Source organism: Citrus clementina, unplaced genomic scaffold (genome assembly GCF_000493195.1).
Source record: "Citrus clementina cultivar Clemenules unplaced genomic scaffold, Citrus_clementina_v1.0 scaffold_3, whole genome shotgun sequence".
Classification (NCBI taxonomy): Eukaryota; Viridiplantae; Streptophyta; class Magnoliopsida; order Sapindales; family Rutaceae; genus Citrus; species Citrus x clementina.
Window position 1 is genome coordinate 35,927,041 of NW_006262339.1, and position 72,089 is coordinate 35,999,129.

A 72,089-nucleotide genomic window follows, 5' to 3' on the forward strand; every position below is an offset into this window, starting at 1 on the left:
GTGCCCGTACATAATTCGGTAAGAACGTTGGATTGAGTTTCCTTGGGAGGTGCATAGTGCGGACACACCTCCGTAACATTTCAAACAGTAATCTTTTGGTTTATTTTTGGGTAAGTATCATAAAGGGAAAACTTCAATGACATTAGCCTCGTATTCAAACAAGTAAAATGTGATCTGAGTGAATGAAAAAGTTGTAGCCTCGGCTAGCCATCGAGTAGAACAAATCTATTCGAGGCATTTGGTTTGACAGAAAGCCTTGCTTCCATCCTGGTACCTACAACTGACTCCAAAACGGCAAGCAGCATCTATCTCTTCAATGCTGTGGCAGTTGAATAGTTATTGAAGATTTTGAACTTTGTTTGCTGAACCAGTAAGGAATGCCTCCTTAGATGAAAAAATAAAAATAAAAATAAAAACCAACAAAGTGTTGGCTCCACTGGCAATGGAGTCTCTTTAAGTGGTTTGACTGGGTTTGCTCCTCAGTTCGAGTCGTAGGGAAGTCGCCTTTGTTGGGAGAATTTGTGCCTCCCGATTCGAGTGGGGACTTCTAGTCTGGGTTGTGGTATGGGCTTAAAGGTGCTTCCCACACTTGAGACCCTCTCCAGGATACCTCGTGGTTAAGACAAAAAAAAAATAATAAATAAATAAATAAAAAGAGCTATGCACACATAGTCTTATAAATTAAAGATTTTGTCATTCATCATCTGACATGGCAAAGTTCACTACGCTGATGCTGGCTTGGCAGCCGACTAGCGACCTAGCTGTTGACGCCCTATTTTTTTATTAAAAAAAAAAATGGGTTTCGTTTCCTAATAAGAAGAGAGTTTATGTAACCATGTAAGTTCTAATTCTAAATCTTACATGAATAGTATTCCTTTTCAGAAACTGAAATCTTTAATCTATGCATTATAAAATTATGGCCATAAACAAATTTTTCTCTGCATCTTTTTCTTTAGTCTCCTTATTGTCATGGAGACTTCTCGAACACATCCTGTATCTGAAACGCAACTCAACAATCTTTCGCTTTCTTTTGAAAACCTTCAAGTCAACGATCCTTCTTATTCTTCGTTTAATGAAATACACCCATCTCCTCCAGTTCCATTATACCCACAGAGTACATGGGCAGTTCCTAGCTCGAGTGGCAGATCAACAGTTCCTAATTTGAGCGGCACATCAAACCCGCAGTACGAGACGATCACAAGCTCCAATTTTCAAACGCCGTTAGGATTCCAAGCAAACCCTTTTCAGCATTGTGCCAATTCTGGTATTCTTTTACTGGCTCAAGATGAACAGGGCTCACAATACTTACAGGAAAAGTTAACTTCTGGGGACTCCAGGTTTCTAGACAAAGTATTTAATGTGGTTTCCGAGTTTACTTTTCAGATTATATGTAACCAATATGCTCGTTTCGTCTTTGGAAAGTTCATTGAAACATGCAACGAGGACCAGCTATTGCGGATTACATTGCAGATAACGTCTCAAGATCAATTGTTTGTCCAGGCATCAGTTGATAAATTCGGTTCATCATCAATCAGGAAGCTGATGAAAGCAGTGGCAAATCGGCCGCCTTTGCTTGATCTTGTTATGAAAGCTTTAAAAAGATTGTTCAGGTTACTAATGATGACGAAACCGGGCTCCTCTGTTGTACTGCAATGCTTAGAGCAAATTTATCAGCACAACAACAAGAATGACTTCATCTATCAAGCTGCCTTAGAGCATTGTCTATATCTGGCCTGCCACGAACAAGGATGCATCAACCTCAACAATTTCATCGACGAGATGAAAGGTCCGCGAAGAAAACAAATCTTGTATTTAATTTCCGTGAACGCGGCGAGCCTCTCCAGGAATTTCTCCGGAAACTATGTAGTCCAGCACGTTTTAGAACTCGAGGACCCTTACTTGATCGAAACAATCTGCTTCTCGCTTAGAGGCCATTACATAGATCTCTCCTTGACCAAATGCGGCAGCTTTGTAGTCCAAAACTGCTTGAAGTATCGAATCACAGTGAATTACATAGTCGAAGAGTTTCTTCTTAACAGTGGCCAAATTTTTCGAGTGGCCTGTGACAAGTACGGAAACTATGTGATTCAAACAGCATTGATCGAGACAATGCGACCGAATTCACTTCATCTTCATCAGAGACTTGTGACTAAACTCCAACAGAATCTCGATTCTCTTCGGTTTGGATACGGAAAGCATGTTTATAATTTGATCAAGGATTGTGATCTCCAAAATTAGCCAATTGTTTTATTGTTGTTTTCCTGTTCGTATCAAGTCATGTATTGTGTTGGTGGAACACTTCAATTTTGTTCCCTTTGTCATGTAGTGTCCCGTCTTGTTTTGTTTCTGATAAAAAAAGTTGTGTTCTTAATATCAATGTTAAAGTTCAGTTCAATGATATTGTTCAAGCTTTAATTACTTCATCCAAGTTTGGATCTTTAGCCTGGTGATTTGCTTAAGGACACAGGTATCGTTTTGATTATTTCTACAAACTGTTAAACTGAAATAAAATAAACACAAATAACGAGGACTTAAATGAAACATTACCGGCTTAACGTGAATTTGGAGACACGTGTTCGTTTACGATTCGTATTCCATTTCCGCTCCGTCGTCTCTGTCACACTGGATCTCCAAAGAAACTCTAAAAATGCTTCTTGACTGTTTACCCTTTCCTCACTTTCCTTCAAATTAAGCTCAAACCTTCGTTCTCCGTCGCCGGAACCACCGCGTCGCCACCGATTTCAACTGCAACTCGTCAATCGTAAGTTTGCATTTTAATGTATTTGTTCTTCCGTTTGCACTTTGCATATCAGATCTTCACTCGCACACTTAATCTTACCTCCTTAGTTATAAAGATCCGAAAAGAAAATTATTTTTTTAAAAAAAAATTAGAAAAAAAAAAGTTTATTTTAATGCATTGAACATATCACAATAATTATCTCACTTTCAATTGGAACACATCACTTAATTTGTAAAGTGATTGGTCAAAATTAACTATATATGCTAGAGAGGCTTAATAGAGATATTTTCATTTTCATATTCAATCCAAATTATATAATAAACTTGTGCAATCTTCACTGTAACAAACATCAAAAGGAAAAAGGGGATGAGTTGAAACTGATTTGATACTTTATTGGTTGGGTTTGATAAGTTGATTGCTGTGGTTTTGGATGAAAAGCAAGCCAACCCATCGTGATGTTTTACTTTTCAGTGGTGCATTTGAATTGACTTTCCCTTATATTTGGAGTTCAAATCCTATTATTTTTATTAGGTATTGCGACGGAGGAGGATGGCAACAACAGCTTGTTTTATTATTGTGAGCAGGAATGAGATTCCGATATATGAAGCTGAAGTTGGCTCTGCTGCTAAAGTATGCTAATTTCTCGTACTTTTTTCTGCTTCTCTTTTATATGCTTAGTTGCAAGGGTAGTTCTATTTTTTTAGTTTGTTGATTTCAAATTATATTTTTTATGTCAATAATGGATTTCTATAGTACCTTGCAAATTGTATGTATCAGATGTTGTATTCTTGGAGGTGAGCATCAACGACCTATGGTTGTGTCTTTTGAGATTCATGGTGATTACTGGCTAAAAGTTAACCTTGAGAAAAAATCATTTGATATTCTATTTTCAATTTTCAGCATGTAAATCTGATAATCATAAGGTACTGTACTCGCACCAAAAAGGGCATTATAGTGCTAGACCCTTTTGTCTAAGTGAATATTATAGTTGTATGGATGTTTGGTGCTGTCAAATGTAGTGGAATGTGGAAGTGGTACTCTACTGAACTTCAGTACTAAGATACTCAATTATCTGTGGCGACATAATTTCAAGTCCTTATCTTCAGTTTACTTTAATATCTACTTGTGTTTTCATGGCCTTGCTTTGCAAGTTGTTTGGATGCTGCTAGCCTGATCACATGTCTGCTTTATGATAGAGAGAAGATGCTGCTCAGCTGCATCAGTTCATATTACATGCTGCTCTGGATATTGTTCAGGACCTTGCATGGACTACCAGTGCTATGTGAGTTCTATTTCTCCGTAACTATTCATGCCAACAGTACTGGAAAGTTTGTACTATATCCTGATTTTGCCTTTTTTTTTTGAAACCTCATAATTTTATAATCATACTTTTTTCTTTGGCAGGTTCTTGAAAGCAATTGACAGGTTCAATGACTTGGTGGTATCAGTATACGTTACAGCTGGTCATATCCTTCATACATCTACTCAAATAAATGCCATGACATTTCTATTGTTCATCTTTGTCATTTTTTAGATATCTAGTGATCAGAGCAAATCAATCAAAATTGTGTGAAAGTATCGGATGCTGCTTCATTGACCAAAAAAAAAAAAAAGCTACTAAATATAAAAGTGGAAGTTTCAATTTATGAATTGCTAGAGTTTTATGTCTGTGTACTGGTTCTGTGTTGGTATTTTCTTTGACTTTCCACACATACACGATTTATGCTACTTCACGACTCTAGGAATGATGATGGGATCAAGAGCTTTTTCCAAGAGGTCCATGAGCTCTATATAAAGGTAATGTTGGCTTCTCCAATGAAGTTTCCTTGCTTTTAATTTGTCTTGATTGCGTAGCAATTTCTTTCTGGTGGATTGACTCTAGTTACCATGGATATCTATATTTTGGAGCTATCATTTTGTTTAATACAAATTATATTCATTATGTTATGTCTCAAGAATCTATATTTTTCCATTCTGTTGCTTGGTGAGGATGTGATATTTAGAAATCTGATAGGCATTCCTGTAATCGTACATTCTTTATTATACAATGTTGGAAGTCACTAACTCATGAACTGTTTGATTCCTCTATGTAGATAAAATAATTTCACATTGTTTGCTATTCGAACTTAATAATTGGCAATTTCTGGGATGTCAGGATGTGTCAACTTTGCCTCTAGCTTTTGGAGCTCTTTGTAGGAATTATTTATTAAGTTATGTCGCACTTTGTTGATCATTTAAGATCTGCAATGCTTATTGTTTTTCAGTGCTGAGAAATGAACTTAAAAGAATAATTTTACTGCTTTCTCTTTGTTGATTAATAATATTGGGAATTTGCAGATTCTTCTTAATCCACTCTACTTGCCCGGTTCCCGGATCACATCATCTCATTTTGATACAAAAGTTCGCGCGCTTGCAAGAAAGTATCTGTAGGTGCTAAGTCATTCTGCCGGAGATGAACACAGCTGTTGAAGTTTTGGGGATTGACCTCCGAAGTTTCTATCACCTTCAGTTGGACCTCCCCGCATTTTGATGCTTTGGTCATGTGTAGACCTGCCAAAGCCTCTTATATTCAGTATGTAGATATTATTAACTATTGGACGTCATTTGCTCATTATTAATCATATTTTCTACCCTGGTATCTTATCTTTTTCATTGGAAAATTGTTGTCTTGGAATGGTAAACTATGTCTGCAAAAGAGACATTTCTCCTTTTCTTTTTCCCCCCGCAATAGTTCTTCTTCTTTTCCTTCTAGACTAGATTTAATTTTGATCAACTCAAAAGTAGTGGATATTGTTAGGCGGTGTATATTTAAATGATTTTTTATTAAAAAAAATCACTTTTATACTATTACTGAGATTAAATCACTACAACACTTATTTTTTTTAACAACCTAATTTTGTTTCGCTTTGTCTTTCTCTTCCTTGCTATCACCCCTGTAACGCTTTTCTCCACATTCTTCTAATCTAATACAGAGTTTTTTTGTCATAGATTTTGATTTAATCAAATAACTATTACAATACCTTCCGTGACTTACAAATTAGTTTTCCTGTAATGTTTTAAATAATTATGGCAACATCTCTTAATATTATAATTTTCTCAAAACTTCTGCTATTCATGATTTACAAATTAGTTTTCCTGTAATGTTTTAAATAAATTAAAGTAGTCGTCATGTTTAGTTTGATGGAATTTCATTCAAATAATTCTTGTATCATTTAGCATTCTTCTTGCTTCTTTGATTTGAAGCATATAAAATGTGTGACGAGTTCATTCTTTACCATCACTTTATTAATCACAATTTATATTTAATTAATTAGTATCCGGTATCAAATAACCTTTGGTGAAATACTAAAAAGAGCGAAAATCAAAAAGCCATGGACATAACGGGTACATGAATTAATTGAAAATGACATGAACCGAAGTGCAGCATTCTATATGCCCCATAATCTCAAGAAACAGTTTCTCAGAGGCTGTAACATCAACCATTAAGAAAATCTTAAGCATTGCCTAATCGAGCTCGATGTCTTTTCAGAATTTTATTCGCTTAAATATGAATATAATGATTAATCTAAAGCAAAAATACAAAACAATCACTGAGTCAGCAATAATCTTTTGACTTAATCCTTGATAGAGAATTGTGTCTTCAATCTTTCAACAAGAGGTGGCAATGTCTTGATGTTGTCGTCTATTGACTGGTTAACACAGGACTCCAAATCGTTTACAGCTTCAATCCCAATCTTTTGCAGCTTAGCCGACTCATACTTGTCTTGGCAAACCATTAGAGACCTATTCAATCTCTCCTGCATCCAGAAGAAAAAGATTCTATAAGAAATTCATTGACAATAAAAGAACTGAACAAGTTATTGCATTATTGAGCATGTCATGACGGCTTCACAAGATACTTTCGAGATTAAAAAAATTGAGATCAAGTATATGATATTATGAAGTATTAAAATGCGTAGACACACAAATTATAACATAGATATGCATTTTTCTTCTGTTTCTTCATAGTAAAAGCAGTTAAAAAATGACTTGTATCACCAAAATACGAGACTATTAATTTAAAGTCATTGGAAGTAATACAAGCGTAAACCATGAAGTTTCTTAAACAAAGATTTCCTAAGTGATAACAAACAGGATCCAGAAATTGTTTACGAACAAGATGAATTGCAGAACGCCAAAAAGAAAGAACCACAAGTTCCAGAAACTGATGTCAAAATAAAAATTGTTTAAAACTTGAGTGACCTCAGCGAAATACATTATAAAACAGAAGACCAAATAGCATGATACTGAGCATTCACTTCATGTTTAAACCGTGATAGAATACTGCCCGACTATTTGTCAATTTAGAAAAAGGTATAAAAATGAAAATTAAACAATGAGAAAACTACAAGAAGAATCAGCATTTTGATCATTATAGAAAACAAAGTAGCATTGAGAATGGGAGAAATTTTGAGGTTTTTATGAAACAGGAAGACGAAAGTGAAGAACGTCCGCCAGTGTGCATGTATGCAAGTGATACTGGCACCTTTCTACATTGCTGAATCTGTGTGCCATATCTGATATCAATTACAAAGCATCATACACAAATAGCTAGTAATACTGCTCCATGTATATTAGTGTAAGTACTTAAAATTCGTTAGTTACATAATTCATTGATTACTTACTACTGGTGAAAAAGTCACCACGCTCAAGCTTCTTAGAAGACAGAAAATGCAGTCACAATCGTCTATGTGTTTAGGCAGTCAAATAATTTTCCATAATGATAACACAAGGATAGAGAGGTGATTATAGAAAATATAAGACATACATCTTCAAATTACAATATGCCTAGTAGTTTAGCCACATGCTAGTTCTTGAAATCTAGGATAAAACAACAATCAAAAAGTTCTATAAATTGCAATACACAACTTATCAGCATCATATCCAAAATAGGATCATAACAGTAGGACCAAGTGTGCAAATAAATCACTAAGCTAGAAATAATATGAGAGTGAGAATAGCATATAACTTTTCTCTGAAATCAAGTGATAAAATCAAAAGAACTTACTTGAAACTTAGCCATCTCATTCTCAAAATGCTGCTGAGCTCTAACAACAGGAACACTGCAATGTTCAACACAATTGCTTATCTCCTCTTGCTTCCTTGTCCTGTCAAAGCACTCATAGGCACATTTGAAGTACGCTTGCTACAGGCAATTACCATTCAAACAAACAATCAATTTCAATACAATCACTCAAAAAAAAATGTGATTTTTGACAAGAAAAAAATAAAAGACAGCCAGTCTTAGAACAGGAATCAAAGCATAATAAATTCGAACCCAGAAATTAAAATAAATAAACAAATAGTTTTACCAACCCAGCAATCTAGAAGCTTGCATTACTGAAATAAATATGATTATTTGGAACATGCCCATTTGATAAAAACAAGAAAAATCCCTAGAATTGCAAAAAAAAAAAATAATAATAATAATAATAATAATAATAGTAATAATAATAAAAATAAAAATAAAAAACAAAGAGGAGACCTGAAGGGTGAAATTGACATGATCTTGAACAGGAGCAAGATGGGCTTGAGCAGCGGCATTAACTTCTTCCAACTTTCTTCTCATTCTCTCTGATACAATTTGCTCCTCCATTCCTGCAACGTGATTCATCTTCTTCTCCCTTCCCTTCTTTCTGTACTCTTTGTAACGTTACGTACAGTGGGGTTTTAGGCCTTAGGGTTTTTGACTGCCACCTCTGTTTTTCGTTTATTTATGACACTATTTTGTGGTTGCCGTGGAGCAAGCCGACGTGTCGGTCGTAGTAATAGATCACGGTCGACGCGTGTCTTATTATTTTTAAAATAGTATTTTCAAGCTTTTTTAAGAAATTATTTTTAAACTTTGCTTAAATAAAACTACAACATTTTCAGTTTTTTATCTTTCTAATCTTAAAATCAGCAAAAAGCGTTTGATAATATATTGTGCGACAACAATAATGGTAGAAAACTGATAATAATAGTTTTGAATTTTTTTTACATAATTTAATAAAAATTATAAACAAGATTTAAAAAAAAGTTTATTTCTTTCAAAGATTTATTATTAAAAAAAAATAGAATGTCGAAGCAAGACGACTCGTTGCACGTAAACGCAAATCCAAACGACTTCGTTTACGTCTTGATCCAAAAGAAAAACGACTCGTCATACGGTTGAAGCTTTGCGTAAGCCAATGGTTAACTGCAGCCAGCCACCACGATTGACAAACTCCGCAGTCCGCACGCCGTAATTCAAACTCCAGCTCTCTCTCTCTCTCTCTCTCTCTCTCTATCTCTCTGTGTAACATCCGGCTCTCAAACACAAAAAGACGACGTAGAGAATGAAGGAGACAGAACACAAAAACCCTTTATGCAAAAACGTGCCTTCCTTACTCTCTTCATTCGTAGACACTTTCGTCGATTTCACAGTCAGCGGTGGCCTTTTCTTACCGAACCCAGATCCCAAAACTTCCCAAAATGTTCGCGAACCCACCACGCGCCTCCCACGCGTTGATCGTCTTATTGCCATCGGTGACCTTCATGGGGACTTGGAGAAATCAAAGCAAGCGCTCAGATTGGCTGGCTTGATCAACGGTTCTGATCAATGGACTGGTGGGACGGCCACTGTTGTACAAATTGGTGATGTACTGGATCGAGGTGATGATGAGATCAAGATTCTTTATTTGTTGGAGAAATTGAAGAGGGAAGCTGAGAAAAGCGGAGGTAAATTTATTACTATGAATGGCAATCATGAAATTATGAACATTGAAGCTGATTTTAGATATGCTACTGAAATGGGTTTAAAAGAGTTTGAGGATTGGGCTAATTGGTATTGTATTGGCAACAAAATGAAATCTTTATGTGTAGGGTTAGAAAAGCCGAAAGATTTGTTTAGTGGGATTCCTTTAGCTTTTAAGAGTATGGCTAAAGAGTATCATAATGGTGTTAGGGCTAGAATTGCTGCATTGAGACCGGATGGTCCGATTGCAAGGCGGTTTTTGTCTGAGAATACAACCGTGCTAGTAGTTGGGGACTCTGTTTTTGTTCATGGAGGGTTGTTGAAGCAACACGTAGAGTATGGTTTGGAGAGGATTAATCGAGAAGTGAGGGACTGGATCAATGGGTTAATGGGGAAGTCTGCGCCAGGATATTGTAAAGGGAGGCATGCTGTTGTTTGGTTGAGGAAGTTTTCGGATGAGGAGAAGAAATGTGATTGTTCAGCTCTTGAACATGCTCTTGCGACTCTTCCTGGCGTGAAGAGAATGATTATGGGCCATACGATACAGGAAAAGGGGATAAATGCTGTTTGTGATAATAGAGCAATAAGAATTGATGTGGGCTTGTCAAGGGGATGCTATGATGGACTGCCTGAGGTCTTGGAGATTAATGGAAATTCTGAGTTGCTTGTTTTGACAGCGAATCCATTGTATCAGAGCAAGAACAAAGTTTATTTGGCTCCTGATAGCAAGGAAGGGCTTGGTTTGTTGCTCCCAGATTACGAGCCAAAACAAGTGGAAGTGAAAGCTTAATGGTTTGACCATCATCCCTTTGCAAAAGTACTCAAGTTCTCTCTTGAATATATACTCTTTTGCAGGTACCTAGTAGGATAAACCATTTGATGAACACTGATTATATGTATGTAGAATTGTTGGACATTGATGTAGGAAATTCAATTAATAGAAGAATTGCTTGAAAATCTTGCAAGTAATTCTGAAATTGAATTCTTATATAGAGCAAAATCTCTCTATGGTCATAATGTTGGGACCGACTATTTTTAATACTATAACAAGGTTATTATTTAATAGAGGTATGGTTACAAAAATAATTGGTTTGACTTAGTTATCCTCAGTACAAGTGATATAAAGGTAAAGTATGCACTACGTTATTCTTATAAGATCGAGATATGTAAAGTCATCTTAAAAGTCTGAATGTTTGCATTCTCTTTAATGTTTTTGTCTCAATATAATTTTTATAAATATTATAAATCTGAAGGTGACTGCCTCCATGCTTTCTAATTTCTATACATTTATTGAGAGGTTCTTCTGTCTAATATGTGTGCCTTGGTAATATCGCAACGGTTTCAATGTGAGTCATCATAGTGTGTAGTAGTTTATGTGTAGTTCCTCAAAATCTGGAGATAACAAGAACCTTGAGCTACCTCTCCAACGTAACCGAGAGGAGGGGAAAGAAAATGCCTGGGTTCTTGCAGTCGAAAAGCAAGACTTGCTTCATTTGATTATAACAGAACAGCGTTGGGATATCGCAAAACTTTCGATGAGTCTATGGACAGAACTTGAATGATCATTGCTTTGTTCATAATCACAAAGCAGAGTTCATTTGGTTTGGTTTAATTGGTGTTTGAAAGTGAGGGCTCAAAAATTTTGAGCACCTGAGCATCAACTGCCGGTTTTATTTTTTAATTTGCACCCTTTTTCTTGTTGCAACTTGCTGGTTATATACTTGCGTTTCTTCTAATCAGTAATGATATATTTGTTTATATACAATACCAAAGCTTAGTTATAATCTTTTATTTATGCCAAGGGAACAAATCTTAGATTTGAATCTACTAGTAATTTATGCAAAACACAATTTTTTAAAGAACTTCATTAAAAATTCGGTGAAAAGAACAATTTATTTTTTTGAATGAGTGATGATATCTCCACCCCATTTTTAAAAAATAATTATAAAAGTTACACAATATTTTTAAAATTTTCAAATCAAGAAGAACTTTGGAGAATTAATTAATTAAATCCATCTTAATTCTTTTCTTTTTTTTTTGTGACTTAGATTTTTTTAGCATATTTGATTACAAATATTGATTTGACATGAGTTTAAATTGACTATTTTACCTTTATAAAATAAAATTATCAAGAATTTACTTTAACTTCTATATTTTTCTAATTTGTACCAAACGCATTGTTTCTAATACTACTTTATTAGTATGATTATTATTTTGTAATTAAATTAACATAGTGTCTTTATACACAATTTTTATATAAATTATTAGATTCTCAAATTTATGTCATTTACAAGTAAGGATAGTGAAATAATAATTAGGTTTCATTTAAAAATATTAGATTATAATTCACAAAATTAAATACCTAAATTATTAGATAGAATAACTCATAATTTATGAGGGTAATTTTGTCTTTTTATATCATAATAATAAAATAGTAAAATAAAAATTATATTAAAATTTATGATTGAAAATGGTTAAAGAACGTAAAAAAAAGTAATAGAAGGATTTAATTGACTAACTGTACAAACCTTTTATCAATTTATATTTTTTAAAAATATTATGAACTCATTATAATTATTTTTCTAAAAGTGGGGTGGGTTTATAAAAATAGTGGGGTGGAAATATCCCCATCCTTTTTAAATACATTCACACACCCTAATCCCATCTTGCCAAAATAGATTATTAATTTCTTGACGGCTTGACCTCTTATTGCTTTCGATTTTAATTCGACACTGACCTTTATGGAAAATAATAAAAACTATACTCCTAATTATTGTTTTCTCAAAGTTCAGGTATCCAGTTATTAATTTCCTCGAAAATGTGAATTTTATAATCACTCGTTGGGCTTGCAGTGATGAATTGAAACTGGGCCTAATGTGGTCATATCCAGCTCATTATGAGGCTAGTATTGTCATTTCACTCAAGCTAGGGTTTCCTCTCCCTTCTATATAAGGCAGACTCTTTCATTCTGTTGAAAGCCCATTCGATCCTGCTCCTAATTCTTCCTCTTCTAGTTCCTCTGAATCTAGGTTTAGGGTTCTATTTCCATTTCAAAAAAAAAAATGGTTTAGGGTTCTATTTCAACAGTTGTGGTTTTTTTTAATTTGAAAATAGTTTTATGAGAAATAAAAATAAGAAAAAGCCAATTTGCAGAGCAAGGGCGTCTGAAAAAATCAATGGCGTGATTTGCATTGAAGGTTGGCGATATTAAAATTTCATCAGCGATTCTCCGTGCCTATCAAATTCTATTTTCTCGTTTTGATTATGGCCTCGAACAAGTCGCGACATTTTTTATTTTTTATTTTTTAAAAATAAATATATTCATATCTTTATATTTAAAAAAAAACCATTCGATTAGAGATAAATCAAGGTCATTTAATATTTTGATTCAGATTTATGAATTATATGTTATTAAATGATCAATTGAACGGTTTTTTTTCTTATCATTTTTGAAAAAGTAATATTATGTTTTGAAGGTTTTTATTTTCAATTTCTTATATGAATTTTAAAGTGAAAATTTTGCTTCTTCATTAGAATTTTTTTTTTTTAACAAGAAAATTTATGAGTGCACTTGAGGGGGATGATGGCTTAGAACTTGGACAAATTGAAAAAGAGAAAATAATAAATAAAAAAAGAAGAGATTTGGATTTATTAAATATGTGACCATTTAAAATAACAAGACTAATGAAAACAAAAATATAATTTAACCCATATTTAATTATGAAAGAAAAAATGAAACCTAAGAGAAAATGATGGGCATTGGGCAACGACATCAAGATTCAAGAGTTTTGTTTACTTGACCGTAAGAACTATGAATTGTAAAATGAGATTTTATGTGATAAGACAAATGGTGTCTAATTTTCATTTTATAAATCACTCAAACAACACGGAAGGGGAGGCGTAGCCGCATGGTTATGAGTGCTGAGTTATGATAAACGTTTTGTATATTAAAAAATTGAATAAGGAATTTGGAATTCCAATCTTGGCTGTTTAAATTAGGGGGAGAGTTGAATTGTTTTTTGGCTTACTACTTTTACAAAAGAAATTAAAATTTTTTTGAAGCGTCCTATTAAATTCAATCTCTTGAAGCTGAAAATTTTGTGGCTCAAATTCGGGCTTCCTTGATGTTCATAATAAGAGGTGATGCTAAAAAGTAGGATTACATTACTTGAATCAAATGAAAGGACCGACCATGCGAAAAGGGTTTAAAATCTTGTAAAGCACATTCATAGCTGTGTGAAATGAATAAACCGAATTTCAATTAATGGGTTTGGTCCTCAAAACAGAGAAAATCTCTCACTAAATATGAACTATAATGTCTATTATATATATTACTTGAACTCCAAGGTGTACGCAATCCCTTCTAATGACACTTTAAACACACTTAATTTCTTAAACATCTGAAAAAGACGATAATTTATGAGTCATGCAGTCCAAAATAAGGTTGACTATTTTCACAAACAAAGGAGACAAAAGAACGTCTCATGTAGATTTTAAAACATAAAAAAGAATAATTTTCATTATTTCCACATTCAAAAACTGAAACATCAAAATCATGTTTTTAAGGGGGAAAATGATAAAAACATTCAAAAACTAAGAGTAAGAGACCATTTTTTTAAGACAAAAGAAAGTTTCGTGTATCCAGAAAAAGAATTTGCGCAAAATAAGAAGATACTTGTCAAATCATTTTACCAAATCTTAGGGTATCGTCGTCCTTTTCTTTTTCAAAATAAAAGTAAAAATCAAAGGCAAATCGCAACATTGATTAATTGAAGACAAAATATTAAGTTCTACAAGTCCAGAAAGTTTTACGTAAGACCTTAATAACATGATATCCTTCACAACCAATTACGTGACATTATGAGTTCAAAACACAGCATTTTTCTTCACCAACATATATTATCACCATCATCAAAATTGGCATCATAGAGATTATTTATTTGCTTACACTCAAAGAAACAAACTCATACAAGAGAGGATAGTCAAAAAGGGTAAAAAAAAAAAAAAAAAAAGAAACATAACAATAAAAGAACAAACTACAGCTGCCCCTATCTGCATAAGCTAATGGCACAAGAAGAGAAACAACTGTATCTACAACCAACCAAAGTCACTGCCCATCATATTTCTCCTCACACAGAACAATAGACTACGATCCGAAAGAACAAAGTTACTGCAAAATTTCTAGCATTATTTACCATTCTGCACGAGGGTACTACAATGAGAGACGCTGAATGTTGCATTTCATTTCTGCAATTAGAGTTGCACTTGTCTGTCGTAAATCCAACTGAAAGGGATGGTGGGTCCTTGCTTTGCCCTTCCCTGAGCTCTCTCCTCCAGCCTTCTGATTCTTGCAGGTAACCCACAAACATAGTCTTGAGCTTTCTGTCCCTCACCAGACAGCCCAGTTAGCTTCTCAACCTTCCATCTGCCCACCAAGAATTCCAAAATGTCGGCGTAGTCTTTGGCAGTGTAGACACCGAGCCGCTGAGCAACAGCTGAAAAGTGCTCGAAGAGGTTATCGTCACGGCCATCGTACATCAAGTGAGCAGGCATAGAGATTTTCTTCCTCATCATGTCAGCAAAAGACACGATGGTTCCATCGGGATCAATCTCAAAAAGCTTTTCCACTATCTTGGTGTAGGCAGTCTCGTGGCGCTTCTCATCTGAAGCAATCGTACCACATATTTGAGCCAACTTCATGTCGCCATGCTCCTTGGCAAGGCGAGCTGTGTTTCCATGAGAAATAAAAGTTGCCCTTTCTTGGAATGAAGTGTAGATGAAACCAAGGTAGGGACTGTTTTCTGTACGGGGATCCTACAAAATGAGAGAGGGAAAAAAAAAACAAAAAGACAGAACATATCAACTTACCGCAAGGGATATAAATAAAAGGGCAAGAAGTAAATCCACATAAACTAGCACAATTAGACAGTGAGCTCTAAATTGACCAACTTCGTAGTCTTGCATTGTTAATTATAGCCATTGTTAACACGCATCTTTTATAATGACTTCCTATCAGAGGTTCAGAACAGGGCTCCTAATTTAGTAGGCAAAGAACTTACCATTCCGGATCCAATTAAATACTGAATAGTCTTCTCAATTTGTCTCATGTCTACCCGTCCACTCAGGTAGAGATACTTATTCAGAAGGTCTCCATGCCTATTCTCTTCAGCAGTCCATGCTCTTGTCCAAATAGCCCAAGAAGTGAGGCTAGCACCTGTTTCATCACGAACCCCGTCCAAGGTATTAAGCATTGTTTGATATGTTGGAAGAGCTTCTTCCGTAATCATATCTCCAACCAAAACAACAAAGTAATCATCTGGAAGCTCTTTTGCCCTCTCCCTTAGTTCCTTGACTTGTTCATCGAATCCATCAGAGGCAGGATCTGGCAGAAAATCCTGTGGTTGCCAACACTTCTCAACTGGCTTCAGGTGAACCAAAATGTTGTTCTCAGCCCAGTCCTCCATGGATTTGAAGATCTCAATCTTTTGAGGTGGCATGGAGTGGGTGACTTGAACATGCACCTCCCGAGGGGGCATAAAAGGCTTCTTGAGGTTCTCAACCTCCCTTCAATGAAACAAAAGAATTGAGGATCAGACACTGACAGCTGAGTTTGGATTTCCAGCAAGGACAAGAAAATAGTTAAAGCTCATAGTTATCAAAAGGTACAGAAAATCAGCATGTGACAATAGCAGAGACTTGTCTATGGCCCGTCATATCTGACATATGAATACTATGGAACTGGAACTAAAGGGAAAGCAGTACATAAATGAGTGACGTCCACATGGCAACAACAAATAGACAACTTGCTTTTTCCAGAAATTTACATTAAAACAGGTTTGTGGTTAAAAACTAAGGCAGTAATAACCATTTGACCAACCAAGCTCCCATTAAATAACAAACACGTTATAATGGATATTAAGGGAAAAAAAAAAGTCATACCAAATACAACAAAGGAAAGGGAAAAAAAATAATATATGAATTAACGCAGAACCATAAGTAGTAGTTTGCTAATAACTACTAAAACCAAGATGGGAACAGATATTTTAAAGGAGAAAACACAGATTATCTCAGATCCTATAAACATGATTAGCAGCTAAAATTTCCTGTATAACCATAGATTAACACACTTGTATAATACTAGCTGCAAAAATTAACATTTAGAAAGTTCAAAACTTTGGAACCTTGAAAACTTTCAAATTGATAAAACACAGAAGGTTCTAAAAATTCCAAAAGATAGAAGTTTTAAACATTTAGAACCGCAACCAATGATCTCCAGCTCCTTGAAAAGAAGACCTACGTTGCAATTTAGAAATACGTAAAAGATCCACCACCTATTAAACAACAGTCAAATAAGTAATAGATCCCACCATCTCTTACAGAATGGTGAAATAAGTCAAAGATCCACCACCAACCAAGCACAGGCAGAAAGGGATTATAAAATAAAGAATCTATGCAAAGGTATCCAACCTACTCTCACCAAATTGAATATTCTTTATCAAGATGAAGACTCAATCACATTCAGAAAACAAAACAAAAAAAAAAGATGAAAAGCAGTAAATACTACATCAAATAAAACAAAATAAACATAATTATGCTATACAAATCAAGCTAAAAGAATTGCAACAAGGATCATTGATCATATTTTTAAAATCACTAATGTGAATACAAAAGAAGAATAGGCAGTGACAGAAAACATGGTGAACACATGTTATTGTGGTAGAACTAGACAAAAAAAGGCCTTCATTCCACCTGCACACGGTCTGACATAATGCAGGAACAAGAAAGCATCATTCAAGAAGCTTACACATATAGACAAAAAAACTATTTATATGCCACATCATAAGAAACCGACAGCTGGGCAAGCATGCATGCACTTGTCAAAACATAAAATATAAGCATAATACATGAACTTATAGGGAGCAGCCAAAATTAAAAGCTACAGAACCTAGCCAAAACCAAATAGCCAACACAAAATAAGAAAAAGGGAGGAAGAAATAGAAAAACCATAAATCTCAACAAATTAACCAAACAATTCATAAAGCAGACATTCCAGATGATTCTAATAATAAAATATAAATTAAATGTTGTAACCGTCCCCAACCCCACCTAACCGAAAACAACAAACAGAAAACCCTGCATGCAACTGAAACCACAGATTGCATTTAAAACCAGCCAACCCAGCAGAATCATTTCAACCACCACATTTCAGATATATAAATCTTTTTTTTTTTTTAAATATTCATACTAAAAATAAAAGAGCTCTTATTTCAGTCCTGAGGAGTAAGACAAAATCTTCCACAATGCAGAGTAAGCTAAAATGGTTTTGAAAGCCTTTTGCTTTACAAGAAAAACCGGTTCTAATCTTCTTTCCTAAACTTAAAAACAAGAAAAGGGCATTTAACTGCAAAACCAAGAATTTGACTATTCTTCTCAAATGGTATCCTAAGAGTGCTAATGAAAGCAGAGCGTCAAAGGAATAATCCTCACTTCAATATTCTTTATTCTTCCATTTAACTAAAAGACCAAGCTAAAAACAAAATAAATAAAACAAGGAAATCGGCCATCTACATCACAATCAAATTCATAGAGTCAATCCTATAAATAAAGTTCCAAACATAATACCAAGAGGCATATGTTAGAGATTGAAACGGATACCACAGAACCACTACTTCCAAAACAATATATAATATAAAAATAAAGAAAATCACTTTCCAACAACTTATATGAGACCACATATAACTCAAAGATTATACATGAACTTGAATCAAACCCAGTAATGAAATTTAAATTGCTATAACAAGTCACCAAATGTAACCAGAAAAACAGAGCCCCACCTCGAAAAAATCGAAATTTGATAAACAAAGAGGTAGGAGAGAAAAAAGAAATTTCATAACAAATATTAAAGTAATTATACCCATTCCATCAAACTAAAATAGATACAAGAACAGAACATTAACAAGAACACAATTTGAAGTACATAGCAATCGACAAAAGATAAATGTAACGCCGTCTCAATAAATTCAAACAAAAAGAAGAAAAAAAGAAAAAGAAAACAAATAAGCATGCGAAATCAATGCATTTAAAGCATAGATACCAAGATCAATAAGCAACCCATTTGAAGTAATGCAGCCATAAGCCAAACGAAAGCATAAAAACAAAAACCCAGATCCAAAGTCAGCTCAAAGGAAAGAAAAAATTGCAAAGAATTTTACTTTAATACAAGAATCTATATGCCAACACACAAAATATTAGGGAGAAATGAAATGAACAAGAACACAAACTTGGTGTTAGAACGAAGAGTTGAAGCCATGGAGAACTTTGGAGATCTGAGGCTGCCCATTTGAGGAAGAGCAAAGGAAGGAAATTTCTGGGTTTGAGTGGTGAAAGGGCTGAGCTTGAGAGCCATTTTTCTGTTTCTTCGAATTTTTTTTTTCTCCTTTTTTTCTTTTCTCTCTCTCTCTCTCTCTCTTTCAGCTTCAGTTTTCCTCCACAGAAGAGAAAATGAGTGACAATGGTCAAAATTATAGCAGCCTACTTGATGAAGCACTTTTATATTGTGGTAATTAATTGGTAGTCCCTGAACTTTTATGATTCTTATATAAAGGCATATTTTTTTCTTTGTATCAAATAGGTCCATCACTTGATAGCCTCTACCATAATGACTAAAATATCCTTTGATTGGAAGTCATTAGAGATTTTTTTTTTCTTTTAAGACCGCCATGACAGTGGGAGATTAGACAGGACTCTACTTATAATATAAATGATTAGATGGAAAATACAAATAGAAGGAACATAAATTAAAACCTTTAAATCTAAAAGAAATACAAAAGAGCATAATGAAAAATCAAAGAATAAGAATTAATAACAAACTAACAAAGATTAAACGAAATAAAAAATTATCTTTTAACATGAGAAATTTTTTATGCGTTTAAATAAATGATATTAGACAAACCAACAGGCAAATCTCAAAGACCCAAGAAATGCTGACGAAAAGTATAATATTATTTGGATAAAAATGAAATCTTAGTGTTGAGATTTGCCAAGATTATGGACAGTTATTGGCAAGATTATGGACAGTTGTTCTGCTGCAGTAATGGACGTAATTTGTTAGTCAACTTTCTCTTATAAGCAATTTCCTTTTCTATTGTGTACAGCTAGCAATCAATCTCTTCTTTTTAGCCTTTTAGTTAGCTGACGCTTTTGTATATAAATGGTGTATAACAATAATAATAGGCATATCTTTTCCCCCTTTTTTACATGGTATCAGAGCATTACGCTCTTGGGAGAATATTTTCTTAGCTTTCCTTTAGTCACAAATGACGAAAGCTACTTCATCGAAAACAGAAGCCAATGTTATTATCGATCCTTCGGATCCATTTTATCTTCATTCCTCGGATCATCCAGGAATTAGTTTGGTCACCAAGCCATTGAATGGTGATAATTACGCCACTTGGAGTCGGTCAATGAGTATTGCTCTAAGTGCGAAAAACAAAACAGGTTTCGTTGACGGTTCAATCGATAAGCCACCAGCAGCCGATGAAAAACATGCCTTATGGCAAAGATGTAATGATATGGTATTATCTTGGATCCTTAATTCTATTGATCCTAATCTTGGTGATAGTGTATTGTATACAGAATCTGCAGCAGAGGTATGGGCCGATCTAAAGGAGAGATTTTCTCAAAATAATGCCCCAAGGATCTTTCAAATTGAAAGAGACATTGCTTCTTTACATCAAGGGACCATGTCCGTGGCAGCATATTACTCCAAACTGAAGGGCTTGTGGGATGAGGTCTCATCTTACAATGACATGCCTATTTGCACCTGTGGGGCAATTAAGGGAAGTGAAGAACGAGAACAACGAGGGAAGGTAATGCAATTCCTTATGGGTTTAAATGATACATATTCTGCTATACGTGGTCAAATTCTCCTTATACAACCACTTCCTACAATTAGAAAAATTTATAATTTGATTCTCCAAGAAGAAAAACAACGTGATGTGGCTGTGTCTAGAGAAATCTTGTTGGCAGCAACACAAACCAGCAACAATGATAGCAGTTCACATAACAAAGGGAGAGGAAAATTGCATTGCAGCCACTGCAACAGAGATAACCATACAGTTGAGAAGTGTTTTCACTTGCATGGCTTCCCCCCTGGTCACAAATTTCACAAGAAGGGTGAGAAATCTGGAAATAAATCAGGGCCTACAGTTAACAACTCACAACTTGAAACGCCAAGTTTCACGCAAGAGCAATACCAACAAATTATGGCTCTCTTGAATAACGGTAATGCTCAACCTAAGGCAAATATAGCAGGTCAGCTTTCCCCTTTTTGTCTTTCATCCCATATTAGCTCCTCCCATTCGAATAAATGGATAATAGATAGTGGTGCAACTCACCATATCACATCTACTCTTGATTTGTTATCTGAAGTAAGTCCTTCTCCACACACCTCTGTTACACTACCCAACGGAAACAAGGTTCAAATAGACTCAATAGGCTCAACTAACTTTGGTTCTGATTTTTCTCTCTCAAATGTTTTCCATGTACCCTCGTTTTGTGTCAACTTGTTGTCTGTTAGCAAAATGACAAAGTCCTTGAATTGTTCAATCACTTTTTTTGCTGACTTTTGCATCTTACAGGACTTGGCAACGAAGAGGACGATTGGTTTGGGGAGACAACATGACGGTCTTTATTATTTTTCTCCAAACATTACACCTTCGCCTAATTTGCTCACTCCTCAAGTCAACCAGACATCTTCGCAACCAGATTTGTGGCACAAACGTCTCGGACACCCTTCCATCCACCCAATGAAACATCTTGCAGATTTAGTACCTGAAATTTCTTTCTCTTCAAATAAAGTTTGTGATATTTGCCCTTTGGCTAAACAAACAAGGTTACCTTTTGGTTTAAGTATTATTTCTACTAAAAAACCTTTTGAGTTAATTCATTGCGATATTTGGGGACCTTTTCGAGTATGTTCTCTTTCAGGTGCTTATTATTTTTTGACTGTTGTGGATGATTACTCCAGACATACATGGATTTATCCTATGCGGTTTAAATCAGACACACAAAATTTTTTAAAATCTTTCTGTGCTTTTGTTTCTACACAATTCAATTATAAAGTTAAAAGGTTTCGCACAGATAATGGCAAAGAATTTACTTCCATGCATAACTTTTTTAAGGATGAAGGAATCCTTTATGAGCATAGTTGTGTTTCCACACCTCAACAAAATGGTGTAGTAGAACGCAAACATCGACATATTCTGAATGTAGCCCGAGCCTTGAGATTTCAATCTCATTTGCCTCTAACCTTTTGGGGTGAAAGTGTTCTTACTGCAGTTTATCTTATTAATCGCATACCTACACCCTTACTCTCTAGAAAAACGCCATTTGAAATTCTACATAAAAAGCCACCTACTTACGACCATTTGCGTGTGTTTGGATGTTTATGTTTTGCTACTAATGTCGAACCTCAACATAAGTTCGATCATCGTGCCCGCAAATGCATTTTTGTTGGGTATCCTTCGGGTCAAAAGGCTTACAAAGTTTATGATCTAGAAACTAACAAGATTTTTTCTAGTCAAGATGTTATTTTTCATGAGAATGTATTCCCTTTTACAAACTCCAAATATGATATCAATCATAATTTACAAGTTTTGCCTTTATCTATACCTGACCATGATGCTCAGTTAATTCCCATCGTTCCACAAGAAGACAATACATCTAATGAATCTCAACCTGTACCTTTACATAACCAGCCCACTCAACCTACGCTAAGAAGATCTGATCGAATCCGACAACCTTCCACTTGGCTCCGTGACTTTCATTGCTCACAGGCCACTCTGTTGTCCCCCAGCTCAATGTCATCTTCTGTGCTTCAGTCTCGGCAAGGTACACGTTATCCTTTAGTTAATTTTGTCTCTTATAATAATCTTTCCTCTTCTCATCACTCCTTTGTTGCATCTATCTCTAGTTCTGTTGAACCTAACACATTTGCCCAGGCTGAGCATGATCCCAAGTGGCGTGAGGCCATGAATTTGGAAATCGAAGCTCTTGAAGCCAATGGTACTTGGACTCTTACTGCATTGCCCAAAGGAAAGAAACCAATTGGTTGCAAGTGGGTCTATAAAATAAAGTATCGTTCTGATGGCACAATAGAACGATACAAAGCTCGACTGGTAGCTAAGGGATACACTCAGATTGAAGGGATGGATTATCAAGAAACATTTTCCCCAGTTGCCAAACTTATTACTGTGCGATGCATTTTGGCTATTGCTGCTGCTAGAAATTGGCCTCTCCATCAATTAGATGTTCAAAATGCCTTCCTTCATGGTGATCTAGCTGAAGAGGTATACATGCTTCCGCCACCAGGTTATAGTCGACAGGGGGAGAACTTGGTTTGTCGACTTAATAAGTCACTCTATGGATTGAAGCAAGCTTCACGTAACTGGTATTCCAAGTTTTCTTGTGCCATTCGCAAAGCCGGCTTCAAGCAATCTATGGCTGACTACTCTCTTTTTACTAGAGTGCATGGAAACTCATTCACAGCAGTATTGATTTACGTTGATGACATGATAATAACAGGAAATGATCCAGCGGCAATAACAACTCTAAAAAAGTTCCTTGATGAACATTTTAGAATCAAGGATCTTGGAAAGCTAAAGTATTTTTTGGGAATAGAGGTGGCTCGTTCCAAGAAAGGCATTTGCATCTCCCAGCGTAAATATGTATTAGATATACTTGATGATATGGGACTTCTGGGAGCAGCACCAGCTTCTTTTCCTATGGAACAAAACTTGAAGCTTACGCCATCAAGTGGTGACCTTCTCAAAGACCCATCAAAATATAGAAGACTTGTTGGCCGTCTCATTTACCTCACAATCACAAGGCCTGATATTAATTATTCTGTACATCTTCTTAGTCAGTTTATGAATCAACCCCGCAAGCCACATTTAGATGCGGCAATTCGAGTCCTTCGATACTTGAAAGGAACACCGGGACAAGGACTATTTTTTCCAGCAGAAAATAATTTGAAGTTAACAGGTTATAGTGATGCAGATTGGGGAAGTTGTCCTACCACAAGGAGATCAGTTACTGGATACTGCGTATTTCTTGGTCCTTCCCTCATCTCTTGGAAAACCAAAAAGCAAACAACGGTTTCACGGTCTTCAGCAGAAGCAGAATATAGAGCCATGGCAGCCATTACTTGTGAGCTCACTTGGTTGAGATACCTCTTCAAAGATTTGCAAGTTAATTTCGTGATCCCTGCTAAGCTCTATTGTGATAACCAAGCAGCATTACACATCGCAGCAAATCCAGTGTTTCACGAACGAACAAAACATATTGAGATGGATTGTCACGTGGTCAGAGAAAAGATTCAATCTGGGCATGTTGCTACTGCTTTCACTTCATCACAAACTCAAGTTGCAGATTTATTAACCAAGCCTCTTGGAAAAGCCTTATTTCATACTCATCTTCGCAAGTTGGGCATCATTAACATCCATGCTCCAACTTGAGGGGGAGTGTTGAGATTTGCCAAGATTATGGACAGTTATTGGCAAGATTATGGACAGTTGTTCTGCTGCAGTAATGGACGTAATTTGTTAGTCAACTTTCTCTTATAAGCAATTTCCTTTTCTATTGTGTACAGCTAGCAATCAATCTCTTCTTTTTAGCCTTTTAGTTAGCTGACGCTTTTGTATATAAATGGTGTATAACAATAATAATAGGCATATCTTTTCCCCCTTTTTTACACTTAGGGACGCCGATGTTATAACCATTATCAAACAATTAACAAAGGGTGTAAAATTTTGGAAATAAAATATTGACGAATTTACCAATACATAGTATTTTTAATTTCTGATACAACACATAATAAATACGAGTACAAAAAGAGTACAAAAATACTGCAAAGACCACTGAGTTCATTATAACCTCCCCCCACGCCCACAGTGTTCAGTCTGTTCAGAATCGAGGGCAGTCCAACGTATGTTAGCTGTTATTGTTGAGCATTGTCTTATATATTAATCATTTCTCTTTCTGAAAAAAATAAAAGAAAAACTTAATTTATTTCTACATTTTTTTCTTAACAGTTGAAAGTATATTATGTAATAAAAGTAGTAGATTATTTTAGAATCAGATTTTTAAATAATTTATTTTAATGAAATATTTATTATTTGACAATTTAATACAACTGTAAAAATGCTCTTATTTAATTTGTTTACAAGTGTTGCATTGATTTATGTCAGCGGAGAATTATTTGGCACTTATTTTTTTTTTTAATTTCTTCTTTAGAGAATCGCAATGAAAATGACACATCTCGATATGCTTCTCTAGGAATGCAATAAAACAAATAAAAAGTGACGTCCTATCAATTTATTCTTTTTTTTTTAATTTTTATTTCGATATCTCTATTTATTAAGTATTAAATCTTGGTACAAGGTTAGGTTGCAGAAGCCGCAACAAACAGCCTCGGCATTTTCACCTTGCATGAACAGCTGCCTTGGTATGGTTTCATCAGCACCAACACGCGTGGAGGATTCCCATTGGCTATGTTACTTGCAGAAGCCGTAAACATAGCAAGGTCCTCTTAAATCTCGATGTGGTTAGAGACTTATGAGTAGGGATTATTGATGGGATGGGTACTGACTAACAACTGATCATCGTCATTTTTGCCTCCACGTCGACCCACCTGATTTCTTTTCTCATTCTCGTATCATATGTATCTATGTATTTTATTTTTTTTTCCTTTTTTTTTTTCATTTGATAGAGGACGAGTCATGGAACTTTCTGAAAAAAAAAAAAAGCTTTGCGGTTTTATTTAGTTTTATTTTAGCTAAATTACAAATTTTTGAACGAGAGTATCTTTCTAAAAATTGATTTGCTAACGTTAACATCTCGAGTCTTCTTTCATAACTTGATCAATTAATGACAACAGTTTATGGTAAAAAAATAAAAAGTAAAAAATAGAGAAAAACGTGAAAAAAGAGACGGTTGATAGAGAGTCCTTGTGATGTAATTTGGTCGTCGATAAAGACGTGAAAGGAGGAGTGAAAGGTCAAACTAACGCAAATTGAATGATTTTGATTTGAGTTCTTTTCTACTAATTGAATTAATGAGTTCCTCATGTTACGTTAATTATAATTATAACGTAGCACCGGTCTTAATTAATATTAAAAGATTTAAAATATAATTTATCATATTATAAATAAATGTTCATAATTAATTGGGCCCGGCAAAGGAGAAAGCAATTCGAATTTATCAGTACAAAACTATACATATATATGAAGGAGATTTTAATAGTATAAAATCTTATTTAAAGAAATTTAATTTTTTTTTAAATATTCTAATTTTATATGAAACAGTGTGTCACGAGTTAAAGGGTATTTTGTCACCTTCTAATGACTATTGTCTCTTGAACTGAGTTTTTTTTTTTTTAATAGTAATTATATATGTATAAAATTAAGGATAAAAATGGGGACTAAAGTATTAAAAGCTAAAAAAAAAAAAGGTGACTCATGTACCTTTATTGATTTGTATAAGCACACGTGTCTCGTTCAGTGGATTCGTGTCCCGTGTCCATCATTTTGTACTTGTATAATTTTCTTCCTATTTTCGTATTCTAATTTAAAATTAAAATGATACGAAATAAATTGTCACAAAACAAATATATATGACAAAGTATGACTGAAGTACATTACATCAACTGTTTTTGCTGCCATCACTGACTTAAAGAAAGAAAGAAAGAAAGAAAGAAAATATGAATGAAATAAGGAGCGACAGGCAGACGAGAGACCGTAGGCATGTTGTCTTTAGATTTTTGGCCCTTCAATTGTTTCACATCATGTCCCACTTGTCATCTTCACTTCCTCCACGCCGTTGCTTCTCCGTTTCTTTGCTTGTTTTCAGGATTTTGGCATCCGTACACGTGGAGGGTTCATATAAGTGCAATACAATTTTTCAAATATGAAATCTATACGCTCTTGTTGTTTGAAAACTCATTGATGTTTAATTAGATCTTAAGTGTTTTACGTGGTAGGGTCTCGTCTAGGTTTAGACACTTAGATTGTGTCATATAAAGTTGATGTAGCAGGTCGTGGTAGTTTTTTTTTCTTTTTTTTTAACCATAATTATCCACAGATTTACTATTAGGGTTGGGCATGTAGCTGAATATACATACCGGTAGGGACGTTTAGCTAGAAATTTTGTTGGGATGCTAATAATAGTATTCATAATTTTAAAACTTAATGAAACAAAAAAAAAAATAACCCCACGATTATATTATTTATTGCTAATATTTATACTCGTCGACAAGTTTTCATGTTCTGAAAATAGTATATGGTAGTTTTATTATTTGTGTATGCTTATTTAGAATGCACGCACTAGATGGTGGCAACGTAATAGAATGATGTCTGGTGAGTTTAAGCAACGAATTTATGGCTTGTTCTTATTGTGACTTGTTGATTTTTTTAAGGTGGAGAAATCAAAATATTTAGATCTAGATATTTAGATATTTTTCTTTTACTTTTTAATATTTTATTATTAATTATTTATTCACATCGAAACATATATTTCTTATTTTTAATACTTTATTTTAATATGCATTCATATGATTTATTTAATTTATAATAAATATGAATAAAAATATTTTTCAAAATAAAGATAACTATAAAGTTATGCTGCTCGGGTTATTGATTATTATAAAAATAGTAGAGAGTAAGTGGTATATTGATTTTAATATGAGAGAAATTAGTAATCTCCTTTTATAAACTCTCTCTCTCTCTCAACCTTTGAATAGATCTACGATTAGGCTTAGGCATATAGCCCAATATTTATTGATAGGGACGTAGTTAGAAATTCTAATGGCATGCTAAAAATATTTATAATTTTAAAAGTTAATGTAACAACAAATAACACCACGGCTGTATTATTTAGGGGTAAGTTTCAGGGACACAAGTTTAGACACAACTATGGACACAAATTTCTAACCTTTAGATAAGAAAGGAATGACAGGTGAAGATTAGAGGACATAAATTATTAATTACAATATATTTTGCTCTCTCCTCTCCTTATTGTTTAATCTCTATTTCTTATTTTTCTCCTATTTTATCGATCCTCTCTCCAATATTGCACAATGAAATAAATGGAGAAATTAGAACTATCAAAATCAATTTCTTTATATCAGTATCGGGCATATATTTGAAATTTAATTCTAAGAAAATCTATAAGCTCTTTTAATTTTTATGCAATTGGAGGAATTGAAATGGTGGTAATCAAGTTTAGAGGTGGCTTTCAATAAAATATTTCGTTTATGAAATCTATTTTTCTCTTCTATTTGCAATTCTTGAAGATTTTGATCGATAAAATAAAACATTCAATTAGTGGGCTTATCTGTTGCTAAAAAGTAAAGAACTTGGAATATACATGGGTTTAAATTTAAAATACTTATTTTGCCATTATTTTTTTTTTCTCTGTATTAATCCATGCAAATCAATTTGACATGAAAGTCTTTATATGCTTTTGTTCGTCTTTTACGATTTTGTTTGCTTGAAGTATATAAAAAGATTGAGTAATGATACAGCCACAAACTCTTGTACAAACTTATTTTGTACAAACTGACGTGGCATTAATTCATTGGTTGAATGAAAATATAAATTAATAAAAATAAATCATGTGGGCCAAGTGATATTTAATTCAACCAATCTTATCATGCCACATCAGTTTGTACAAAATAAGTTTGTACAAGAGTTTGTGGCTGTATCATTACTCAAAAAGATTTTTAGATTTGATAAGAGAAAGAAACAAGAAGTAAGTAGGGATGGGTATGGGTTGGGTTAGATAGAGTTTGTGAAAGCCCAACCCAACTCATTATTAAATGAGTTGAGATAAAATCAATTCAATCCAATTAAATAAAATATGTTCAACTCAATCCAATCAAATCTAATATTTAAATTATCGGATTAGGTTGAAGACTTAAAGTCAAATTAAAATTAAAAATAAATAAAGAAAAATATATGAAAGTTGAAATGAAACTTATTGAAATCAAATATAATACATTATATTATGAAAATTCTATTCATTATTTAGTATTTGATAAAGAAAACTAAAAGAATATAGAATAAATAAATCAGAAAAGTTGAATGAGAATTAAGATTTAAGAGTTTACTTTTGGAGTTAGAGTTTAGAGTAATAGATATAAGAATAAAATAGTCTTTTTTTTATAAAAGAATAAAAAGAGGATAAAAAATAGATTAGTCGTTTAGATTTTTAAAATTTTACAATTGAAAATCATCATCATCTTCTTCTTCTTCTTATTATTATTTATGTGGGGTGGGTTGGGTTAGAGAGGTTCATCATAATTAACCTAATCCAACCTAATTGTTAATTGGATTAAAAAAATTGACTCAATTAACCCATAATAACTCACTCAACCCGTCAAAATTAAATTGAGTTAGATTAAATTGGGTTGGGTCCATGTTGGATGGGGTTTGCTCACCCCTAGAGGTAAGAGAGAGAATAATTAGGAAAATAATTAACTATCACATGATGGGACTCACGTTATTTGTTAGATTTTAAATTTAAAAATAACTTTAATCTTGACTTTTGTAATTGGGTAAAAGCTCATTTATCCTTGTATTATGAGGTTAGTACTTGTTCAATCATTATATTTTTAAAAAATATTTCAAAACATACATGCAGTTAAGCTATTGACATCCTTATAGTTAATTTTTGTCCCTTTTGACTTGATCTTACAATAATGTTTCTATTTTTTAGGATATTAAAAAAATTAAATTACTAACTTAACTCCAAAAAATAAATAATAAATAATATATATTAATTTTTGTGGAAGCTCACATTTTCCAAAAAATTGATATTGTAAAAAAATTAAATTACCAATTTTTTTGGACATCAATAAAAAAATTAATATATTACTCATCAGCAGAGTGTTATATATATATATATATATATATATATATATATATATATTGAGATTAAATTGGTAATTAATTTTTTTATTAATGTCAAAAAAAATTATTGTAAGAGGACAATATTATAAAAGAAAGCTAAAAAGAATAAAAAGTAATGGCAGCGGTATCAATAATTTAACGACAAAGATATTTTGAGGTACTTTTAAAAATATAGAGACTAAACGGACATTAATATTAAAATATAGAGATTAAACGAGTTTTTATCTTAGTAATTAATAATTCATGTCCTCTAATCTTCACCTTTCATTCTTTTATAATCTAAAAGTAAAAAATTTGTGTCTATAATTATGTCTCTTGAACCTGCTCCTATTATTTATTGTTAATATTTATACTCATCGACAAGTTTTCATGTTCTGAAAATGGTGTATGATAGTTTTATTGTTTATGCATGCTTCTTTAGATAGCACACACTTGATGGTGGCAGAGTAGCGATAACAATAACAAAATGATGTCCAGTGAGTTTAAGAGATGGATTTAAGATTTCCTTTTTGTGACTTGTTGGTTTTTTTTAAGATAATAAAATCAAAACACATCTAAATCTAGAGTATGCCCATGTTTATTTTTTATTTTTTAAATAATAAGAAAAGAATGAAAAAAAAGAAGAAAATATTGTCTCTTTTAGTTCATTTATGTTAATGAGTCATTAGTTATTAGGGATTGGTAATACAATTTTAGAAATTCAAAATAATTGGGCCTGTTCGATATTGTTTCTGAATTGGTATCTTCTTAAAATAAAAATGAAAATGAAAATCATGTTTTACAATTACTGTATTTTGAATTTAAACAAGCATATGATATTATTTTTTGTACCATGTATTTTAAAACTGAAATCAGTACAATGTGTTCAGTTGACATAAATAAAAAAAATGAAAACAATAAATATGTGGTTCGTAGTATCATTTTTAAAAATAAAAAGTCTTAAAAATAAAAGTCTTACGTTTGTTAATATATATAATAACTTCAATAATTAAAAAGTCTTGCATTTTTTATTGTTCTTAGATTAAAATTAAGTCATATATTAAAGAATTAAAATCCTCAAGCATTGTCTCAATTGATAATTTAGTATCAAAGAATTAATTAACATCGGAAGAAGCATTGCTATATCAATGGAAGCAGTTACTCTAATAGGACAAACTTTTATAAGAAAATCTTTTTTTTTCTGATAAAAGGGTCTCCCTTTTAAGCATTCAACTAGTGAATAAATACAAATGGTTGGCTGAAATGTTAACCACCCAAAGTACAACTTCAGATTGCTCCAAGGCTAGGCTAGCTAAATTGTGAGCTATTACATTGCTGGCTCTTGGAGTATATTGAATTGATATTTGTTGTTGCCTCCTAATACAAGCTTGCAAATCAATATAACCCAATAAAGTTCAGTTCTTGTGCTTTTCTTGTTCAAAACCAGTATCTACAACCTCCTGTGAATCAATTTCTATGATTAAGGGCCAACATCCCACCTTTTCTACTATTTCAACACCAAGTCTTGCAGCTTCTGCGTTTGCATAAGATACCTCCAGCTGGAAACAAGAAGGTTGTATAGCTGCTACTATTACTTTGCCTATGGAATCTCTAATCACAGCACCCAGACCAACTCTTCTCTACTCAACCGCAACTGATGCATCCACATTAACTTTGAAACAACCTGCTGGTGGGGATTGCCATTTGGAAGGTACATTAGAGTTTTCATCTAAAGATGTCTATAGTAGTGGCAGCTGAATCTTTTTTGTAAGAATGTACTACTGCATCTGCTTTAGTAGCTGATAATTGAGAATCTTCCTTTTTATTTTCAAAGATAAAAAGATTCCCTGCATGCCAAATAACCCAGCAGGTAGCAACTATCAGCTCCACATATGACTTACTCCTTTTGTTTGCCATCTTTTGAAAAAAAAAACTAAGCATATCCCCCCCCCCCCCGGCGAGGGGCGGAGCCTGACATTATCTTAAAAAGGGGACAACTTCCAAACTTTTTTAGATACTTTGCAGCTAACAAGTGCATGGTAAATGGACTCCTCTGTTCTTCGATATCTCTGACACCATGGGCTTGAGAAGAGTTTCTTCTTCCAAAGGTTTTGAGCAGTAGGTAACATATTCCTTACTGCTCTCCACATGATATCTTTACCTTTTCTGGAAGTTCCAGAGAACAGATTGCTTTCTATGGAGATTGTCGTTAGTGTGAGCTGCTAGCTTGGTTTGAAAATTTAAGTTTTAAAGGCACTTGGTATCCACTTTTCACTGGGGAATCCCCTTTTTTGTCAAAATGCCATAGAGCCTAATCTGAGCTTGGTTGTCTTGGGAGGGGAATTTTCATAATCTGGTCTGCATCCTCCTTTAACTTTTATAAGAAAATCTAATCCCCATTCACGGTAGCCATTTACATCCGTGGCAAGCATTTTAAAAGAAAAAAAAGTAATGAACGGCCCCATGTGTGTGTGTATGTATGTATATACACATACATAGATATAGCACCACCAACATCACATTGCTACTAAAACTGCTCTCGATCATCTCAAAGCTCAAAATTTAACATACATGAATCATGACTTGATGACAATTTTGCAGCTACTTAGCACATTTTCTTCCAATTTGTAATTTAAAATAATCAATAAAAAATGACGAATAAATAAATAACAAATAATATATGGCCAGATATTTAAAATTACAAAAGCACAAGCCAATGACCATAGAACAAAACAAATCCAAATGAATAAGACATAACAAAACAACTTGTTTGGGGGAAAAATAGGAAAGATAGTAAAACGCCACGTGTCGACGAACGGAATAACTCTAACATAGTCTGAGGTACCTGGCATAATTCAAGGTACCCCACACAAATAAAGGTACCCGACATGAAACGAGATACCGCGCATAATTAGTGGTACATCGCACAATCCGAGGTACCCCATACAATTAGAGGTACCCCGCACAATTAAAGGTACCCCACATAGATTTAGGTACCCCATGTAACTGGAGGAACCTGGTAGATCAGATGTAAGAGAACCCTCTGAAAAAGTCCGCCATGAGAAACGTCTCCATCTCTTAAAAGATAACATTCGATTTTGTCAGAATTAGGAATAAAAAATGTCGTACTAAAAGGGGGGGACAGCCGCCTATCACCTCTGCCAAAAGTGAAGGACACTGCCTCAAGAACAGTGGTCCTCAGCCGCCTACCCGACAACCCCTCTAGATATACCCTGGACCGCTCTCCAGCGCGCGCCACGTTTCCAAAGGATGAAATACGCCGCGAGCATGCACATAACGGCCCAAAAATCATAAAAAGGTTAAAAAAAATGTTAGTAAAAAAGGATACGTCACGTGGCAGCTGAGGTACTTCACATATAAAGGTGTCTAGGTTTTATTCTCGATGATGTTTTTGACTCAACAACACTTATACTCCACAAAATAGGTTTTCTTCAGGCTTAAACCTTGATCTACAGAGAGATGGTAAGCTCTTTTTACCATAAAAAGCTTGAGTTTGCTAACTTGAGTGTTGGAGTGTGAACGCCGGGGTACCTCAGCTTCACCTCTAACCTCTATTTCGCTGTTTTACATGCGTGAAGCTCATTTGGAATGACTGTTTTCTTAGTTCTGACCTTTCTCCATTGTTGCCACTAATCTCAGATACACCGCACATAACAAACCAGTAAGGTACCTTGTCTCCCCCAAAAATATAAATTCATTGTTCTGGATAGTTTTACCTTTTTCTACCCCTAAAATTTGTCGAAAATACAACTCAATAATCTATAGAGATTTGGCTCTCTTTATATACGGAGACAAGGAAGGCAGATGAACTGAAAAGTAAAAGAAAAAAATTACATATAAAAGATGAAGAAGATGGGATTTAAAGAAAAGATTTTCTAGTAAGAGAGAAAGAAAAGAAGATGATGAGATTTGGAGATAACATGTGGTGGAAGAGAGAGAAGAAGAAGATGAGAGAAAAAAAAATATTTATTTGCTATGCTTTGGAGAATGCATAGTATATTATTTTATAATTTACTTTATAATTCGTTTTGTAATTTAGAGAAAACATGTCTAATTTGTTTGAACTTTTATTACTGTTAAATAGATTTTGTTTTCTGTACTTTACAATTTAAGTTTAGGTTCAGGCTGACCGAACATATATTATACTTACTACCATTAAAATGAAAATGAAAATGAAAACTTGGTGAACAAAATGACACGGAACCAACCCTAATCGAATTATAAAGAATTGGGCTTCTAGACTATGACCGATTGAAATTTTTTCAAAATCACTTGGAATATTTTTTGTAATTTTCAAAATTCAAATGAGGCATTTTTGTAAAATTTAAAGAAAACAAGATCTTTACTAAACTCATGCATTCAAGATCTTCAAACTTCATAGAAAACAAGACCTTAACTAAAATTATGCATTGGAATTTTTTAAAAGTGAGCTGGACTCTATCGCAGCTGATCATGTATTTGGGCAGTCAAGTTTCGACTTTTGGGCCTTTTTTATTATTTATTTTCGAATGGTAGTATATGATGCTTTCAATTTATTACACCGGCCTTTATTTTTAAATTAATTTTACATAATTACAAGATTGGTCCTATTAAAAAACAAAATAATTATGATAATTTTCTTTTTCTTTTTCTCTCATTTACAAATTCTTTTACTGTCTCTCACAAGCTTTGAACAGATTTTTTTTTCATTTAAGCCGAAATAAAAAGGCACATTAACTTGAGAAATACAATTCAACTAATAAATGGTATAAAATAAAAAATAATAAAAAGGCATAGTTCTCCAATAGATCTCTAAAACCCTAATATACCATTTCTTTATCCTCCAATCTACAATTAAATCAAGAATGGACACGAGTGGCTAAATAGAACGAAATGAATTCCTGAAGTAAAACAAAAAAATTAGCTTCAGATAATCAGCACGGATGAACTTGGTAAATATCCATTTCTTGTTGCTAATAATCTTTAGATGTCTAGGTTGTATATGATGATGGATTGATTGTAATGAAAATAGATAGTGTGTCGATGATGATGGTGATAATGGACATGAGGGTCGTGATGATCATGATGATTAAGATAAAGAAGAAAATAAAAGAAAAATAATAATTATTCTTTTTGATCAATGAGTTAAAATAAAACGTGGGGATGAATAGATAAATTGAGGGAGTTAAAATATTATTATTTTTCTTTACTTCGGTTCTAGATGACCCTTACTAAGAAAAGGAAAATGCTACTTTCCCGGGTCAAATCCCGAATTAAACCAAAACGACGACGTTTTGGTTTTTTTTTTTTTTTGTCCTTTTTACTTTCATGAAACGTAGTCGTTTCAATAACTGTGTAGTTCTTCCTTGGTGTAGTCGTTTCCTTTTGGTTTCTTCTTCCTTGGTGTAGTTCCCATGTTTTATATTCGACCTCAGGTAGTTCCTGCATCGCAGCCTCCAACTCTTGCCACTCCTTGATAATTAAACAACAATTATCAACAACAAGAAATAAAGATCCCATATATTAGTTGATATGATTTTTATAACTTGATGTGATCTATTAATACCAGCAAACTTGGGAAGTTGAGCCCAATTCCAGTGGCCATATTTCAGAATATAAGCTCTTAACTTATCATCTTCTTATTTACTCCATGCACCTTTCTTCATTCCTCTTCCATCATATGTTGGGGCTCTCACCATTTTTGTAACTCACTCACCATTCTCACTCTCTTTCTGTGGATGTGTTGAAAATCTCAATTTGCCCCCAAATCCTTTTTTTACAAAACGAGATTTGTTTAAGAGGAAATTTCTCCAATTTGGATTTTAAACAAAACGAACAATACGAAGAGGAGTGGAAGAGGATTGGGTTATATCGTTCCCTGAGGAAACGAAGAGTAGAGGAAGAGGAAAACAAAGAGTAAAGGAGCGTTTGCTTTTGCTAGGGTGAAACAGTAGCGTTTCATGAAAAAGTGGAAACGACGTCGTTTTATTTTAGCTTTCGAGGTTTGACCAAGGATAAATAGCAGAACTCCAAAGAGTAGAGGAGCGTTTGCTTTTGCTATGGTGAAACAGTAGCGTTTCATGAAAAAGTGGAAACGGCGTCGTTTTATTTTAGCTTTCGAGGTTTGACCAAGGATAAATAGCAGAACTCCTAAGAAAATATCAAGTTGTATAAGAAAAGATCTTTCACTCTTATTGATGCAAAATTTACAAAGTCTCAGTTAGTCAATTTATATAGAAGCTAAATTTTTTTAAAAAAATGAAAGAATCATGTCATTATTAGTGGTAACCATATTTGTTATGCAAATTTTCCGTCTACTACTTTAGTCCTTTCTTTAAAAGTTTTATTAATTTTTTTTCGTTGAATTAAAAAAAAGAAAAACGATTGCATTTGGAAATATTAAGAAATAGAAGAAATAGGGAAAATAGGTAAAACACTAAAAGCAAATTCACAGGCGGATATGGGCTACTCGACTGTGGCCTTAATGGCACAATTACAGTGTGGGTTTTTGGGCCGAGGAGAAAAGCATTTGTAACTTGGGGGCAGGAACATGTTTTCTTTTCTGCAACAAAAAATTTTGATCCTATGCATCTTTGTGGTTGTTTCTTCTATTTTTGATTGCCCCGAATTTATTTTTAATTGCTATGTTATAGAGAAAATTAAGAATGGCACTTGGTTTGATGAATTTATTACAATTTTATTGAATTTAGATTCTTTTTTTTTTGTTTGTTATTTAGTGTTTATGGTTCTTAAACATTATTGTGAAACCTTTGATTCTCTCTCTCCTATCTTCAACTGAATTTAATATATATAATGCTTACGTACAAAATTAAGTAAAGAGAAAAAAAATTAAGATGACATAGATTAATTTCAAGTTATCACTCCAATTCTCAACATCAATTGACAATTAGAGAATTGCCAAGATAGACAGTAGTAGAATTAGAGAATTGCCAAGACAGTCAGTAGTAGATTATAAAACCTTAGCAATTTTACTCTCTAGAGTTTAGTTCTAAATTTCTTTTAATTTTTTTAAAGCAATCATCTCGATGTAAAGAGTGATTAAGAACAAAAATAATAGAAATTAAGAAATAAAACAATAACTCAAAGAAAAAAAAAGAATAATGAAAAATGCAATATTCCCTCAATTTCATTGAGAATAACTTACAATCTAACACTAATATGGAGTAGCTAGGGTTCTAAGAGGATGAAAACTATCGTTAAAATATGGGTATTCACACTCTAAATAATTCTTTGTTTACTTTAACAGTGAGGTTATTTGGACACATCAAATTACTTATTAAACTCACATTTAAAAAAAATTATTTATTAAACAAATATTCTTAACTTAAATTACTATTATAACCATTTTAACTAAACATGATAAATTTATCATCTTTAATTTCTCTCTCTAAAGTTTATTTTTGCATTTGCTTTCCAATATGTATAAAAGACTACTATTACTCTTTAACATTAACTAAACTATAGTTGATAAATAAAGACTAATTTACTTTGACGTACGTTAAAATTTCTTGGAATCTGGAGTGCAAAAATTTATGTTTTAATTGAGATCATGGATCTTTATACTCTATCCTATATTTCTAATGTTTCATGATAGAACTTTGAGCGTTTTACTCAAGGAAAAAATTAAGAAAAAGAGCCACTGCAACAAGCCAAGAACAATGGATTTTTTGGTTACAAATAAAAACAGAATGCTAGAAGAAGTAGAGAGATAGAAGTCACAAAAAAGAAAGAAAAAAATTGAATTAAATATGGGTATATTGGGTATAAAGTTGATGGATTTGTTTAATGAATGAGTTTTCTGAGTTGTTTTAAATAACATTATTTGCACTTTCTAATAAAACTTAATATTACTAAAATATTCTTGTAGTAATTTACTACAAATGACTACTTAGTTTAATTAAACCAAATGTAATCATTCTTAACCGTTAACACTCATTTTATATAAATGGTGGCTTATCTTGATAAAATAGAGATACTACCAAGAGCGATCAATTCAAGAATTCAATAATAAATCTAAAAGATTTCAAATTAGTTTTCTGTATAAAAATTTAAAAATAAAAAATTAAATATTAACCGTATACATGCAAATGTAATAAAATACTATAAAATATTGAGCACATATCAACTTAGCACTGGGTTCTGACTGGGTCCAGAACCCAGTAATAGAACCCAATAAAATGAGAAACAGGATTATTGTTAAGGAACCAAGAGAGAGGCTGAGTTATTAACATGATGAAGCTTTTAGGTAAAGCGATCTGTATTAAGCTTTTATCTCTAGCTACAAAGATGCAGGTTTGTTCCGAATGACCGTACTTGTCGGATATGATCGATGCACTTTCCAAAAGTGAATTTATGCTGCGTTTACTTTTTGGATTGGAGTGGGAATTCTGAGGAGTGGGAATCCTTGGATTAGGAGTGTGGAGTGAGAGTGAGAGTAGGGTGTTTACTTAGACTAAATGAAAGTATGGATTGTCAATCAAAATTCTAATTATTTGTTTACTTTGTCTTGAATTTGGAGTAAATTTTTTTAAATTATAATTTTATCCTTATGTACAGAATTATAATTTGTAATTAAAAAATTAATAAAAAAATATATTTGAAAAATAAAATAAATATTTTATTATATTTATAAATTAATAATAATTACTAATATTCTTAATTATGTAAATCATAATTTTTTATTAATTTTAATTTAAATTATGTGAATAAAAATTATTAATAATAGCAACACAAATGAAATATTATTATTGATAATATAGTACAAAATTAATATTTTTTAGAATAAAATATTTATTATTATTAAATAAATAAATAAATAATATTTATTAAAATTAATGTTTAATATTATTAATTTAAATATAATATTTATTTATTTTTATTTTATTAAATTTAATAAAATAAATATGATATAATTATTATTTTTAATAAATATGATATAATTATTATTTTTAATAAATATGATATAATTATTATTTTTAATAAATATGATATTATTTATTTTATTAAATATGATATTATTTATTTATTTATTTTATTAAATATGATATTATTTATTTATTTATTTTATTAAATATTATTTATTTATTTTAATTATAAGGATAAAATAGGAAGAGGGGGGAGTGGATTCCCACTCCCACCTCTCCCCATGGGAGTGGGAATCCCACTCCCCACTCCAAAATTAAGTGGGACCCACGGATTCCCACTTCCACTCCACCCTTTTTTAAGGTAAGTAAACACTGGAGTGGGAGGAATCCACACTCCACACTCCAACTCCAGAAAGTAAACACTACCTTAATCGATTGCTGCCATATCTCTATTGATTGCTTTATGAGTGGGCAGCACCAAGACATCAACACTCCCTTAAGTTAAAAAATAATCGCCTTTCAGAATGTTGTCGATACTGTATTTGATAGATGAAAATGAAAACAAGTCGGTTCAATTTAAGGCAGAGGATTAGTGATAGAACTGCAGAATCAAATAAATATGCAGCACTTGTTCTGTCTTCTCAAATCGAAAAATACCATCCTGCCTCCTTGATTTGATCTGTAGGGAATCACCAATTGCCAAAGTTTCTTTCGCTCCTAAAACCTTGCTTTAACAACTTTCCAAACTCTAAAATATTTGAAATTAGAGTCGTTTTGGTATTACTTTTGAGAGATTCAAAAGTAATTCTCAAAAGTTAAAAGTTAATTTTGTATTTAATAAATTTTTTAAAAATCACTTTCAATAAATGAACAAAATTACTCTATTTTAAAATTTGATTTTGAGAATCAGTTTTATAATTATTGCGATTCTATACATACCTCACATATATTATAAAAATCCTAAATTATCTTTTATCTAAGTATAAAATAAAATCATTAAATTTAAAGTGTGTATTGTTATTGCCAATTATATTGAGATAACAAAATACAATTATAAATGTATAATTAAATTTTATTTAATATTATGTCAATTTCAGTAATTTATATTCATACAATAATTTAACAATAAAATTTATCAAACACATACGACTCATTTAAAAATAAATTTTATTAAATATTTAATTAATTCTCTTCACATTAATTATTTTTAAATGTATAACATTACCAATTTGGCCCTAACTGAACTATTGTTGTATACCATTTGTCTATTCCTTGCATTTACATATTTCTAATGAACTATTCGAGCACGGATCATTTCTAAAAAATTCACACACGCCAAATAATTGGCCAAAGAAACATATCTACAAAATTAATAAGATAACAATACATGAATTTACAAATTACAATATTTTTCATTAATTTAAAATTTTTAAAAATATAAGTTAAACAGTTTCACTGGAAAGTCCATTCAGCTTCTCTACATTCCATATAATCCACCAAATGTTCCACAGAATATAGTCCTGGGCGGTATAGATGTAACACCCATTGTTTTATTATTATTATATATCTATTTTATAGAATATAATATTTTGGTTAATGTATTTAAGAGCATTTTATTTTATTCTTTTAAATCTCAAATCACTTAACTTTTTTTATATATTAAATACCTCATTTAAAAAGGAAATAAATTCTTAATGGGTAAGGGTTTTTAAAAAGGCTTGGCTATAAAAAGCTCCTCTACGCTATTTTGTTTCTCAAAACCCTACAGGCTAATAAAGAGGAGAATACAACAGCAAACACAACAAGAAACTCACATTTTTTTAGTAAGAGGAGAGAGAGATTTTGATTGTGTTTCTATTTTTCATTAAAGAAGTTCTTGAGCTTTGATTATGTCTTGAAGGTATAAATCTTTGGGCTTCTGATTTTATTTGTGATTCTATATGATTGATTAAATGATTTTACGTGTGTTATATTAATAAAATCGTGAAAGCGTGATCATGTATTGATTTATGTTGTTATTGAGTGGAAGTTGTGCTATTATGTGATTCTGAAAATTGTGAACAGTATAGATTGAACATCATACAAATGCTGTTTTCACTTAGTTTCATGCACATGCATAAAACTTTATAAATTATTAAACTATACATCTTTATCTTTCTATCCATATGTTTATTGTTAAAAAACTTGTTGTATATTAATTGTTTTGATTTGATTTTTTGAAACTGAAACATTGGTGTTGGAAAATTCTGATTTAGAAAAAAACTGTGACTAAAACTCTAGTATATCACTACTAGAAAAAAAGGGTCTTTATGACGGTTATTACTAGAGCTGTCAAAATTTGACACGACCCGATTACTCGACACGAACACGACATAAATAAATGGGTATGGGTCGTCAAATTTAACACGATTATTAAATGGGTCGGGTCCGGGTTAACATGATTTTTTTCCGTGTCGGGTTTGGGTTAAAATTCTTGACCCATTTACCCGACCAATGACCCGATTATATTTTCTATTTTAAAATAATTTACATATTCTTATAATTAAAACTCAAATATTAGAGATGATTTTCTTTTTTTTATTCTTTAAAAGGGTGAATATAAACACAATGTTTTATTTATAAAATTTTACATATATTTAGAGCTTCAATAGTGTAAATGTGTAAAAATTGATAGACATGTATATTTTATAATATTGATATATAATATTATATATATATATATATAAAATTAAAACCTCAATAGTGTACATGTGTAATATATTGGTAGATATGTATATTTTATAATATCGATAAATTATGCATGTATGTATGTATGTATGATAGTGTGTAAATATTTGATGTAACTTTTGTTCAATATATAGATATTAAACGGATTATTGGGTAACCCGATTATTTTTCCGTGTCGGGTTTGGGTCTCAATATTTTGACACGATTATTAAATGGGTCGGGTTTGGGTCGACCTAAATTTGACACGACACGAAACTGACACGACACGAACACGACCCGATGACCCGTTTTGCCAGCTCTAGTTATTACCCGTCATTTGCCCTATGGCATGACGGTTGAGTGACCGTCATTGATTCTGGTGTCAAGAAAATAAAATAGTTGTTTTTATATGTCATGTTATGCATGACGTATTATCAATCACGATTCTGTCATTATTACTTTGATGAAAAATTTTCAAGCATGATTAATATCTATCATAAACACTTCCTATTCATGACTGTTGTTTGTAATACAAACATGACATATTTAATTGGAATAATAAAATTATTTAATTATTTTAATTAAATATTAATTCCTTAAAATTATTTTTATTAAATCTAACAGGAATAATTGAAATTTCTTGAAGATATACTTTGGCGGTAAATAAAATAAAATAATTGTTTTGTTTATAATTTTTTTTGCGGGAATTGAAATATATTCTTTAAATTATTACATAAATAGAAAAATCTATATATATAACTCATATATAATAATTCTCAAATCCATCCACAAGTTTCATAGATTATAGTTAAAATAACTACAACAATTATAGCTAAATGAATACTTCATTGATTCTTAATTTGTATCCTAACACATTACAATTACAATTCTTAAATGAATAATCTTGAGCCAACCACTTGAATCAACCAGCAACACCACCTAAAACCAACAACACCGCTTGAGTCAACCATATGCATAAACCAGCAATATAATTAGTTGATTCAAGCACCTGGAATTAACATCAGCACAACAATAATGATCTTAAATCAACACCAAGAACAGACCGAACTGCCATCAAATGCCACATAACCAAACACAATCTGATACTGCCTAAAATGCAAGTAAACATGTGCAACAAAACTAGATATAAGCAAGCTGATGTTCAATGTTATGGATACTATGTTACACATTACAAACCCAATCCATAATAATATTAGATGATCAATTTATAGCATGTTATGAGTATATCCTTCCAAATATACACAACTCAAAAAGTTAAAGAACAATCTAGTATATCTTACCCGTATTAAAAAAAAAACCATAAATGGTTTAATAGTTGAAATAAAACCCCATTTATCATGTTATAAATGTCTCAGTACAATAATTAAATAATGTATAGATTAAACTTAACACATTAATTAAATATCTCAATACAATCAAAACAAAGCTTAAGTTCTAAGTTAATATTGCCAAGATCCAAGCATTAATGTCACAAAACGAAAATCTAACCAAAAACGAAAATTTTTCTGCACTGCAATAAGCCAATAACGCATCATTCCAAAACCAATCTTCAATCTTTACTCAAATCCTAGTTACAGAACCATATACGATATTACTAAAACAGAAAATTAATATAAAAAGTTAAAGCCAAAGACATAGTCGAAGTTGATCATCACCCATCATAATTCCCTCATTATAATGATAATATATTGAAATATATCAATCAAATTGAGTACTAAGAAATATTGAAAAATGATGAAGGTTCGAATTGTAAAATTACCAAAATGCCGTCATAGACCAATGATGATCGAAATTCATGCGACGGTGACCGGGAAGGTTGGGATAGAAGCTTCATACTACACTGAATCCAATGGTGGCTGTGGTGTGCTCAACGCGCGACCACGGCACCGGATCGAGCTTCGACAACCGTGAAATTTTAATGGTTGATCGGCGGCGATTTGGATGTTTTTTGTGCCGATTTCTGGTCGAGTTTTGAAGAGTGTGTCGTGAGGGGCAAAACCCAAATGACGGCGTCTCATAAATCTGAAAAAATTACCGTCGATTAGAGGCGGCAATTGCTGCAACCTTTCGGGCTTCTTATGGTGGCCTCTTGCCATTTTCGCCGACAATGATGGCTGGGTAATGAGCGGCGGCTGTTGGAGGTTCCATTGGTACCCTCTATTGCTGGTGAGGTGGCCGGAATCGAGGCAGCCAGGATTGGCTCTTGGAGGTGCTACGTAGTGTTTGATAGAGAGGGACCCGTGAGAGAGAGAGAGAGATAGACTTAGTAAATTTCGTTCTGTTGATATGTTTTAGGTTCATTGACTTGGTCATTCTTTAAAGAATAATTTAAATATTTAATAAAAAAAATATTACAGCTATTTTAAACGAGAATAATTTAAACATTTAATAAAAAAATATTACAGCTATTTTAAGCGGCACCGTTTCAAAAACTATATAAGTCCATATTACACAAACATGACTTATATCTATCGTCTGTTTATGTCTTTAAATTTTAAGTCACGAATATATCATCAATTCATGACATGTGTATATATGTTACGAATCTAACATGTTTTCTTGATAAATTCGTGACATAACAAGATAAGTCATAAAATTTCTGTCATTATTCAGCCTTTTTTTAGTAGTGTATATTGCAAATAATGATTGTTTAGTAAAATAACCGTAATAATAAATATACATTTAATGATGATTTTTTGACAAAAAAAGGTCATTAAAGCTTATGTACATATGGCATATAATAATTGTTTATTAAAATAATTGTCATAAAAAGTATGCCTCTTTTGATGTTGCTTCCTAAGATGACAGTTTTAAAACCGTCATCTTATGTTGTTTAAAACCATCATAAAAGACCAATTTCGTAGTAGTGTTCTCTCCCTCAGCTTATTAATTTGCAATAGGGATTCATCCGAGACAGGATCTGGCAAAAAATCTTGAGGTTGCCATGATTTTTCGACAGGTTTTAACTTTTAAGATAGGTAAAATGTTCTTTCCAACCCAATTCTCCATTGATTTTAATGTTTCTATCTTTTCTGTTGACATTTCAAGCTTGTAAGAATGGGGAGAAGATTGCTTCTTCAGATTTTTTTGCACCCCTAAATGAAATTTAAGAAATGCTCACGTAAGTAGAGCTTTTATAATTATAATAAAAACAAAAAAAAAATTGTTTAAAAAAGTAGCCATTGAATTTGTTGATCGCAATTTTTAGCAATTAATAATATATAAACCATGTGTTGATTAATCACATAGGTTAACTGGGAAATTTATTCAAATTGTACGTATAGACTAAAAAGAAGCATTTACTCTTATTTTAAGGGGTTAAATTTCAAAAAGGAAAAAAAAGAAAAGCTTTTAGCATTAAAAAGAGGGAAAGTGATACTACACCCTTAAAATTTGGGTAAATAGAGATAAAACCTTAAGTTTTAAATTTAAGGGACATCAATGCCCCTTTTTGTTCATATCATTTTTTAAATCTAGTAACTATAACAAGCAAACTTTAAAATTTTTGATAAATACAATAAATGTGATATAGATAATTTAATATTCCAATAGACTATCAATATTAAATAATGTAATTTTTTTAATACTATTACTGGTATTATATTAGATGTTACAATTAATATTTACAAACAAATTATACAATTGGGAAGTCTGGGATTTCCTTCTTGGCATGTACTCTTCTGAAGCGATGCTCAGATTCTTTAAACTCTCTTTAATATTTGAGAGCTGTCCACTCCACTCACATTCCGTGAGGGAGAGACTGTGTCTCCACTCAATTATTTGATAATTAAAAGAGGACTGAAATTAATCCTCATAATGTTTTTATGAAGGTTCGAATCCTTTCACTCAACATTATAAGTGCAAGGGTTCTGCCATTGAGACAAAGACCCATTGGCTAAATAATGTAATATTTAAAATGATATAAAAAACATAAATTATTATATTTATTTTAATAATATTTAATATAAATATTTTAAATAAATCTTTGTGTTAAATAGATTTTAAATATTCATAATAATTAAATTTTTGTATTTTATTTTACTATTATGTTTCTATTTTATTATAAAATTTATCTTAGTATAGTAAAATATGTCTAATAGATTGTAAATTATTAAAATATTTTAAATATGAAATTTATTTGAAAATGTATACTTTATTACATTTGTTTTAATATTATATTTTTATTTTGTGAAGTATTGGAGTCATTTTTTTGGTCGATGGAGGCAAAAGATATTATTTAATAAAAATGATATTATTTGATTGATTATGTTTTATTTAATAAAAATGATAACCGTCCATTGCAAAAAAGTTTCAAATTCGTTGTAATTTATTTCTTGAAGAATTGGGCATTTTGTATTCCAATTGGGATGGTTGAAAATTGAGATTGAGACTGAGAACTTCGTTTTTGATTGTCAATTCACAATTCAAAAGATATCTGATGTGACATTTCATCAATAATAATAATTTGCACTTTTATATAGTATTATCTTTTGATTAATATAACTTTAAACATAACTATGTTAAATTTAATTTAGTGAAGCTAAACATAACTTTAAACATAATTATTTAAATAATTTATTATTTTAAAATTATATTACTATTTGTTAAATTTAATATTTAAACTTTTCAATAATATCGTAGTTGAATAATTGAATAATTTTTTATCTTTAATATATTACAAACTAGTTAGAATAATGATTGAAATAAAATTTTGATTTAATCTTAAATTTTAAAAAGTTTAAAATAGATTATTGAATAAAATTTTAAATAACAAATTTAGATTATAAAATATCTAATCCTATCTAAATCCATGCAAATGGAGATTAATAATCCTATGAATGTTGGACTAAAATTTGGACTAATTTATTAGTTATGATAACCGAACATGATTTTGGATTGGACTAATTTTTTAATCTTTCAAATTAGTCTAATCTCACCTTTTATCTGACATCCGAACATAGCCTTATTAGTTTATGTTGAAAGATATTTACGTGTTGATATAAAAAGTAGTATTGACATAAAGAAGGATTCATGTGTAAAAATTTTCAAACTTTTGATTTTTTTTAAAAAGAAAACAACAAGGATTACAATGTAATTAGTTGAACAAGAAAAGAAAAAAATTGAGAGGATAAATAGCAGCGCACCATATAAATTTTTTTATAACGTGAGGCTATTCGAATTCATTAAATTTTTCTCTAAACCTATTTTATAAAATAAATTGATTATTAAAATTTAAAATTTAAAATATCAAAATTACTCTTCACTAGTCATTTTCTTTCTCTGCCTTACAAGTTACAATTGCATATTCTCTCTCTACTCCCACATTTTGCAAAGTAAACATTTAATTTTATTCTCTCTTGAATTTTTTTTTTGCCTTTCTTCATATATCATGATCCATATTTTTTGTCTTTTATATATAAGAATTGTTTTTCTTGATATTCATTAACTTTTGTATTTGGTAAAAATTAATTTCTTGATATTGAGTAACTTACAATGCCGATAAAAATTTGTTGATATTAATTTTTAAATGGTGGTTTACTTCCTCTTAGTGATACTAATTATTGCAACTAAAAGAATATCTCTAAATAAATTGATGAGAATTTGTGAAATTGAGAAGAGAAAGAGAAGAAAGATTAATTAAATAATTTTTTAAATGGAAGTCTTAATTAAAAAGAGGGTTTAGAAAGAAAATTGGTGGATTCAAATAGTCCCACCATTTTTAATATTTATTAACTTTTAAGAGGTAGTATTCAAACTTCTATTTATCCCAAAATTTAAATTTAAGTAATAAGTTAAATAACGATTTGAAAATCACTCGGTCATGAGACAACATCACAACTTATACTTGATGTTAGACTATTCTCGCATAAATAAATTAAAAGAAAATTTGACTTAAGCTGAAGTAATAATAGTGATAATGCTTATCCCCAAAAAAGTAAAAAAGTAACAAACCAGTGACATGATATGCCCATCTGCTCTTGGACTCAGGTTAGAGAATTTGGGCTCAAGAGGCAACAATTAAATAATTGGTGTTATTTGCACACCTCCAACATCCTTTTTAAACCCCTCGTAGTCTTGTTTACAATTTTAACCCTAACTAAAAATTTCCCCTTGACACCCACACCCACATCCAAATACAACGCAAATGAAGACTGCTTGCGGAGCTGCTGTAAACATTTAAAAAATGATTTTCTTGGATGGAAATAATTTAAAGATGAAAACAATTTCATATGGCTTGTTGTAAATCTTTTAATACTCCCATGATTCGACCTATGGAGTTAGCTTTATTCAACTAATTATACTTTAGATTCTTCATTTTTTGAGTTCGAAACTATGAGAAGTTGAACAAAAATATACAAATTATGATCAAAATAAGGATTTTTCTATGATGGTGTATGAGTTTTTACAATATTGATAATGAGATTGTTATGGACTCTTAGATTTAAGTGCTTTAATCCCTACCATTCATTTAATATAGTGGATAAAAATTAATTAATTAAAGAATAACAGGTAAACTTCAGTTTGTAAGTAAATGTAGATTTTTTATTTTTAATTAATTAACAACTGAAAAATTCTATTATGTTGGAATAAAAATCCCACAATTAAAAATGGGATCATTGGATTTAAATATTAGAATCTTCACCCTTATTTTAATTTTAATAGATAAGTAATTTTGTAACTAGTAATTTACAAGTTGTAGTATTTCTTCACACTTTAAATTATTTTTAATCTAATCAATTCATAAATATTTTTTAAGTCACCAAAAAAAATACAAATAATTTTGGAATTAAAATTATTGTGTACTGTCTATAACTTTACAATTTTACAAGTAATGTTATTTTAATAGTACTTTATATAAAGATATTTTACAAGGTGTTAATAATAATTTATTGTATTAATTTAATTATAAACTATTAAATAAACAATAATGATCATAGAAGGAGAATTAGAAATAGGTTTTGTTGCTAGCAAAGATCAAATTACAGATGTGTTAACCAAGCCTTTACCCTTTTATAAATTCAGTCAGTTCAGAAGCAAACTCAGAGTCTTTGACAAGACCTTGAGTTTGAGAGAGGGTGTTGAAAATAGCAGTTGTCAAGAGTCAACAGCTGACCCTCAAAGCCACGTTAGCATGCCACCTAAGTCATTGTCAACTGGAGCCAACTGATCTAATAGTGAGCTGGATTTGATGTGCTTTCAAAATAGTTATACTGAAGAATCTCAGCACCTGTGCATGAAGGATTGGAATTTCTAGAAGCTTGATAATGATTGGATGATGATTGCTATTGTAACTAAAATTTTCTTATATTTCCTTAGTTACCCTTTTAGTTAGCTGTCGTTTTTCCTCTTGGTTTTTGTATAAATAGGCAGCACTCTCTAGCTATCAATTCATTCAAGTTTTCATCCATTCATTATTTTCTGGTTTATGCTCTGTTTGCTCTGTAAACAATTCCTTGAGAATTTAAGTCTTAAAGGTCAGTGAATCATATCCATTAGATTGAACTATGCATAGCCATGATTTATTCTTGATTATAATATTTTGAAAAGATGAAATGAACTTGTGGTTGACTGACTTATTAATTTCTAGTCTTAAAATTGGAGTGCACGTAAATGAAAATGGTCTCTTTACTCTGTTTGCGAGAATCATATTATTTTTTATTCCATATACCAATTCATCTCAGAACATTAAGATCAAATTATATATAATTTAATTTAATTAATAATTATTTCCTCAGTATCATTTTTATCGTATAGTAATTAGTTAAAATGCAGAATGTCGTTATGAACTGCTTAATCATCTCATGCAACTATAGACAATTATTTAACAATCAGTGAGTAATGATTCATGATATATTATTTGGAATTCAAACCATTTATGAACTATACAAGTGTATAAATCCTTATTAAGGATTATTTTAACTTAAATATTTTACATATACTTTGTGACATTGATTTCATGGAATCAAATTATAGATGATTTCATATAATTTAACTTTTGATGGTTTAACATAATTAAATGTTACTTTTTATTTGGATTAACGACATAAAAATACAAAATTTTTAGTAAAGAAGACAACTAATAAAAAACTAAATATATAATAAATTAGTTATTGGTATTCATTCATAATTACCATAAACAAATCTAAATAATTTAAATTATACATTATTACATACGAGATAGTGCATATGAAATACATTATTGCCTATTAAAGAAAATCAAGATTGGCTTTAGCTAGAGTTTGCAGGGCTTTAGGTAATTTTTTTTTTTAAAGGAGACCTCCTTATATTCAAAACCTTTAACACTTAAAGAAAATAGAAAAGAGATTAAAATTCATCGATATTTAATTATATTTTGAATTTCTACAAAAATCAAGAACATCCTAAACAATTTTAAAAAATCCTTAAAAAAGTAATCAAGAAGATATTTGATGAGAACTTTTATAAATTAAATAAATAAGAACAATAAAATTTTAAATAGAATATTTAAAATGACAGCACTTAAATTGTTGAGATGATTAATTGTTGATAAGACAATGGACTTTATATTAAAAAAAACTACATCTTTTTTTAATTAATTAATTAATTGGAGTATTATTAAAAAAATAACTAAAATGGAGCCTACCTAAAATGCGAGGCGGACTGTTCAATTTGCATATGCTTAAAACTAAAACTGATCTTAATAAAATAAATAGATTATATAAATATTTAATTAATTATTTATAAAATATTTTAAAATAAATAGCTTGTTATTGTCAACCAATTTCACATTGGATTCTCTTGCTTGCTTCTGCTCTTCATTCATAAACTGATTTTATATTTTCCAATTATCGTTAAAGCTGAATTATTATTGGTGCATGGTGGGTCAACGAGAGCTTGTTATTGTCAGCCAATTTCACATTGGATTCTCTTGCTTGCTTTTGCTCTTCATTCATAAACTGATTTTATCTTTTCCAATTATCGTTAAACACTATTACTTAACTTTATAATAATAATAATAATAATAATTAAAAAAACCATCCCTGGGTATTTTAAAAGAATTATTTAATTTTATTTGGCTAAAATTAAATAATCAGAACCTATGAAATACTCCAAAAAATAAAATAATATACTCCCAAAAATAATTGGATAACTTTAATGATTCCAACTCAAACAAATCTGATTTGCGAACCTCTCACTATCAACAAAAATTAAAATTAATTTAAAAGACATCTAATGATAAATTAGTATCGACTAGTCATAATCACTATATATAAATATAAATTATCTAAATTATAAATAATTACATACCCATATATATTGTCGTGTATTAAATAAAATTAAAAAAACTATTTAATTATTGATTAATGATTATTTATCAAATGATTTTAAAATATTTTATATAATAATCAAATGATAAAAGATAAATAACCCAACCAATTACGCATGCTTGACTTTACTGGCAGAAACGCGTGGATTAACGCGGTGGTGTTTTGGTCGTCGTTAGCTGAATTATTGGTGCATGGTGGTGTTTTGGTCAGTAAATCACACACTAGACTTTGTTCAGTTTCTGCAGATTTTTTCTTCTTCTTTTTTTCATAATTTACTCAGTTTCTTCCCCAAAAAAAGAAAAAGAAAAATGTCATTCATCGGAGAGGCGGTGCTCGGTGCGTCAGTTCAGATGCTGATAGAAAAACTGGCTCCAGAGGGGGTTGAGCTGTTGACACGGCATGAGAAGTTGAAGGCTGATTTCATCAAGTGGAAGGGAATGTTGGAGATGATCCGGGCAGTGCTTGCTGATGCTGAGGATAGGCGGACCAAGGAGAAGTCAGTTAAGATGTGGCTCGACAATCTTCAGAACTTGGCTTATGATCTTGAAGACATATTGGATGAGTTCCAAACTGAATCCTTGCGGAGGGAATTGCTGCCTCAAGAACCAGCTGCTGTTGATCAATCCAGTGCAAGTACGAGTACGTTCTGGAAGTTCACTGATTCGTTGAAGAGGAAGGTCACTGATGCTGTTACACTCAGTAAAATTCGCAAGTTGTCTACCTCTGATAGTCCTCGATCATCATTTAATTTTGAATCCAAGATGGTGTCGCAAATAGAGGAGGTCACTGCTCGGCTGCAAGATATTATCTCAACGCAAAAAGTCCTGCTGAAATTAAAAAATGTAATTTCAGATGTGAAGTCTAGAAATGTCAGACAAATACCACCCACAACATCTTTGGTGAACGAAGCCGAAGTATATGGCAGGGAAAAGGAGGAGGAGGAGATTGTTGAATTGTTATTGAATGATGGTTTAAGAGCTGATGATGGATTCTCTGTTATTTCTATAAATGGAATGGGCGGCGTCGGGAAGACGACTCTTGCTCAGCTTGTCTATAATGATGATCGAGTGCAACGTCATTTTCAGTTCAAAGCGTGGACTTGTGTCTCTGAGGATTTCGATGTTTTCAGGGTAACAAAGTCAATTCTAAAGTCCATTGCTAATGATCAGAGTAACAATGATGATGATTTAAATTTGCTTCAAGAGAAACTGAAGAAGCAATTGTCGGGAAATAAATTTTTGCTCGTTTTGGACGACGTGTGGAACAAGAATTACAATTATTGGAGCATCCTGAGCTGTCCCTTTGGAGCTGGCGCACCCGGAAGTAAGATTGTTGTCACAACTCGCAATCTAGACGTTGCAAACCTGACGAGGGCTTATCCAAAATATGGATTGAAAGAGTTGTCGGACGATGATTGTTTGCGTGTGCTCATCCAACACTCCTTAGGGTCTACGGGTTTCAGCATGAATCAATCCTTGAAGGATGTTGGAGAGAAGATAGCGAAGAAGTGCAAAGGATTGCCTCTGGCTGCGAAAACTCTTGGCGGCCTTTTACGCGGCAAAGATGACTTGACTGACTGGGAGTTTGTGCTCAATACAGACATATGGAACTTACAAGAGGAAAATTACGGTATTATACCAGCCCTAAGAGTGAGCTACCATTTTCTTCCTTCACAGTTGAAACAGTGCTTCGCATACTGCTCATTGTTTCCAAAAGATTATGAATTTCAAGAAGAGGAGATAATTTTATTGTGGACGGCAGAAGGTTTCTTGGATCAAGAATACAATGGAAGGAAAATGGAAGATTTGGGCCGCGAGTTCGTTCGGGAGTTACATTCAAGGTCATTATTTCAACAGTCAAGTAGAGATGCATCCCGATTTGTGATGCATGATCTGATCAATGACCTTGCTCGATGGGCTGCAGGGGAGATTTACTTCAGAATGGAGGATACATTAGCAGGTGAAAACCGACAACAGTTTTTTCAAACTCTTCGTCATTTTTCTTACATTTGTAGAGAATATGATGGCAAAAAGAGATTAGAGTCCGTCTGTGATGTGGAGCATTTAAGAACGTTTTTGCCAGTAAATTTGTCAGATTACAGGCGCAATTATTTGGCTTGGAGTGTTCCTCACATGTTGCTGAATCATCTCCCACGCTTAAGGGTCTTTTCGTTGTGTGGGTATTGTAACATCTTCAACCTACCAAATGAAATTGGAAACTTGAAGCATTTACGCTGTCTTAACTTATCCAGAACGAGAATTCAAATTTTGCCCGAGTCAATTAATTCATTGTACAACTTGCATACAATTTTGTTGGAAAACTGTTGGGAGCTCAAGAAGTTGTGTAAAGACATGGGAAACCTGACGAAACTGCGTCATCTAAGAAATTCTGATGCCGGTTTATTAGAGGAAATGCCGAAGGGATTCGGTAAATTGACCAGTCTCTTGACGTTGGGTAGATTTGTTGTGGGAAAGGACAGTGGTTCTGGGCTACGAGAGTTGAAGTCTTTGACGCATCTCCAGGGAACACTACGAATTTCGAAGTTAGAGAATGTGGAAGATGTTGGTGATGCCTGTGAGGCTCAGTTAAACAACAAGGTGAATCTTAGAACTTTATTGCTCGAATGGAGTGCACGGGACGTTCAGAACCTTGACCAGTGTGAATTTGAGACGCGTGTTCTTAGCATGCTAAAACCACATCGAGATGTACAAGAGCTCACCATCAGAGGCTACGGTGGCACAAAATTTCCAATTTGGTTAGGAGATTCCTCTTTCTCAAAATTGGTGAATCTAAAATTTGGATATTGTCGCATGTGTACATCTTTGCCACCAGTTGGACAACTACCGCTTCTAAAGCATCTTAAGATAAGTGGAATGGATAGAGTAAAGAGCGTGGGTCTAGAGTTTTATGGAAGCAGTTGCTCGGTGCCCTTTCCATCACTGGAGACTCTTTCCTTTTCCGATATGAGAGAATGGGAAGAGTGGATTCCTTGCGGAGCTGGTCAAGAAGTTGATGAAGTGTTTCCTAAGCTGCGAAAGCTTTCTCTTTTCAATTGTTATAAACTGCAAGGAACATTGCCCAAACGTCTTCTTTTATTGGAGAAGCTCGTCATCAAAAGTTGCCATCAGTTGCTAGTGACAATTCAATGTCTTCCTACTCTCACTGAATTACATACCAAGTTATGTAGAAGGGGGGTGTTCATATATGCCAGATCTGGAACGCCTATCCTCCATTGGTGAAAACCTCACTTCATTGGAAAATCTGTATCTTGGTAATTGTCCGAAACTCACATACTTTCCAGAGCAAGGCCTGCCTAAATCACTTTCGCGACTAACCATCAATGATTGCCCGTTGATAGAAAAAAGGTGCAGAAAGGATGAAGGAAAATGTTGGTGCATGATTTCCCATTTACGTTGTGTCCAAATTAATGGCACAATGCTTTTTGAAGGAAGACTCATCAATTAGATTGTGTAATCATAATTTCGGTTTTTTTTCCACCTGTAATTTAATTGTAATACGAACTGACTTTATCAATAAAAGAAGAAAATTATGTTTGGGATCCCATCATGCGCTTGATTGTAACTGACCTTTCTGCTGTTGAATTAATTGTCTTGAGATTAAAAATTAAAGTCTTCTATATTGATTAAGGCTTTTGTTCTTAAGTCTTCTATCATTTTGTGTGTTACGTTTTAAATTGTTTTTATTTTTATTTTTTTCAGTCTTAAGCTTACATTTCTCTTATGCGTTGATTATGTGATGGGTATTAATTATTTCATATTTCATAAATTATTATTTACTTACAGTTCTCTCGCAATATTTCTCATTTCATAAGTCAAAAAAAAAAAAAATAATATCTGCAACACGAGATTAGAGAATGTTTGGTTATTAGCTAACGTTTCAATGGAATTTCGACGTGTATAACATGAAGCACAGATGCTTTTACGGCTATATGTGAGGTCAATTGAGCTGATGTATAGATAAGGGACAAAATAAAATAAAATTATGCAAGCTCTCTTGAGATTCATGATAAGCCTTTGAAGTGAAAGAGCCAAGAGATGACAAAGGCAAAGGCCATGCCACAAGTTTTGTTTATGAAGCTGCATTTGAGTAAGGCTCCTCAGCTTTCCAAGTGGAGTATACGTTGATTGTTTATAGTAGTAAACATTTTGAAGTGGAGTCTTCAAGCCGTTTGTTGAAATGCCTGAAAGAAAAAAAAAATGCTTGTATTAGTTTTAATATCGAAATGGTGAGCCATCACCACTCTGCTTTCCATTGGAGGAGGAAATGCAAGTCCTCAACATTTTCTTCAATGGTGAACGATTCTTCTTTCAGGAAATCTTTCATTGACCGCTCAACAAAAACGGCCAGGCTTTGTGGGTTATGGCTTCCAGGGCCTGCATCTTTCTTTGGGTTTCTGCAAACACAAGCTCCGACATATTATATATGGGGCTTCTCTTTGAAGAATCAAAAGCCAAAAAACGAGCCAGGCTCAGCTGATTCTAACCGGAACGGTTCAAATTATACTGGCTTCAGACCCATGAAGTTTTCCTTTAGATTCAATGCAAAAGGACGTGAATTGGATTCATGGTATGGCATTTGGCTACCACGTGCCTCAGAGAGTAGATTCTACTGGAGATCATGCAGCTGATGAGCTGGTTTTGGTGATCCTTTCTAAAGATATATGCTTGGATTCTGGTGAATCCTGAGGATATGGCATTGATGCGCCAACAAAAGTGCTGGCAATTACCGATGCATGAGACATGATCTATAAGGCATCAAGAGTTACATTGCAAAGACATTAACGAGCTTTCTCATGCCATGGAAAGGGAGCTGCTTGGTTATGTTGCGTGGCAATCACGATAATTGGGTGCTCTCGCAAGCTGCAGGTAAGCAAAGCTTGAACTAATGGTTCTAAGTAATCTGTTTTATCATCCTCTATTATTAAGTAGAGCTGTTTAATCCAAGTTTATTTCTGAGTTTGTATGCAGCTAGTTAAATTAATCAATGATTTTATGATGTTAGTTTATTGCTTTTCAATGGCCTGCCAAAATTGCTAGTTTATTGCTTTTTTAATTGCTTGCAGGATTTTTATTTAGCCAGAACAAAAGTATGAACGATGAAATTTAGTTAGAGTTATACTAATTTAACTCATTAAATTTTCCCTCTTGCTATTTAAAAATCTAGAACCATCAAAATTTCTGATTTCTCTTTTCAGTATAGGGTTGTATACTCTATTCTCTTTTAGATTTGTCACGAACTATAGGTGGTTGATAAATGCGAAAGAAAAATTGCAGTTTCATAGCTAAAGTTGTCGTCTACAATATCTCAGAACAAGAATCTGGCAGATCAGAACACGAAAATCTATTTTATTAAATTAATAGATTGAAAATGATTTGCATCAACATCTTTATGCCATCTCTGGTTACCACTATAATCAATTTTACAGCTCAGGAAGATGATAAAAAGAAACAAAACGAGATGGGTTTATTAGCAATCACTTGCCCTACAACTGCAGCTGGTTTATTCTACTTTGCTATGCTGTATATTTCTCTTCCGGGAACAAGTTACTGATCGGGATTCTGTGTCTTTTATTTTTTATTTTTTATTTTTTATTTTTTAATTATCGATAGGGTTATTGGACTCAGCTAAAGAAACAAAGAGCAAAGTATCAAATTCTGCAGTTACTGATGAATTTAGTGACAAGGTTAAAAAATAAGCTTGGGGAGGGTGGATATGGCCCTGTTGGCGTGATAGTGTCTCATCCGACTGTTTAAATAACATGGTATCAAATCCAAAGTCCTGAGTTCAAATCTTGAACATGTGTTGATTGTACTTTTATTCCAGGGCATATTGCTAGATGGACAAGAAATAGCAGTGAAGAAACTTTCAGACACATCAACGCAAGGGATTTGAGGGGTTCAAGAATGAGGTTGTGCTAACTGCACAGCTTCAGCATGTAAATCTTGTTAGAGTTTTGGGATTTTGCATTGACAGAGAGCAGAGCAAATGGTGATTTCTGAGCTCATGCCTAAGAACCTTGGACGGCTGCCTTCTTGAGACCCGTTTGGGGCAGCTTCTCCCCAGGCCAATTTTAGGGGAATATTCCCCTAGAATTGGCCTTGGGAGCAGCTGCGCGGTGGCAGCGCAGCTGCCCCAAACAGGTCCTTGGTCTGATTGTTGTTCTCCTCTTTGCTTGCCTTTTAAATAAATGAGTGAAATTAATTGATCAAAATCAATACTCAATCTATCCATTGCTGCAAGATCCTTTATTTTCTGTATCTTAACATATATCTTCTTGTTCCTTATATTTTAACGGTTAGCTGATGTTAGAATTGGTCTGCTATTTGATGGAATGAATTAGATGTCCAATGAAATGCCTCTGTGAAATTGTTTTATGCTTATTGACTTATGAAATGAGAAATATTATCGATTAATCTGGTGGATTGAACAGATTCAATCATTTTTCACAAGAGTATATTGCATATTCCATTTTCCACTGTTATTTGCTCTGCTTTAATGTGTGTTGATCATTTTGTTTTTTTTTAATTTCCCCAGCTATTATGATCTCAAATTATTGTCTATTGAGTGGCTTTTAGGCTTTTAGCCTTGAAATTGAATTAATGTGAACGAAAATACTCTTTACTCTGATAACTTGATTTTACTTGGTAGCTAACCTTTCATCGAATTTCGATTTTGTTAGGTAGAAATTTTTTGTTCTCAAATCAAACTTTGTTTGGCATTGTGGTGATGTGGTTTAAAACCATGACTACTGTAAAATGAAACCTTGGTTTGATCACACGAAGCACAACCATACACAAATTTTCCTTTTCGAACACGTAAATTGGCATCCATCATTTGTTCACCAAAAAAATGAAATTTAATGTACCCCTGACCTTGGACCAAGTCTCAGCACATTGTTAGTGAGCATAACTGAAATAGGAGGCCCACGCTCCTGAGAATTACCCTCTGAAGTCTGAACCCAAATTTTCTAAGGCCTAGTGACATAGTTCAAATATCTAAGCTTGCACTGTTCTAATTCTTAGGTCAGCATAAGTAGATTACACTAAGAGTCGTGGGGTCTGCATATTTACAATTATACATAGTCGGGAGTTATTGACATAGTTCAAATATCTGTTCTTAATACAGGCCAGATGAAGCCCGAACTCGTCTTTGCCACATGGGCAATGGCCTGGGTGGAGTTGTCGCTACTGTCTAAACTCTAAAGCAATGAATTTAACAATGACCTCATGTCCCCATTTATCGTAGGTATATGTTTAAACCAAAAGCATGTCATATATCAGGTGCTAGTCCTTGTAGCTATGAAACTTTGTCACCAGCCAAGCTGCTGATTCATGACAGCAGAGACTAAAAGTCAAGCATAGATAATTCAGAATGAAGACTGTAATTTATCGCAATTTACATGTGCAAAGCCGTCATTTACTTGTCTTAGTTGTGGAAAGATTATTAGGATGATTACCATATAACAAGTGTTGCTTCCGACTAGAATGGCCTCATGATGAAAATCTCCACTCTGCATTATATGGCTAACCTTGGTGAGCTGAGTGCATCCCATATAGCTAGGGATGGCAAAAATCCCCACGGGGACGGATACTCTCGGGGATTTTCCCCATTCCGGGAGGGTATGGGGATAATTTCATACCCAATTTCTTATTCGGGGAGGGGACGGGAAAATTTTTTTACCCAATTTCTTATTCGGGGAGGGGACGGGGATGAGGTGGAATCCCCATCCCCTACCCATTTCCCCATTTTAATTTTTAATTTTATTTTAATTTTTTAAAATTACTAGTAAATAAATAATAAAATTTAAATTATAAAATTATAAATATTGGTAAAAATAAAAAATATCGAAATATTTATATTATTAAACTTTTAGGCCTAATTAACTAATTAAAGTCCTAAATTTTTATTTAGGACATTAAAACGATTGAGTATATTCTATTAGCCAAACATTTTTTTTAATTTTAATATTCTTTAAATATTTTAAACTTAAATCTATTTTTTATTTATTTTTAGATGTTATAATTGCCCACTGCGAATCACAATTTTAATATCTAATCTAATCTAATCTAATCTAATATTTGCTTTTGATTTGCTCCGATTTAACTATTGTGTTGTAAAGGGAATAGTCCACATTTATAAAGTGCCCACGCCACCATTGAAAAAGTTAATTTTGAATCTAAATTCGATTTTATTTGTAACAATTTTGTATTAAACTATTAATTTGTTTATGATAGTTTGTAAAAGAAGTTTGTATTCCTTGCATGTTGCGTTACTTACTAATTTAATGTATGTGACTTTTGTAATAGATATTAATGTAAGATATATTTCAAACTTTACTTTTATTTGAATTTTTTATTTTAATATGATTAACTCAAAATTGAAAAAAAATGTATTAGTTATTCGGGGATCGGGGACCCTCGGGGATCTCCTGTTATTATTCGGGGAGGGGATGATGATTCTCTCAAGTAATTCTGACGGGGACGGGGAGGGGACGGGGACATACGCAAAATATCGGGGATGAGTACGGGGAGATCGGTCCCCTCCCCTCCCCTCCCCATTGCCATCCCTACATATAGCAAAAGAAATATTGCTTTAGGCCAATTCCGTCTTAACTCCAAGAGACGGAAACGTTATGTGATAGGCATTAATATTGTTAGCTTGAGAATCTTTAAACAAACAAAATAATCTCCATTCTGCATTATATGGCTAATCTTTGTGTTGCATGTATTTATCACAGGTATTTAAACAAAATGCATATCATATATCAGCAGAATAGTCATTGTAGCTATGAAATTATTTTTGAATCTGAGCCTGAATTTCCACAGAGAGGTTCTGGTTGCTGGCCTGCGGCCTAAAGTGCTCTTAAGTTGCCTTTGTGCATACCCCGCACCACCTGCAAATTAATTATATATTATCTTTGTAACAAAATAGCAATTATATAGCTCTTACTCATTTTCCTTTTGCAACTGTTCCCTTGAGTTTCTCTTTCTTCTTTTTTTTTTTTTTTTAAATTGTTACACTATTTATATACATTGTAATCTGAAATCTACTAGGAATCTATAGACAAACTCCGTGTGGATTTTTTTTTTTTAATGTTTACAATATACAACTCGATGATCTACCAACAAATAACTTAGAAATCTACTTGCACAAATATAGGAAACAATATATATCCATTATTAAAATTTAGAAAAGTCAGCCCCGTGGGGCTGGATGTTTAGTTTTCTAAAAGAATTTTCATTATTTAGTATTTAATTTAGTCCTTACTGTGACATCCCGGGTATGCCTCTGTTTCTATATATTAGCATATCTTCTTGTTACTTCCATGCTGTTGCAAAAGTGAGATTGAAACCGAGATGAAAGAGAAAGAATTTTGCATATGTCTACCAAAAATGAATTGTATATTTTGTGTAATTGCAATTTTCAGGGTAACGTAATTGCTATTGACTTTTATATGTATGAAGTTATGTGCACAGATCAGGGTTGCTTGTGATGGTAAATTTATGCTCTATGTAACTAGTAGTGCTGCTATAAGGCTCTCATCCATGTGTAATTTCGATTTCAAAATAAATTCAAATATTGCAATTTTCTGCTCTATGTAACTAGTAGTGCTGCAATAATGGAAAATTAAAAGACAAGTGAAAAGTATAAAATTTGGATAGCAAAGCTTGTTTTTCTGCCGCACATTATTACACGCTCTTGCTTGCTTTACTCATCACAAATCACAATCTTAAATAATTCACAATTGCAGAATAGACTTGTTCAATTTCTAAAGTTTTTTTTTCTTATTTATTTTTCATCATTTACTCTGTTTCTTTCAACCCAAAAAAAAAAAAATATGAAATTGTTCGTAGTCTCCATGACTCAAAATTTTTTCCCTCTCACAATTATGGCTAGGGGTTACATATCTCCAGATGAATATGTATTTCGTAAGAATAATACTAAGTATTTAAACTTGAATGTTAATGTTATGTGTCATTCATCTTGTAGACGATAAATTTTATATCTAGCAAAGTTACTTATCTACTATCCAATAAGTAGATACCACACCCGTTGAGGCTCAAAGGTTAGGATCTTAGTATTACTTTAGTTGTAAACACGTAATCAATTGATAGCTAAGCTGGGGATATGTTCAAGAAAAGTGAAATTATTATATATATTATTGATGGAAAAATCCTGAGATTCAAATTTTCTCAATTGTATTTCTGCATGATCTTATCTTAGGGTTTATTTTACAGCATATACATAGAATTGATATATAGTAAAGCTAAGTGGCTAAGTTGCTTATTTTTCAATTTATGGAAGAACAATCTCGTAATAATCAACAAAATTAAAATTTTGAAATTCAAAATCAAGACCAAAGACGCTTCAATTTAAGCACGCGAAGTGATACAAGAAATGGATTGGACAAAATAGTTTAAAAGTCAAAGAAAGCACATACATTGCTTATATAAAACGTTTACATATATTCTAAAGAGCAAATTAATGTTTCGAGAAGAAATGTCATTTCTGCTTTAATAATTTTGGAATTTACATTTTGTATCCTGTGAGAGTGAATAGATAGAAATGTTGGCAGAGCTTTATTTGTGAGGGAAAGCTTTGAGAGATGGCTCAAATTAATAAAGATAAAGCAAAACTTGAATGATTGGAGACTAATACATACTTTTATTAAAAAGCAGATGTCCAAAATCACAAAAAGAGAATTTTGCAAACCAGAGAAACTAAAGTACCATCATAAAAGAAAGATAAATAATAACTTAATTTATGCTTTTTTTTTTATTCACTTGTCTTTCAACAAATAATGCTTGTTAATTATAAGTTCCACATGGCCAAGCACACGAAGGACATCAAAGGTGACAAGAAGTAAATAGCAGGAACAGAACAAGTTCAGATACCTAAATGCAAAGCCCAATCCTCCAATCTTATTGTTGACTCTGACTCTAGATCAGTGGTCCCACCAGGCATAATGAAAACTGAAAAATTAAATCAACCAAAATGAGCTATTAAATGAAAATATCCAATCTCCACAGTCCTCCAAATTAAGCATGTTGAATTTAATGGAAAAGATTGATGATCACCACATTTTATTTCCAAATTGGTTTCATTTGCAGAAGCAGCTCAAAAATACCTTAGTCAAATAAGCTATAATTGAAATTAATTACCTTAATCAAATAAACTATAATTGAAACACGTAAATCAAATCTTGCTGCTATATCCAATAAGAATCTAACATATTTTAGTCACTTAGCTTGCATTTCATGTAGCTTTGGTGTGCAAAAGATTCACTAAGAAAAAGTTCTTATACTCAGGCAATGTGTCATATAAACTCATTCCATTCAAGAGTGTGATTCTTCTAACAAATGATTGTAAACCTCGGTAAATAATTAAGTTCCCAAAGTTTTAATTCGTTGAAAGCAGTACATTTGTCCTTTACTTGTTCTCCAAATTGTCTTATGATTTCTTCTATATTTTCACACTATGATACATTCACTAGACTACTGGGAGTCCAACCTGAAAATCAGCCAAGGGATATATCAATGTAAAAAGATAGTAAGAGTAGTAGTCAAACTTATTCAAATTATGTTTAAATCAGAAATTTATTTTGCTTTGTGAACATAGTAAAATGTGAATGTTTTCTAGAGTACTTGTTATTAAAGGAAAAATGGAAAAAGAATATTGAGAAAAATACCAGAAAAATAAAGATAATGAAAATGCATTTCCACTATTTAGTATTAGGAAAATAGAAGAATAATTTATTTAATTTTCAAATATTTCAGATTTATTTTTCATCTTAATGCTGGTTTTTAAACTTGAATTTTTGACCCCAGACATAGTCTTTTTTTTTTTTTTTGAAAAGAGATTTCCATTAAATTAAAGAAGAAAAGAGATACATCACTTGTGAAGGGTATGAACCCTTCCACACAACAGTCTCGCACTTCTCTAAAGCTAACTTATCTAAAGAGTGGGCAATAACATTACAAGATCTAGGCGTGTACTTAATGCTAACACGTTCGAAGTTTTCCGCTAGTTTCTGAATTTCTGACACAACCCAATAGATCTCGGATCTGCTGCCCTGCTTGTTGTTAACTAAATTGACCACACCTTGAGAATCTGATTCCATGATGACAGCTTTCATTTTGGCATCTCTCGCCACTAACATACCCCATTCCATGGCTTCTGCTTCCGCATAAGAAACATCTCCATGAAACTTAGAAACCTTGATAGTAGCTGTTGTAACATGCCCCAAAACATCTCTGATTACTGCCCCTAGCCCTACAATGTTCTTTTCAAAGCTGATAGCTGCATCAGTGTTTACTTTTACAAAGCCATCTTGAGGGGGATTCCATGTCTGGGGAGGTACCCTCTGCTCTGTTTCGCTGCACGCCTCAGTTGGAAAATACACCCTCTTATAAGCGGCAATCAAAGCTTCAGCTTTAGCTACCATGATCTGGGGGTTTTCCCTTTTCCCTTTGAAAATCACCTGATTTCTAGCATTCCATTTAACCCAGAAAATTGTTACCAACAGCTCCAGGTCGTCTCGGCTTCTCATTCTTTTCATAGCATGCAGCATGCTTAGAATGTCTTGACTGTGAGCTGTATGAATGTCATCATCAAAATGGATTAGCTTCCACATCTTCTCAGCCGATTTGCAGGCCACTAGAGCATGAAAGACATTTTCCGTTCCCATTTTACAGACTTGGCAAGTGGGATCCTGGATTATTTTTTTCCTCCACAGATTCTCAGCTGAGGGGAGTTGGTTTTTGGCTGCCCTCCAGGCAAAAATTCTGATCTTTTGAGGCAAAGCAAGGGACCAAATAATATTCCACTCATTTTTGGAAGCCACTGAGCTTGAAGGCATGGCTGGAAATTTTATTTGGAGAGCTGTCTGGTATCCACTTCTAACCGAGAACTGGCCATTTTTTCCATAATGCCAAATCAGCTCATCCTCCCTTGGTCTTCGAGGCAGGGGAATCTTAGTAATTAAATCAGCATCCATTTTGTCAAAATGCTCATAAATCCTCTTCTCATCCCAACAGTTTGCCTCAATGATTAATTCCGAGACCATAGCATCAGGGGGCAAAGATGGCTTAACCACTGGCTGGAAAGTTGAAGGCTGCGGGATCCAATTAGCCTTATGAACATGAATTTTCTGACCATTGCCAACTCTCCACCTAGAGGCCGAACAAATAATTTTCCTTCCCCACAGAAGGCTTCTCCAAATATATGAGGGGTTTGAGCCGAGTTTAGCATCCAAAAAATTTTTTGACTGGAAATATTTAGCTTGCAGGACCCTTGCCACCAGCGAGTCTGGACATTGCTGAATCCTCCAGCCTTGCTTTGCTAGAAGGGCTCGGTTAAAGCTTGAGAAGTCACGAAATCCCATCCCTCCCAAACACTTGGCTTGGCTCATTTTTTCCCACTTCGCCCAGTGAATACTCCTCCCTTCCCTCTTGGAGCCCCACCAAAACTTTGCCACCATCTTTTGAATATCATCACAAACACCCACCGGAATTTTAAAAACGCTCATTGCGTAGGCTGGGATGGATTGAACAGCCGCTTTGATTAAGACTTCTTTCCCTCCACAAGAAAAGAATTTATGCTGCCAGCTTGAGATCTTATTTGAAACCTTCAGCTTGATGTCATTGAAAAAACTGCTTCTCTTTCTCCTGATCATAGACGGCAAGCCTAGATATTTCTCATGTCTCGACGCAATATTGAGCTGAAATAGATTCCCAATTGCCTCAGCTTGATCTTGCTGTACATTGCCACTGATAAAAAGGGAAGATTTCTCGAAATTAAAAATTTGTGCTCAATCATTGATGTTGCATTTCAATTTATTTGGGAAGGTTCTTTCTTATGGTGCAAATATTTGTTCTAATGAATTCTAATAACAATAAAGCGTTTTCCAAATTGATCTTCAATTAATTTGGATAATTTGTCACTATAGATCAATGATTTAAAAATTTTCTTTCTTTAGCTGCGCTCAATCATTGATTTAAAAACTGATATTGATCAGTAAAGCTCAGTGGCTGAGTTGCTTATTGTTCAATTTATAAATTACGATTTGGAATTCAGAACCAAGGGGAAAAGAAGCTTTAATAAAGCATGCGAAGGAATAAAAGAAATGGATCGGGCAAAATACTTTCAAAATTATTCGACCAATTGATTAAGAAAAATAAAATACGGACGGAAATTCTGGTAAACCAATTTTTTTTTTTGGGGCTCTGATTTGAATTGATTTTAACATAAAATGTAGATTTTGGTAGTTTCCTTAAATGAAATTTCGGGCCATATATCATATATCAGTATTGATTGATTAATGTCACATCAAATATCTTTATGTAAGAGGCCCTCATTTAATTATTGAAAAGGAAAGCATGCCGCTGGTTGTTGCCTTTTTTTTTTTAATATTTAAATAGGAAAGTAAAACCTTTCATAGTGTTTGCACTAAATAAGTTGTCGGGTCGAACGTACAAGTTTTGAACTTTGAGAATAAAGGTTTTTTAAATTGATCCAAACTTGAAAGAGGGAGTATATTCCTAGTAATTACAATATTTAGATTTCTTTATTATTACTTGTTGAAGTAGGTGTTGAAGTATGAACTACAAATTTGAAGCTCTCAGCCGAGTAAGACAAGTCGGTTGAAGACTCAATAATACTATGACATGTTAGTTGAAGTCCTGAAGAAAGCTATATGACAAGCATCTGATATCAGCTGTGTGTGCTAGTAAAACATGTGACTGAGCACGTGACTCAATTAAACAAAACGACAGCTTAAAGTTGTCGTTTTATCACTTAAGGCAAATGAGATGAAGACACGTGGTCAGGGGGCTGGTTCAAACTCTGTTAAAGGTTGTTACAAGCACAGAAAGTAGTTGGGTTTTGTTATTGAGCACAGGGGATGTGTGCTGGTGACTGATAGATATTTCCAGATCAATATTTACTTGTATATATAGCTTGGTACTTTGGGATGCTAGAATGTGTGTTAAGTGTAATCTTCTATGTAAACTTGTACTCTGCACACTCTCATTCAGTAAAGCATGGGTTCACCTTTTCACAAGTGGATGTAGGCTTCCATGGCCGAACCACTATAAATTTTCTTTGTGTTATCTTTCTGTTCTTTGGTTTATTCATTGATTTGTTTTGTTTATCTTGATCGTTTAAGCATTACGTTGGATCGTTGGTTGGTTATCTTGTCATTTTAGATACAAGAACTTAGTTGAGTGGATCTTGGTGAGCCATTTCCATTATTGCACTGGTTCTTCGTTGAACAAATTGGTATCAGAGTCTTTCTCTAAAATTCTTGATCTAAAATGGCTGCTCCTAAGCTTGAGGGAGAAAAATTTACAGGCGAAAATGACTTTCATCTGTGGAGGCTCAAGATAAAAGCCTTGTTGGTACATCAAGGCTTGGATGAAGCCCTTGCTGAAGCCACATCATCCAAGAAACCAAGAAAGGGATCAGAGAAGGATCTTTTAAATGTGCCTGATAGGGCTCACAATGCAATTATCTTGAGTTTTGGAGATGGTGTACTCAGAGAAGTGGGAGGAGAGACAACTACAGCTAGATTGTGGAAAAAGCTTGAAGACTTGTATACCAAAAAGTCTATGGCTAAGAGGTTAGCCACTAAAAAGAAGCTTTATACACTCCGAATCGAAGAAGTATCATTAATCTCTTATCACATTGATGCTTTTAACAAGATCATTTTGGATCTTGAAGACATTAATGTAAAGATCGATGATGAAGACAAAGCCATGATTCTGTTGTGCTCTCTGCCAAGTTCTTACAAGCACCTGGTTGATACTCCCATGTATGGGAGATAGACTCTCTTAATGCTGGATGTCAAAGAGACATTGAGTTCCAAGGCTGCAACCAAGAAAGAAACAAGTCATGGAGAAGGATTAACAGCTAGGGGGAGGCCAAAAAAAGAGAAGGTGGTAAGAGAAAGAAGAAAAGATCCAAGTCCAGACCTAAAAATATGAAGTGCTTCCATTGCCATAAGGAAGGCCACTTTAAGAAAGATTGTCCAGAGAGGAAGAGTAAGAACAAAGAGATAAAAGAGAAGACTGGTGATGCTGCTGTTGCATCGGAAGGACAAGAATCTGATGGTTATGACTCTGCTAGAGTTCTCATAGTCTCTGATGGCGTAATAAGAGGTAATTGGGTATTAGATTTTGGTTGTTCATTCCATATGTGCCCTAATAAAACTTTCTTTAAGAACTATGAAGCCTATGATGGTGGGATATTTGTAATTGGCAGAGGCACCATTAAATTGAAAATGCTTCATGGTACAATAAGAGAGTTAGCAGATGTTAGACATGTCCCTGATCTGAAAAGAAATTTGATTTCCCTTGGCATGCTTGACAAAATGGGGTGTAAATGGGGTGTGTAATCAAACTTGAGTCAGGAACTTTAAAAGTGCTGAAAGGGTCTATGGTGTTAATGAAAGGAAACTTAGACAATGACCTGTATGTTCTTCAAGGGTCAGCAACTACAGGAGATGTTGGAGTTTCAAACCAGAATCTAAACAAAACCATGTTGTGACACTTCAGATTAGGCCATATGAGTGAGAGGTGATTAAGAGAACTGTCAAAACAGAGAGTTTTGGGTGGAGACACAATAGAGTCCTTGGAATTTGTGAGGAATGTGTATTAAGCAATAGAGTCAAGATATGAATTGAGGCTAGACAGCATTGTATATATAATCATAATTATATATTAAAAATTTTGGTGCTACGTATTCATTTGGCAATCACTTATCAACTTCTTGTTTCTTTTTTCTTGTTTCTTTTTTCTCGTTTCTTTTTTATATATATTTTCTAAATATTAATGGCGCCTTACTTTAACATCTTTTCAAATGGTATCCATTTGCGTAGACTAAATGATTCTAATTATGGTAAATGATGAAATTTTAGAATTCTTTTAACTTTTTGAACATAAAATCTCTCAGGTTTATCAAGCAAAAATAACAGTCTCTAACGCTTCCACACGCCGTCGATATGGACATAGCAAGATCACCTACCACCCATTGTTCAAAAAATAAAAACAGCAAGAAAAATTGGAGTAAAATGCAACGACGTTAAAGTTATGAGGGCCAATTCAAAAACAATCTATTTTATTGGCACAATAGTTTGTAGAATAAATTTTTAGGGCCTACAAGGCCAAGGCCTCTATTGGCCCACCCCAACTCCACCCTTTGACTAGCAATAAAATTTCTGTTATTACCGTTAAAGTTTCATCGTCCACAACTTGTTAAGTTGATGAGAACTCTTTGCCCTTAGACAACGTTGAGTTTGGTGGCTGTTGATATTGAAATCTGGTTAAACTGTGTTGCAATGAGATGACCGTCTCAACACTTGAATTTCTTTGATGGGAGACGGATCCTACTTACACCTCCTTATTTTGAGCATATTCTTTTGACGACAAGCACTTTCTAAACAAATCCACCTCCGTTCACAAAAACGGTTAGGTGGGGCGCCAGATATTTTTCTCGCGTGATCCTTCCAATGCTCAAGTCAGTTTCTGCACCTTATGAGAAAAGCTTTTGCCACAACTTACGTGGCTTAATTTTGTTTGTCTTTTGTTTTTTAATAAGAAAGCTTTTTCCAATTGATCTTAGAGAAAATTAAAGGATTTTGATTCTATAGAGAGAGAGAGAGTGAGAGTACCACCAAAAAAGAGAGAAAGAAGAAAAACTTACTTACCTAGTTGGGGCTTTTTACACGTAGCCAAAACCATTGGCCCAATTTTGACGCACGATCGTTGGTGGATGCACTACATGATCGTTAGTGGATGCATTACATGTAGTTGACTTGGACAAGATATCTTGGGAGAAATCGTGGATTGACCTTTGACCAAGCCTCATAGTTGACTTGGACAGGTTTTCTCCTCGCTTCCCCCCACTCGCCCACTTATGCTTGATCTTCTTTTTGCAAGGATAAGGAGAATTATCCACGAAGCAGCCTCTGGTCGTGCTCCCTTTTTCATCCCCCAAATAGTGGCCAAAATTTTAATGGTAGTTTTATGGTAAACAAAAGATGAAAAGTGACAGTTATGCCTTTTAGCAAAAGTAGTAATGAGAATTTCAACAACACCGAGTTTAACACCAACAACCATTGAGTTTGGTTGTGGTGGTGACTGACCGCGTAATGCGGTCCTTGCTGTGGTTAATGGTTACCTTCGGTTAACATTAATATTTCACCGTGTAATAATAAAAAATATAGAAGAACCAACTCATTACAATACAATTATTAATAAACCAGCAAAGACTCGGTGTAAAAATTTGGCTATTGTTGAGTTGGCTTTGTGTGCGCTAAACAAGTTAGGATCCTCTCCTGATTAAGGTTCTTCTAAACTTTAAAAAATTGTGTACTACTTATATTTTTAGTGCTAGTGTATGATTATAATTTAACTATTTTTATTCTTTAATTTATTAATCATCAATCGCGTGATTAAAATTTGCTCAAGAGAATATCATATCATGAGAGGATTGGATCAGTGCTAAACAAGATAAATTAAGTTGCCAACTAAAGGGTGGTGCCATAAACTAATAAGATATTGTTAATATAAGGGTTTTACTAAATTGGATTAAATTTAGAAGGATTAAGAAAATATTTCGATGTTGTCTCTGATGATGATATTGTTAATTGGATTAACTTTGCAAAAGAAAGGAGTGTTCAAAACCTAGAGTTTTTATCCAAAAAAAAAAAACCTAGAGTTGGATTTTATTAAAGTTCTATATTTTACCAATTCCACAATACGATTTTGCATCCCATGTTGCTAGTTATTCCAGCTTTAGTTCTCTCACTTCCCTACGCTTGAGATGCTTAGATATAACGGGAGAGGCCGTTGAAAATCACTTACTGAATTTCCTCAATGAGATCACTTAAGAAATTGCATAATAGAAGAAGACTGTTAGTGCAAGGATGATGAAACGTAAACGTGAGATCAAGCAAGATATGATCTAAATGTCCCTTTCTAGAGGCGTTGAGTGTTTAGAAATTTGAATTCACTTAAGGCCATGTTTGGTTTGAAGAAAGGAGAGGAGAGGTAAAGAGTGGAATGGAGGGGAATGGAGAAGAAAGGAGTAGAGGAGAATAGTGAAATTATATTTCATTGTTTGGTTTGATATAAAATTTGATAGGGAAAGGAATTATATTTTTTTTCCTTGGACAAATTTATCTTTTGCCTTAAATATTAAACTATCTATATTAGTAATAAAATATAATTCAATATCAATACCAAACCTTTATAACGTAAAAAAGGCAATCCGGCAAAGTTTCGATTGTGGTCGACGGCGGTCTGGTTGAGTTTCAGCGACTTTCCTACAGAGTTTCAACGATTTTTTGGTGACTGCTCGTCGATGGTCCAACGAAGTTCCGGTAGTGGTCCAGTGGAGTTCTAGTGGCAGTCCAACGGAGTTCCGACGATGGTTTGACTACTATCTGCCGACGGTCTGGTGGAGTTCCAGTGACGGTTAATTTATATTTCTATATTTTCATATTAAATAAATAAATAAGTTTATTTATTTTGTTAAGTTTCATAAATCATTCATTAAATTTAATTAATATAAATCATTTATAATATTAAATTGATAAAATAAATTTATAAATAATAATTGTTAATAGCATTAAATAAGTTAAAAAATTGAAGGGTAATTTTGAAAATTTTAATTTTCAACATAAGAGAAATTTAAATTCCTCACTCCTTGGTGTGCAATTCAAATTCTACATTATAATAGATATTAAACTCTAATGGAAATTAAATCATTATATATTTTGTCCACCCAAACAATGAAAATGAAAATAAAATTTAAATTATTTCCTCTCCTCCATTCTCTTCTCCCAACTAAACAACACCTAAGAGTCTGAAAGTGAATTGGAGGCATCAGAGATCTAACCGTTAAGTAGGTGGAATTGATTTGGTTCGTGGGGCTTACAACTAATGTTGACTTTTTGATTTGTTTGATTGAGGATGCTGAGTTGCTGGAAAAATATGACTCTTAATGTTTGTCCACCCATGATTTTGGAAAAGCCGATGGAATTGCCGTACAGGGACACTAAGGAGTATCAATCTGCTGGAAAGAGTGATATTGTGAGTTGGCAGAAAAATTTCCTCAACGTAAATTTGTGATACCATAAATTATAATCAACGATTGTGTTTGTGTTGAGCTAAGCTTAACTGAAGTTTGCTGAAACTTTTTACATTGTTTCTTGATATAGTTTGAAAAGAGACCTTTTTTTCTCTTTCAGTGGAATAATGTGTTGAGATTAGAGGTTGAATTGATCATTAGAAGAGTAATTGGGCCGAAAATCACAAGACAAACGCAAGAGACATTTCATTTTACATTACCAACTTCGTCTTTCCCTTTCCAATTTTTTCTTGCCTTTTTCTGTTCTCATCTTGCTTCACCTTAATGTCTATCCTCTTTCACTTCTGTCGTTCCAGAACAAGCACCTCACCCATTCTTTTGAAATCTCTGACAGGATTTTTCCCACTAATTAATTTATTTACTGTCAGAGCTTTTATTTCATCGCAGCTATCATTTAAAACCACAGTAACGGCATCAGTAGGTTAAAATCTCCCAAGTTAAACAGCTGGCAAAATACCTGTAAAATGAAGAATCCAACGCCCCATAGATTTAAATTTCAAACTAATAATTTAATAATCCAAGCTCATTTCCAAATTCCTGACAGGGACGTAAATATAAATTTAAGGCTGTGACACCCCCACTTCTTTTTGTAATAACACCCTCCATCTAATAATCCTTGAATTGATAATTGTCATACATATCTCGATTTAGTTATAAGCGAGAAACAAACTCTAGTTTAACAGTGTAATATACGTTACTGATTAAGTGTAATATTTTTGTCAACAAAAAGGACTGCAGTGCAACTAATCCATCATTTGAAAGCCCATGTCTTACTGAAAACCTAAATTAATTGAGATATCAGTTGTCGAGAAATTGTACAATTTGCCCCAAATTGTTTTCTTCAGAAAATCAATTGACTTATTGGAGTTAACAGAGTGTAAGCTGAATTCACCAAGAAGTAATGTGAAGTACTCTTCTTTGACAACATTGAGTCTAACACGAGCTTATGCAAAAGATCACGTAATTGAGAGTATGTTTGATAAATGTCCATTGATTGAATATTAATGATAGATATACGGAGTTCCATTACCGAAAGTTGTGGATGACTTGCTCTGGAATTTCACCTCCTCTCGAGGCGTTGTCAATGGAATGTAAGTGTGGTTCCTTCTACAAGTTTTCTTTTTAAGTACCATATATTTTTCATTTCTGAGAACTCAAAGCCTTTACCCATGTTGCAAATATGCAACAAATTGGAAGACATTCAAACCAAACCCTAAAATCCTCTCTTCTCTCTCTTCAATAACTGTGGTTTTGCTTTGGCGCTTGTTGTTGTCGGTGGACTTATTGGTGTTAAGGGAGCTTCTGTGGTTGTTTATTTCTTCTGTTTTATGTTTATGTCCTTTATTTTTGTTTTTTAATATTGTGTTGTATTGTATTATTTTGTATTATTGTTTGTAACTAGATATTTCGATTTTTTCTTTTTTGATTGTTAGGGGATTTCACTTACAATAGTTGAGGTGAGTATGACTAGTTTCATAAATTTTCTCAGGTTTTTAGAGATTTAATGGATGAAATCTTTCCTCTCCTATAAGGAATTAGAAGTTCTTAGGTAGCATT

General features: G+C 32.9%; 6 protein-coding genes, 1 long non-coding RNA gene and 1 other non-coding gene across 8 annotated transcripts; 5 read left to right on the top strand and 3 right to left on the bottom strand.

The window, feature by feature from the left end:
- Positions 1-969: 969 nt before the first annotated feature.
- Positions 970-2,238, top strand: LOC18049685 (pumilio homolog 12). Its single transcript, XM_024187455.1, has one exon. It carries the CDS (start codon positions 970-972, stop codon positions 2,236-2,238), a length of 1,269 nt encoding a protein of 422 aa, XP_024043223.1.
- A 366-nt stretch (positions 2,239-2,604) lies between these two features.
- On the top strand, positions 2,605-5,400 carry LOC18049686 (trafficking protein particle complex subunit 2). Its single transcript, XM_006442703.2, has 6 exons — positions 2,605-2,761; positions 3,272-3,370; positions 3,937-4,022; positions 4,145-4,206; positions 4,452-4,537; positions 5,078-5,400. The coding sequence occupies exons 2-6, from the start codon at positions 3,290-3,292 to the stop codon at positions 5,168-5,170; spliced, it is 408 nt and encodes a 135-aa protein (XP_006442766.1). The 5' UTR covers positions 2,605-2,761; positions 3,272-3,289; the 3' UTR covers positions 5,171-5,400.
- A 709-nt stretch (positions 5,401-6,109) lies between these two features.
- LOC18049687 (protein FAM136A) lies at positions 6,110-8,519 on the bottom strand. The gene is made up of 3 exons (XM_006442704.2): positions 8,265-8,519; positions 7,788-7,925; positions 6,110-6,537 (listed from the first exon to the last, which is right to left on the bottom strand). Exons 1-3 carry the CDS (start codon positions 8,391-8,393, stop codon positions 6,355-6,357), a joined length of 450 nt encoding a protein of 149 aa, XP_006442767.1. The 5' UTR covers positions 8,394-8,519; the 3' UTR covers positions 6,110-6,354.
- Positions 8,520-8,859: 340 nt separating this feature from the next.
- Positions 8,860-10,476, top strand: LOC18049688 (shewanella-like protein phosphatase 2). Its single transcript, XM_006442705.2, has one exon. The coding sequence runs from the start codon at positions 9,097-9,099 to the stop codon at positions 10,282-10,284; it is 1,188 nt and encodes a 395-aa protein (XP_006442768.1). The 5' UTR covers positions 8,860-9,096; the 3' UTR covers positions 10,285-10,476.
- Positions 10,477-12,646: 2,170 nt separating this feature from the next.
- LOC112100579 lies at positions 12,647-12,783 on the top strand. Its single transcript, XR_002906947.1, has one exon. It is a non-coding gene; the product is annotated as a small nucleolar RNA snoR86 (small nucleolar RNA).
- Positions 12,784-14,373: 1,590 nt separating this feature from the next.
- Positions 14,374-18,999, bottom strand: LOC18049689 (stearoyl-[acyl-carrier-protein] 9-desaturase, chloroplastic). The gene is made up of 3 exons (XM_006442706.2): positions 18,776-18,999; positions 15,554-16,058; positions 14,374-15,308 (listed from the first exon to the last, which is right to left on the bottom strand). The coding sequence occupies exons 1-3, from the start codon at positions 18,898-18,900 to the stop codon at positions 14,748-14,750; spliced, it is 1,191 nt and encodes a 396-aa protein (XP_006442769.1). The 5' UTR covers positions 18,901-18,999; the 3' UTR covers positions 14,374-14,747.
- A 22,802-nt stretch (positions 19,000-41,801) lies between these two features.
- LOC112100339 lies at positions 41,802-43,339 on the bottom strand. Its single transcript, XR_002906682.1, has 2 exons — positions 42,812-43,339; positions 41,802-41,970 (listed from the first exon to the last, which is right to left on the bottom strand). It is a non-coding gene; the product is annotated as an uncharacterized LOC112100339 (long non-coding RNA).
- A 7,327-nt stretch (positions 43,340-50,666) lies between these two features.
- Positions 50,667-53,863, top strand: LOC18049690 (putative disease resistance RPP13-like protein 1). Its single transcript, XM_006442707.2, has one exon. The coding sequence runs from the start codon at positions 50,669-50,671 to the stop codon at positions 53,597-53,599; it is 2,931 nt and encodes a 976-aa protein (XP_006442770.1). The 5' UTR covers positions 50,667-50,668; the 3' UTR covers positions 53,600-53,863.
- Positions 53,864-72,089: the final 18,226 nt, after the last annotated feature.

Excerpts from the sequence above, each read along its gene's own strand:
- LOC18049689 (XM_006442706.2), bottom strand. The coding sequence starts at position 18,900 with ATGGCTCTCAAGCTCAGCCCTTTCACCACTCAAACCCAGAAATTTCCT. Across the intron at positions 16,059-18,775 it reads ACTCTTCGTTCTAACACCAA|GGAGGTTGAGAACCTCAAGA; the intron begins GTTTGTGTTCTT and ends GTTTCATTGAAG. Across the intron at positions 15,309-15,553 it reads ATTTAATTGGATCCGGAATG|GATCCCCGTACAGAAAACAG; the intron begins GTAAGTTCTTTG and ends CTCATTTTGTAG.
- LOC18049687 (XM_006442704.2), bottom strand. The coding sequence starts at position 8,393 with ATGAATCACGTTGCAGGAATGGAGGAGCAAATTGTATCAGAGAGAATG. Across the intron at positions 7,926-8,264 it reads ATGTCAATTTCACCCTTCAG|CAAGCGTACTTCAAATGTGC; the intron begins GTCTCCTCTTTG and ends AATTGCCTGTAG. Across the intron at positions 6,538-7,787 it reads ATGAGATGGCTAAGTTTCAA|GAGAGATTGAATAGGTCTCT; the intron begins GTAAGTTCTTTT and ends TTCTGGATGCAG.
- LOC18049686 (XM_006442703.2), top strand. The coding sequence starts at position 3,290 with ATGGCAACAACAGCTTGTTTTATTATTGTGAGCAGGAATGAGATTCCG. Across the intron at positions 3,371-3,936 it reads AAGTTGGCTCTGCTGCTAAA|AGAGAAGATGCTGCTCAGCT; the intron begins GTATGCTAATTT and ends GCTTTATGATAG. Across the intron at positions 4,207-4,451 it reads AGTATACGTTACAGCTGGTC|ATACACGATTTATGCTACTT; the intron begins ATATCCTTCATA and ends GACTTTCCACAC.
- LOC18049685 (XM_024187455.1), top strand. The coding sequence starts at position 970 with ATGGAGACTTCTCGAACACATCCTGTATCTGAAACGCAACTCAACAAT.
- LOC18049688 (XM_006442705.2), top strand. The coding sequence starts at position 9,097 with ATGAAGGAGACAGAACACAAAAACCCTTTATGCAAAAACGTGCCTTCC.
- LOC18049690 (XM_006442707.2), top strand. The coding sequence starts at position 50,669 with ATGTCATTCATCGGAGAGGCGGTGCTCGGTGCGTCAGTTCAGATGCTG.